At 41.8% G+C, this 72,089-nt stretch overlaps 1 protein-coding gene and 1 long non-coding RNA gene across 6 annotated transcripts; one reads left to right on the forward strand and one right to left on the reverse strand.

The window, feature by feature from the left end:
• Positions 1-8,000: 8,000 nt before the first annotated feature.
• Positions 8,001-47,554, reverse strand: DYRK2 (dual specificity tyrosine phosphorylation regulated kinase 2). Of its 5 annotated transcripts, XM_061416559.1 has the most exons (4): positions 47,469-47,554; positions 35,175-35,250; positions 26,927-27,042; positions 8,001-13,555 (listed from the first exon to the last, which is right to left on the reverse strand). In XM_061416559.1, exon 4 carries the CDS (start codon positions 13,532-13,534, stop codon positions 11,954-11,956), a length of 1,581 nt encoding a protein of 526 aa, XP_061272543.1. In that variant the 5' UTR covers positions 13,535-13,555; positions 26,927-27,042; positions 35,175-35,250; positions 47,469-47,554; the 3' UTR covers positions 8,001-11,953. The 5 variants fall into 5 exon arrangements, with proteins under 5 accessions (XP_061272543.1, XP_061272544.1, XP_061272542.1 ...); XM_061416560.1 differs by lacking the exon at positions 26,927-27,042; XM_061416558.1 differs by lacking the exons at positions 26,927-27,042; positions 35,175-35,250; positions 47,469-47,554 and adding exons at positions 21,549-21,697; positions 22,289-22,737.
• Positions 47,555-47,656: 102 nt separating this feature from the next.
• On the forward strand, positions 47,657-50,881 carry LOC133247578 (uncharacterized). Its single transcript, XR_009736433.1, has 2 exons — positions 47,657-47,962; positions 50,638-50,881. It is a non-coding gene; the product is annotated as an uncharacterized LOC133247578 (long non-coding RNA).
• Positions 50,882-72,089: the final 21,208 nt, after the last annotated feature.

Here is a 72,089-nt window from a genome sequence, read left to right on the forward strand (position 1 = left end):
GAGTGTCTCAATGGAGGGAGCAGGAAGTACAAAGGTCCTGAGGCAGAATGAGGCAGACATCTAGGGCTCACACAGAAGACAAGTATGGATAGAGCATACTGAGCTGGGGAGAATGAAGTCAAATAAGGTTGGAAAGAGATGGGAAACAGATGGTGGAGGGTTTTGAAGGAATGTCAAGGAAATGACCCATTTTATCAGTGTGATGAGAGGGCACTGGAGAATTTAAGTAGAAGACTCAACAGCATGATTTACTTTTACTACTCGGAAAAACATCTTCACTTGACCCACCTTTGCTGGTCATCTTTCTCTGCATCTATCCACTGTTGGGACTGGATTTGCACCCACCATTTCCTCACACAGCCCTCCTCCTTCACCACTTGAGGAAACACTCCATTTCCTTCACTCTCCTGAAACCTTTTGCACGCATCTCTCTTTGACCCTCTCCAAGCACTTTTACTTACTCAAGAGTTTTTACTGAGGCACCATTTTGTCCCAAACTCTATACTAGTCTCTGGGGATTCCATAGTAAGCAGTCCTGGCCCTCATGAAACTTAAAGGCCAACAGTCAAGCCAGTCCTAACAATGAAGCTGAAGGTCTCTGAAGGCAGAGCTTGTGGGTCATTAATGGGAAAGCACAGTGGAGCAGCTCAGACAGCCTGGGGAGGCCTGAGTGGTGTGGGGGACAGGGAGGGCAGAGAAAGCATGGCCACCTGCGGCTTAAGGACAGCAAGCATTAGCCAGGCTGCAGAGAACTGGAGAACCACATCCAGGTGGTGGAAACTGGAGGTGAGAAGAGCACAGCAAGCATTAGGAGCTGAAATGGTCCAGGAATGTGCCCGAGAGCCAGAGGAGACAGGAAATGAACTGTCTACTCATTACTAAAGTGCTCTGCTCACAGGATCTATAGCAATCTACTTCTCTTTTGTCTTCCTTTACAAATACTTTTTTCTTAAAGTATATTAGATTTAAAAAAATATTAAGATGTGAATGCTTGTTGTGAAAATTGATGGAAACTATCTAAAGAAAATTAAAATTAAAATCAAATCCCTGCTAAAACACTGGTCTATTTCTCTTTGTTTTTCCTTTGCCATCTCTCTGCCTCCGCCTCCTTTGGAGGAGAGGGCATTCAGTTTTGAATCTTATTTTTGAAGGGGAAAGTTTTTGGCTTAATATTTTGATGTGAATATTTTCCCCATGAAAATGCATAAATTTCTTATACTTTAAGCAATTCTCTGACAGATACAAGGTTTCTCCTTAGTTTGAAGGCAGGAGGAGAAGGGGACAAGAGGATGAGATGATTGGATAGCACCACTGACTTGATGGACAAGAGTTTGAGCAAGCTCCAGGAGTTGGTGATAGACAGGGAAGCCTGGCATGCTGCAGTCCATGGGGTCACAAAGAGTCTGACACAACTGAGTGACTGAACTGATATATAATTATGATTATGCTTGTACACAAATCTTTGTTTATATCATGGATTATTCTGAGAGATATTTCTGGAAGTAGAATTGCCAGGTAAAAGGATGTGAGATTTTCTGAAGTTGTCATGCAGGTCACCAAGTTACTCTCCAGAAAGGTTCTGCTAATTGTACCCCAGCAGCATCAAATGAATGTTTTGAGCCACCCCACACCCTTACTAGTAGGGAGGATTTTTGTTTTATTAATTGTTGATGTTTTATTTATTATTTATTTTTATTGGTTAAAAAATTTTCATTGTTCTAATTTACATTAATTTGGATCACAATTTTAATTTTTTTTGGTCAATTTATGTTTCTTATATAAAATTTTCAAACATGTCATTTGTCATGTTTGTGGTTTATTAATGTGTTTTTCTTAGTGATTTACAAAGTCCTTAATAGATTAATTAAATTGAATTAGTGCACCTTGAGATTTTATAGGCAAGTAGTCCTCTCTCAGATTTGTTAGATAGAAATGTTTTACTTATCTGTAATTTTTATATAGTCACATTTTATAAAACACACTTTCACCTCAGTCTACACAACTCTAGTTATAACAATAACAACACAAATGGTACCTTTGGCATGGTCTTTTAACCCCCAGCTCACCTCACTTCCTAAAGAGAACCTGTGGTGTGGGGCCTTTATTAATCCTATCAGACTTTGTCCCTAAGTTCTCTCAGGCGGTTAGGGCTCCACTGTCTCACCAAGTCTCACCGTTTCCACTTGGCTCCCTTCCAATGTTTCTCCAGAGGAAATCTGAATGACTGTTTAAAAATCTGCTTTAAATGCTTCAACAGCTTCCTGGGGCATTCAGAACAAATTCCCAACTCCTCAACGTGGTCTAAACAGCCTTTTCTGTGGTCTGGCCTCCCTTTTTCCTCCTCCTCATCTTGTGTCATCTTTCCCTTTGACTCCAGTCAGCATTCTTGCCTGGAAAATTCCATGGACAGAGGAGCCTGGTGGGCTACAGTCCATGGGGATCACAAAGAGTCAGGTATGATTGAACACACACACACACACACACACACACACACACACACAGTTGATTAACAATGTTGTGGTAGTTGGTCACCAAATCCCAAATTCCAGGTTCACAGGCCTTCTGCCATGCCCTGGGATTTCCTTTTTCTCTTTTAACTGATTTTATTTAATTTTTAAATAATTTTTTAACTTTTTTATTTTACATTGGAATATAGGTGATTAGAGCTTCCTGGGGTGGGGCGCAGTGGTAAAGTAGCCACCTGCCAATGCAGGAGATACAAGAAACACAGGTTCGATCCCTGGGTCTGGAAGATCCCCTGGCGAAGGGAATGGCAACCCACTCCAGTCAGTATCTTGCCTGGAAAATTTCATAGACAGAAGAGCCCGGTGGGCTACAGTCCATGGGGGTTAGATAAAGTTAGATATGACTGTACACACACACACACACACACACACACACAGCTGATTAACAATGTTGTGACAGTTTCTGGTGTACAGCAAAGTGATTCAGTTATATAAATTCATGTATCTATTCTTTTTCAAATTCTTTCCCCATTTATGTTGTTACATAATATTAAACAGAGTTCTCTGTGCTACCCAGAAGACCCTTATTGATTACATTGTATTTTACAGCAATGTATACATGTCCTGGGCTTCTGAGCTGCCCTCACCCTTCAGAATACCACACTAACACCGTCATACCAGAGGAGGCTTTGCTGACTGCCCAGTCCACTTTTCTTTCTCACAATATCTAGCTCCTTTTCCCTCATGACACTTCTCATGATTTATACCTGATGTTTTCAGGATTATCTGTTACACATCTGGCCCCCCTCCTCTATTAAAATGGTATCTCCAGACACTTCTCTGCTCCTGCTCTGTTGGCAGTGAATGCCCAGAGCGTAAGATGGAGGGAAGCAGGGCAAAGGATCTCACATCATTTCCACTCACCTTCTACTCAGCAAAATTTCCTCCCAGGTGCTAAGACTGCCAATGTTAGCTTTTGGAAAGGGCCACCTTGCCCAAGCTCAGGTAAAGGAGGGCTTTGAGAGGAAGTGATGATATCTGGCCTGAACTGAGGCCCACCGAGAAACAGTTTGGGAAAGGCATTCTTCACAGAGCATGCATTTGTACAGGAGTTGTGACTTGAGAATGTGCCACATCTGAGGAAACCACAAGACAAAAAGGCTTCACCCTTCAAAACAAAGGAATTATCCTTTGCTTTCTTATTCTGCAAAAAGCAAACAAACAAAAAAAGCTCAGTCTCTGCCTAGCCCTTACATTAGGCCAAGGAAAAAAATCATATACACAAAGTCCTTAATAAATATTGGATGACCAGAAGAATGTATGCTACATGCCAGGCCCAGTTGTAGTACGTCTCTTCTAGAATGCTCTTTTTCTCTCTACCAGTTGGATCACCAAGACCTGGCTGGAGACCCACTCCCTGAAGCTTTCCTTATCTCGCAGGAGCACAAATAACCTTTCCTTGCTCAGAATTTCATCTTTTATTAATATTTTCTATCTAATCTTATCTTCTGAGTTAACATAAAGTTAACTGGAATCTATCTCCTTCACCTTCTCTTTTTTCTTGGGGTGGGGGTGGTCATTTTGTTTTGTTGTATTCAAATGTCTGTACACTAAAAGTATGACTTCTATGGAAAGAAGGAGGGAGGGAGGAAGAGATGATGGAAACCTAAAGAAGAGGATAGCTGTTGGGGGGTGATTTGGCTTAGCCCACCTCCACAAGCCCCCTTTTCCATCTTTTTTCTTTCTTTTTTACAAATTCTTTTAAACATACAATTCCTGAAAAATTTTTTAATTCAATTAATAAATGAGATTTGACTCAAAGTCCTCAAATTTCAGCAAGAGATAAATAGCTTACTAGTACTTTATAATAACTCTGTATCAAAAGGCATTAATCTTCACCCTTTTCTTTTCTCCAGCAAACCAGAAACTGTATCTCCTTTTGATGCAATGTAGCAAATCAGACACTAAAATAGCAACAGCTACTTTTCATGCACAAAGAAACACCACTATTATTTCTACCTTAATAATTCTGCATCTTAAAAAGCCCTCCAATCCATCCTCTTTGAAAATCTCCATTCCTGCCCTAGGCTCTCAACTTACATCTCCTGAGAACACTTTGCATTGGTTTTCTTTCCTCTACTCTGACCCCTCTCAGCACATTCTGCTAAAGACAGCCGGGGACAGTCCATCTGCTCAGGGCATTTTCCTCCTTAAAATCCCATGGTTGCTTGCACATAGGATAAAAACCAAAATCTTTGACAGCACCTACAAGGCTTGGCATGGCCTAGGGCCCAGTTAGCTCCCCAGCTTCATGTCACACCAGGTTCTCTCATTCTTGTGGTTCTTGCAAGTTTCAGCTGCAAGGACCTTCCTTTAATCGCTCACACATGCCTTGCCCTTAGCTCAGTGCTTCTGTTCAGGCCCTCCTTCCTCTGTTCACTAGTGAAGCCATTCTTGATCCATACAACGCAACCTCCCCACTTTATCCTCACTACACAACACCACTGTACTTTTTCTTTACAGCTTTTCTTACACTTACGACTATGTATTTATTCATGTATTTGCTTGTCTAATAGCTTATTTCCCAGTCTAAACACCTGAAGATAGGAACTGTCTGTTTTGTTCACCAACATATATCATTAGTGCCTAATACCTGACATGTAGTAGGCATTCAATAAATATTTGACAGATGAATGCCATCTACAATAGATATTAATAAGATGGATATCTGGGGGTGGTGGTTTTTGTGTTCTTTTTTAAAATGTAAGGCTACTCAAGCCAAAAATTCAAATAAATTGAACTCTAGATAAAAGGTAAATTAGGTTAGGTATCCCTCTTCAGAAAAAAGGATAAAAGTATCAGCCCAAACTTACCCACGCACCTTTTCCTGAAAATCTTTATAAACTGCTTGTACGCTAATCGTATTTCCCCCTAAACAACAGAAAACTATTCAATAAGCTCTTAAATGACGCAAGCCTGTTCATGGGTTTTTGTTTTGTAAATAACACACTTCGTTTCTATAAGGGAAGAAATAGTTTAGATACTTAAAACTCCTCAAACTTAGGAGGGGAAATAATTTGGAGGAAAAAGCAAGGAAAGACACAATATTTCTGTTTGTAAAATTGGTTTATTTACAATTTGGTATTTTTAAATTATATTTGGAATTTTAATTTTTATATATTTCTTTGGCAGGCATTCTGTTTCTTAAATAGGGAGGCAAAGGAGAGGAGGAAACCTGAGTAAGTTTGAATTTTAGAGATTTACCTGCTGCTAGTCAGTCAAATTTAACTTTTAATCCCTGAGATTTAGTGAAGAATCAAAAATATCTTCATACATTCATATGTAAAAGCATATGTTAAGAACAATAAAGAATAAAGCCATTATAATTAATCTCCCCCCATATGGCAATATGAGAAGTCCCTCTTTCTTAAATTAACTAAAGGGTGCGCTGACAGTGCATTTAGCTATTAGATATACCAAGAGACTAAGCTACCCTAGGCCTCAGTTTCATTTTGCTTTTTCTTTGTAGTTTCTCCCCTTTTAAAAAATATTCTTGGAAACTGATACACAATTTATTCAAATAATAGAAATGCCCACTGCTAGCTCAAAATTTCTCCCCTTTCTAAATTTTTGGTTGTGATGTACAATTAGGGATTTTCCTTTATTGTCCAAGAGCAAAGTTCTTTATCTGATTGCAACCTGAGGCCGTTTTTTTGCAGTCACTTTGGAGCAAGTCACTTCTATCAAATTAGGGTAATTACAGTTCAGAGGGATGAACAAGGCTGAAGTGATGTTCATACACCACCATGAGATCTGGGAGGCTTTCTTCATAAAGAGCATACAAGAAGCTCTGGAACACATGGGAGTTGTTATATGTCTTGTTGCTCCCTTCCATAGATGGCTAGTTAATACTCCTAAAATGTCAGCTTTCCTCAGAGGAATGAATATTTAGTTTGCTCATTAAATGTCCTTGAGATGCAAAGGAATGGCAATTATGTTTCTTCTTCCCATATATACGATATGTAGCAGATATTAAGGATGTGACCACAGCAAAACACTAAGTCAAAGACAAACCAAATAAACCAAATCCTTTGCAGTAAGATGCAATTTTCTTACGTATGTGTAATGCGCTGGCAAGTCATTTTTCATTTTGGAAGGTGTTAAGCATCACTCATGACAAGTGTTTATTTGCCTAATTGCCCAAAGGAAATGCAGTGTAATTCAAACTTTTTTAAAACAGCAATGAAACAAAGTCACAAATACCCTTTTTTCAAATCTCTCTCAACAGTTCTTTTTCCAAAACAGAAAATAAACTAATTTCTCTTGCTCTAAAACATCAATACCAATGCCAGCTAGGAACACCCTCCAGTGCTAGTTTGAAGACAACTTTGAGGTTCCAAGAATATTTATGTATTTATTCCAAAAGATTACAGAAATTCAAATAAAAAGTAGCATATATCAATTTAAGAAAGAACTTTGAGAAGATATGATGATAGAGAATGAACAAGAGCTATCATCTGCTCTGTCAAATCTGGACAATATTTTAAACTGTAGCTTTAGCATCAACTTTCATTTTCATACATAATGCACATCTCTTAAAAATTCATATCAAATATACTGGGTTTCTTGGTTGGTTGGTATTTTGTCACTGGGTAAGAACTCTGAGAAACAAGAGAAGCAATTCCGGAAGTCCACGGCCTAGGCTGTGATAAGACCAAGCCTGGGGCTGGGAGCTCCTAGCATGCCCTCGTTTTCGGCGTAGCCCCCTTCTGCTGCAGGAAGCCGCACTAAGTAGTTCCTCTGCTGTTGCTGGCAGGACGGGTGTAAATAAAAATGTGAGGTAGTTCTTTCCACAAGAGGGAAATATTTGTCTACATAATAACCCTGCAATGTCTGACAAATTACCACAGCATCTGCTCACTGTCATCTGTGAGTAAACTCTCCGCTTGGTATTAACTGAACTTGACAAATCACGAGCTAGCTGCAGTTCACAGGCCTTACTTTCTGATCCAGCCATGACTAGAGGAGCCACTAAAAACTCCCAAAAATGTGAACCAAAGAGACCACGAGTACAAGAACTGCAAAAGCATAAGCATTAAAAAAAATATGGAGGAGCTGGTGAGCACATTAAGAATAATTTACCAGGACTTTAAGTACAGGGGAGAATGAAGACCAGTGGGAAATAATTTCGACTCTGCTCCCAAGGCCCTGAAAATTAAAAAGAAATTAAAACACACACACACACAAAAGATCTGAAGTTCTACAAGATACTAAATATAAGATAGAGAATATAGCAGAGGCTCACAAAAATAATATAGGTAAAAGAACAAAATACATTGAGAAAAAGCAAGAGTGATCTAACTAAAACTCCAGCCTTTCTGACTTGGAATCTGTACATTTATATGGAACTAATAAAAAAATAATTGGTGATTGCTGAAAAATATTTGTATTCTAAACTCTCTCCAGGCTACTAGACCAAGACTAACACCAGAAATGGATCAGGAGTAAAATTATAGTTAGAAAAGGGGAGAAAAGTAAGGTAGGACATTAAAATTTTATTCTGAAATTATCTCTGGCCACGACAATAAAATTTAACAAATATTCACTGAACAGTCTTACTCCTGTCATCAGCTGTACAATACATACAGTATCATAGAACTGGCCACTAGGATTAAAATCCACTAGAACATATTTCATGTTAAGTGGCGACAGCAGCATCTCACAGAAATTTTTACATACATATATACACAGTCCACATTCAACCATTTTCACATATTTTCAGTACACACAGTTGCAGCATATTACAGTCACGTGTCTAAGTTGTTGCTCGATAGAAACCCAAGCCACTGCCTAGACATAACTGTAGCAGTTGAGCTGAGTATAATTACAATTAATTTCATCTATGTCCATAGCAGAGATGTACAAGCCCCTAAGAAACAGAGTTCACAAATACTTTTTTTTTTAATGCTACCACAGCATTATGTTGGGCAATATTAAAACCTTTACCAACCAAATCAGTTTGTTTTTAAGTCTTCTGCTTACCAGAATATTCTTGATGAAAAAAATTACAAATATGAATGCTCTCTTGAAAATAATTCACACTTTGAAGATTCCAATATGGCCCAATGCTACTGATGCCTAAAGTGTTTCCTAACATTCTGATGGAGTCCTTCCACATGACTCCAAACCACCTAGTAAGTTTAAAAGTGGCTTAAGTGCCTTGCACCCAAATTGTAAAAATCCCTGGCCATCCTTACTAGAGCCAGGCATATATAAAAGGAATGCACTTTGGTTCATACCAAATGCCCTGGGATTAATCACACTATAAAATTAAATGGTTTGAGGTAAATTTTTACAAATACAGTCGATTTTTGTCTAGTGTTAGCATAACAAAAAAAAAAATATCATTTAAAAAATCAGTCTGATGTTAAGATACAACAAAGACCATCTTTAACCCCTTAAACATAGGAATTCCATGTGTAACTAACCAGTGGTGACCTTTTTTGGTGCTTGACAATGATTTACGCCTTATGGTTTCTATTAAGGCCAGTAAGTATCTGGATGTTTAAGACAGATGTCTCTTTGCAGAGGTGGGTTCCATTCTTACTGCCTAGTATTCAAAGAGTTAAAGAGGCCAAAAAATGCATGCCCTACAACATGGCATTCAGAACAAAAGGCACATTGTTATCACTAAGGGCACAATTGCTCCTCTACTGTTAATCTACACTGTCTTGCATCACTGTTGTAGCAACACACGTAAGTGGTAATGCACGCTCTGGGGGTGCAAGAAACGGAGCCAGATGAGACCACAACCAAAGACCAGACCACACTGTGCTCTTAAATCTGAAAACAGCTCAGACATCCCTAGACAATGGTAACCTGTGAGACCAAGGACTGTTTCCAAGCCAACTCCTACTAGCCTATCAGAGCCCTTCACTGATTTATGTTTTAAAATCACAACGATGCAACATTTGTCTTTTTCTTTGACATTATAATTAAGCTAGACTTAAAAAGCAGCTCTATCACTAAACACTGAACGTGGTGGCTCTTTGTGAATGAGGGGAGTTTCACTGTATTTAGGAAGTGCAGTGGGGGGAGCCCCACAGTGCCGCACATTTTAGTTTGGCTTAAAAGCTTCCGGTTACATTTGTGAATAAACACAGTCACAAATGCACTGTTGGCATGTGAAGAACCAGTTCTGTGTGGTGGGGGAGGAGACAAGCAGTATTAGACTGTTTATAAACTTTAACATGGATAATCATTCTATAGGGAAATTCATATTAATGGCAGGCTCAGGTTCATTTATTTCAGTGAAAATCTTGAGAGTGGATACGGCGGAAGAGGAGCATTGCAAGGGGAAAATAGCCTTTATGTTTCTGTTTGTTTTAATGACCTAAAGACACTAACCATCGTTAAGAGGCTTATGGTTTTCTAAAGCCACCACGAGTCTTACACTTCTTATGCCTTTAAGCCAAAATTTTAATAATACACAATCTTTAAATTCTATAAGCCACTGACTGATCACATGAGCATCATTTAAAATGCAACTAACATTATTGCACTTCCATAGATTACACAGAAATGTGTACAACAGGCTAAAGAATTTGACTAGGGGAAAGAAGCTATAATTTCTAAATACAGAAGTATAAATTAATTTATCAGTGACACCCTTAAATAGTAAAGCAAATATCAACACCACTACTTTATTAATAAGCTAATCTTATTACTGATTTTTTGGCAAATATCTGTAATATTTCCTGAGCATTTTTCTCCACCATCAACTGACAAAGCCTCAAGATAAGTAAAGTGTTTTATTCAAAACTACTCTTTTTCTTTTTTAAAGCAAGAGAAACTGTAGGATTAATATTAAAAGAACTTAACCGGAAACTTTCTTGGCCTCACTGGGGACCATGCTTTAAGTACTTGTAAATCAATTTACAGGCAATCCATACAATAATATCTGTGCATATAAAAGAGTATTTATCCTATTTTATACTACCCAAACCTATTGTCCAAACAGGCAGAAATCTTTCTATATTAAATTGCACATAACTAAATTTTTTTCCACGTGCCTTGAAATTGATATGTATCACTGCTCATACATTAGTGATAAAATACTGAAGTTTTCACTGTGAAAATAATTATTATTCAGAGGAGAAAATATTCTTTTACCTAACTCTCAAGAGTTACTTTTACAGGTAAAGTGTCATTCCCATGAAAACAATCAAGTGCAATCCAAACAAAAGTAAAATAAAACAGGAATGCAATGTCTATGGTTCTTCTAATGATGCACAGAGTAAGTCAAACCATTTAACTTGAGGCTGAAATTTTCCTCCTTAGATTTTGTTAAAATTGGCCTTGCTGGACAAGGACAATTGACGTCTGTTGAAGAAGAGGATTTTCAATCCTCTTTCTTTTTAAAGAGGTGATGCTTTCCCAGGCTAAAAGAACCTTACTGTGGCACCTGAAGTGTGAACTCACTCAAGTCTGCTAAACTGTCTTTGGACTATGGAAATCCCCACTTTAAGTAGCTAGGCTATTCTTTTTTAAATTGGAATATGAAAAAGATGGTCATAATCACAGCTAAAAATGTCTCTTTTCTGTATTAACAGTCTGGGATATGTATTTGACGGAAGGAAAAGAAATTAGATGCAAGCAACAGATGTGTGGTGAAAGAGGAACAGCGGGGAGAAAAGCAAAGAGAAGGGAAGAACAGTTAGTTCATGGAATACATTTCTAACTTTAGGTGCAAAACCAAATTCTGTTAAACGAGACTTCTTTGCAAAATGGCTCACTGATCACATTGGAGAATTTGGAGGGACACACGCGTTTCCATTCATCCACCAGGTTTGCTTGGCTGGCCTTTAGAACGTCAAAATGCTAACTGAGCATTTCAACTGTGGGGATTTTGTCTCTGAGCACTATTTCAGGGGAAAAAACCTCTAAGGTGCAATTTTTCTTACAATATCATTTTCGTCCTGACCATCCTCCTCCCACCATCACTACCACCCAGGTAACTTATGGAAAACAAAGCAGGACATGCTGCACCTGTGCATGACCCTGGAGTGTGGAGAGAGAAGGGCTTGTTGGGGGCGGGGGGGCCTTCAGAGGCAATCACCTTGGGGAGAATACACTATGAACCATGAAGACATAGTGAATGTCTCTGACACCAATCTGTAGATGCGCGGCAGTCATGACGTGATCAATGGCCTGCCACTGATGTTTATTACTCTGCCACACTAATTACAGTAAGGCTCATCGTACTTTTAGAACACAAAAACAGTTTCAGAAAGTATAAAAACTTAAAGCATTGTCCCCATGTATTTTATAAAACAAAACAAACTTTCTTACATTAAAACAAGTGCCGAAAAGATACAAATGAGTCGAGTTATTGAGCAAATAAAAACAGGTCTGAGCTACTCTTTTTCAACCCAATAAGGCTCAGCAATGTCGTATCTTTCAGAATTACCAGCATCGGGGGGCTCAGCTCAGCTAACCAGTTTTGGCAATACTGTCCTCTGCTGAATATTCCCATTGGCATCTGTCATCTGTGCCAGATTAGTCCTCAGTTTGGAAGCTGAGCTGGAAGGTGGAGGTAACTTGGAAATGGATGTGATAGCACCAGTGCTCTCAGTGATCCTCTTCACAGACGTCTTCTCCCCCGTCGGAGGCTTTGGCAGCCGCCTCCTCAGCCAGGGGTGCCGCAAAGCCTGGCCAGGGGTCATGCGAACTGCAGGATCCCATTCTAAACACTGTTTTAAGAAGTCAAGGAAGAGGGGATCGTCACACCCCTTCAGTGCATTCCCCCACTCTCTGCTCTCTGGTGGGCCCCTCAGTTTCCCCCTCCGGGAACGGCCACCATTGAGGACCACAGAGCCGTCTGAGAGAGTCGTGACAGTGCAGTAACGAGGATAACCCTTGGAGCTCACAAAATTTTTGGCTCGTTTGGATGCATCCAGCAGTTTCTGGGAGGGCATGCCCAGCAGTTCAATCATACAGGCCAGCTGGTCCCCTTCATCCTCCCCAGGCAAGAGGGGGTAACCAGTCAGGAGCTCTGCGAGGATGCAGCCCAGGCTCCACATGTCGATGGGCATGCCATACCTGGCGCCAAGGATCACTTCCGGGGCCCGGTAGAAACGGGACTGGATGTATGTGTAGACCCGCTGGTGCTCGTAACAACTGGAGCCAAAATCAATCACTTTAATCCCGCTTCTACCCTGCTGCTTCAATAAAATGTTCTCGGGCTTCAAGTCACAGTGAATTATCCTGTTTTTGTGCAAAGCGTCCAGGCACTGCAGGATGGAGTGGGCGAACTTGCGAACCAGAGGCAGACTAAAGCCCTGGAACTTGTTCTTCTTGATGAGCTCATAGAGGTTCATGCTGAGCAGCTCGAATGTCATGCAGATGTGGTTGCGGAAGGTGAAGTTCTCCAACATGTGGATGACGTTCATGGTGTTGTCCTTGTCCTGCTTGCGCAGATGCTCCAGGATGCGGATCTCCTCGGCCGCCTGCCGGTGGAAGCGCTTCTCGTTCCGCACCATCTTCAGGGCCACGTGCTGGTGGACTTTGTGGTCGTAGGCCTTGACCACCTGCCCAAAGCTCCCCTTCCCAATGACCTTGAGGACCTCGTACCTGTAAGCCACGTGATCGTGGGGCACCTGCACATAGGACCCCTGGTCATCGTCGTAGCCACCGTTGTTGGGCCCGCCTGTCATGCCCTGGCGCTTCTTTGCATTTGGACCTAAGAAGTATATTTCAGGGTAGCTGAAAATCTCATGGTGTTCAAAGCTGGTTAGTTTTTGCATGTATTGCTTCATCGCTTGCTCCGGAGTCATGGGGGTGGCTTTCACCTTCCCCATGCCTTCCAGAGACTTCAGAGAGGTGGAACTCCCCTGCCGTCTGTGGATGCTCTCCAGCTGCCGCTCCGGCACCACTGGCAACCCCGTTTTGCCCACCGTGGTAAGCCCATTTGGTTGTGTCGTGAGCACTGTCCGCTTGTTACTGTTATCCTCAAACAGCTGCTGAACCTGGATCTGTCCGTGGCTGCTGACGTGTAGGTGGTCATTCATTGTGTGCTTACTGCCGCCAATCTGGAATTCAGAGAGGGAACATCAATGGAACAGAAGAGGTTCGTTCAAAAGGGCTATTTTATACGTTGGCTCCCACCCCCACCTTTACGAAATCCAACTTGGTTTGAATGTACAGTCGGTATCAGGTTTCTTCAAAGGAAAGAGCTGTGCACGCAGCAGGGACCTCACCAACATTGCCACAGGGAGAGTGGACGTCGTGATGCAGAGAGCCTCAAAGGCAGAAGAGGCTGAGGGGCTGGGGATGGCTATGAAACTAGGGATCTGGAAAAAAAGAAAGGACCCCAGAACTGCTGCACCTAACAAAGAGTTTGCTGTACATGTTTTCAGGGTCCTTAGAGTAAGTTCTCAGTGGAGGCAGAGATCAGGTTTCTTGGTCATCATTCTCTACCTAACATTTAGCACAGGCACTGTGGTATCATAGACATTCCATTCAACCCATACTTGATATCACGATGAAAGGATACAGAAAGAGCATGAACACATGGGCACTCTACTGGCTCTCCCGCCCCTGGATTACAACATTTTTCACACTTCACTTAGTAGCTTCTTTATTGCCATGAGGGCAGGGACCAGGTCAGTCTTGTTTACTACTCCGTCTCTGGAATTTAGCTCTATTCTGAGAGCACTGCTGTCTTCATTCTTGGTCTTCTCCACTACTCGCAAATCAAACTAATTATACCTAGGAAAGTACTTGATCCAGAAGCAGAGAATTGTACTTTTAGGCTGGAAAAGATTCCCATGTAGATATACACTGTAGTATCTTATAAACCCCAAACCTATTTTTAAGTCTCTGGGCTGTACTGACTGTGATGACCATTTAAGGCCATCCAGCCCAACAATCCAACCGCCTCACTCGGCGGGCCTTCCTTTGGTCAATGGCTTGGCTCTCTCAAAACATGTATTTCTCCCGGCTGCTGGGATACTCAGCTTTCCAACAAGGAGTACAATGTAGCGATTTCTATTTCAGGCACACAAGCCATCCCTGAACATTCCTGTATGAACAAAAGTGAAGGCATAAGCCAGGGGGCCCCAGCCTTCTCACAGAGAATCTACTTGGGATTTCTCTCAAGCATTATTATGGCCAAGAGGTGAGGGGTGGAAGAGAACTAACAGCCAGGATCCCCTCCCAGTTAGGAATTCTTGCCAGCCTCAGACAATAACTCACAAGTCTTAAAAGCATCCCAGCAGGTGATTTTTTTTATATGAAAGCTTAAAGATGAACTTGCTGTTTGCGATCCATCTCATTCATTCAGTGTTCTCTGAGGTCTGGCCACACAGCCCTTCAGGAGTATACAGTCAATTAGCTGAAGTCCTAAACTTTCAGTATTTTCCCCATCATCTCCTAAACCCTATCTCTTGGGCTTTACATATCACTAAATGCATAGAAGTGCTCTATGTAATATTATAATTCAAGAAATGGTTTGGGACTACCTAGATTACAAAATGAAATTCCAAGTCAATCTCACTAGGAGTCCAAGACCTTCAAATTTTCTTTAACTGATGTACTATCTGAGGCATGTGCTTTCTCTCTGCAATCTTCTAAAACAAAGGAGAATACAGTTCAGTACTTGGGCCTGTCTGAAGTAGGATTTCATTGACTGAGGGATTTTACTTCTTAGATTTCTGCAAGACTTCTAGTTGAACCCTTCTACTAAACTCACAGATGGTATTCTATGCTAAATGAACTTATCTTCTGTCAGTGTAGCCAGACAAGTTATTTTATCCTCATTCTTTGCCAAAAGCAAAGCAGTTCATAAAAATGAATTAGGGAAGTCCTGGATGTATATATAAAAGTAGTACAGTCTTGTCCAATGCTTTTTGTCTAAGCCTCACTCTCTGTACCTCTCCTCCTCCCCACTGTGGTCTTTCAAGTACCAGGAATGAAAGGACCTGAAATTAGAAATATATGTCTCCTAGCGAACCGTTCTCTTCAGGGCAGCCTGGAGAGATTTCAGAAGAAAAACCAACATTACCAGTATACACAGTACAAAAGCATGAGGCTTCACTGGGGACAAAATTGACCTTGGAGCCATAGGAAGTTCTAAAAAGAGGGCAAAGTAAAACATTCTAAGCTTCAGAAACCGACTTCAATTTTTATAATAGCAATTTTAATGTTCTGCATAATTTAAAATACCATCACAAAAGCTGAATGACTAGAACTAGAGTTTGCCAATTAATTGGATGACCTTCTGTCTCTCCCAACTATCTAATCTTGGTCTCTTCCACAGCAGCAATCAAGGAGGGTTCCAGGGTTCCCCCAGGGTTCAAGCCTCAAGTTGCTCATGGCTTTTACTCCCAGAACACCTCCAGCTTAGACAAGCCCAATCCATGACTCCTGAACTCAAGACTCGCTGTGTCCAACTACAGATCAGCTGCCTTCCTCATGTATTTCTCCATGAAATACTCAATGCAGGAAACCCAGATTCTAAATAAATCTAAGCTCCACCACTACAAACTATATGACCTTGGGCAATTAATCTCTCTGAACCTCAGGGCCCTTATCGGTATAAAGAGGGTAACAAGGCTGCCTCATTAGGGGCATTAGGAGGGTTAAACAAGGTAACTCAACTCAACTCAAACTCAAACTCAACTCGCACTTTTCCCACTCAAACCACTTCTTCCTCCCATAACCCTGCATTTCTGACCAAGAAAACGCTGTGCTGCTGTGCTCAGTTGTGGCCAACTCTTTGTGACCCCATGGACTGTAGCCCAACAGGCATCAATGTCCACGGGATTTTTCAGGCAAGAATACTGAAGTGGGTGGCCATTCCCTTCTCCAGGGAATCTTCCCCACCCAGGGATCAAATCTGGGTTTCCTGCATCGTAGGCAGATTCTTTACCGTATGAGCCACCCTCCCGAATAGTCACTCAGTCCATCTCCATATCTCCTGTACCTTCCCAAGTCACCATGGAGCCCCACCATCATTTCTAACTGACCCACTCCCCTCCAGCCTCGCTATCCCACCTGGAGTTCTTGTGTCTTTTACTGGGACAACAGAAGCACCCTCTTCACGTGTCCTTTTGCTTCTAAGCCTAGAATTCACCATCTCTTCTCTCCATGATGTTTCTGGAGTTACCACTGAAAATGTCACTCACACTGCCCTTGACTTTGCTTAAGGCTCATGTGGGCACTCCATTTCCACAAAGAACTTAAGAACTTACAGGCAAGAACATGAGGTTCTAAAATGCTGAGCCTAAATGACCTGAGTCTTTCCAGTGTCACCTACCACTGTCACACTCTCTCTGAGAATAATAAGCTGGATTCCCTACAACCCATGGAGACACCACTCTCTTTTACATTCCTCTCTTTTCGGTGAAGTCATGTTTCATAATGGTTAGGTGTTCGGGGATTTTCAATTAGACACATGGGAAATGAATCTAAGCTCCACCACTTCAAACTATATGACCTTGAGTAATTAATCTCTCTGAACCTCAGGGCCCTTATCGGTATAAAGAGGGTAACAAGGCTGCCTCATTAGGGGGGTTAGGAGGGTTAAACAAGGTAAAAGGCATAGTGTGCTTAGTATAGTAGTGAGTAAGCAGAGACATTACTTTGTCAATAAAGGTCCGTCCAGTCAGGCTATGGTTTTTCCAGTGGTCATGTATGGATGTGAGAGTTGGACTATGAAGCAAGCTGAGCACCGAAGAATTGATGCTTTTGAACTGTGGTGTTGGGAGAAGACTCTTGAGAGTCCCTTGCACTGCAAGGAGATCCAACCAGTCCATCCTAAAGAAGATCAGTCCTGAATATTCATTGGAAGGACCAATGTTGAAGCTGGAACTCCAATACTTTGGCCACCTGATGTGAAGAACTGACTCATTTGAAAAGACCCTGATGCTGGTAAAGATTGAGGACAGGAGCAGAAGGGGACAACAGAGGATGAGATGGTTGGATGGCATCACCGACTCAATGGACATGGGTTTGAGTGGACTCCGGGAGTTGGTGATAGACAGGGAGGCCTGGAGTGCTGTGGTTCGTGGGGTTGCAAAGAGTCGGACACGACTGAGCGACTGAACTGAACTGAAAGGAGAGCTAGAACTATCATCCTTTCCAAGTGCTGCTTGAAATCTTGTTAACGTGGGCCATGTGGAAAACTCCTACTCACCCTTCAATGGCCAGTTCAACTCTCACCTCCTCTTTGAAAAGGTCCCCTTCCCTTCCAGGGTGCTTACAGAGCACTGATATATTAAAATACTTATTTCATTTCACACCTGTTTTCAAACCTGATATACCAACCAGGATGTGAGCAGTTCCAGGGTGGGGTCACCTCTTATCTTTTTAAATCCTTATTGACATAAATCCAAGCATACAGTAAGCACTCAGTCAATTTCTGCTGAATGGAAGAACGTATGTCAGTAACTCCTTTTAAACTCTCACCTCTTTAAGTTATTCTTGACAACTACCTTTGTACCTTCATAACAAAACATGAAGTTAACACCCAGGGAATCAAGACTTGTCCCTGGTGACTCAAGTCAAAAATGTTAGGATTGCAATACATAAGCAGAGACATGGAGGCAAGGACAGCCCGTTAAAAGAATAATAGCATCAACTAAATACCTAAAAGTGACATGTGGAATCTTAAAAACTTTCCAGATGTTAAGGAAATTCATTTGAGGGGCTCCAGTAAAGGAGGCAGAGAAGGCAATGGCAACCTACTCCAGTACGCTTGCCTGGAAAATCCCATGGATGGAGGAGCCTGGTAGGCTGCAGTACACGGGGTCACGAAGAGTCAGACACGACTGAGCGACTTCACTTTCACTTTTCACTTTCATTCACTGGAGAAGAAAATGACAACCCACTCCAGTGCTCTTGCCTGGAGAATCCCAGGAACGGGGGAGCCTGGTGGGCTGCTGTCTATGGGGTCACACAGAGTCGGACATGACTGAAGCGACTTAGCAGCAGCAGTAAAGGAGGATATTGTCTTACACACCATAGGAATCTACAATCACAACCTGGGTCAGAAGCTCAATTAACTGTTCTATAAAAGGCGGGGGAGTGGGGGAGAAACCCTAGAAATGCCAAAACATTTCCAGAATACATAGGCCAGAACTACACCATAAACTTAAGGATGTTTAAAACCTCTTACTTGCTTTTTCCTTTTTGGCCAATGCCTATCTAGCACAGTGCCTGTTGAATTTAAAAATAACACAGTGAGTGGATGTAATTGTTAGATACCTAAAATGTATGGATTAAAGCAGAGATACCTAAAAAAGCCCTCGTTGACCATGAAACATTTTTGCACTAAAAATTATATAAGAACAATAGTCTAGCCAATTTGGTAGTTTTAATCTCTTCCAAAAATAAAAGGGAAAATTGCACATACTTCCCTGTGTTAACATTTCTGGGAGTTTTCAAATTTCACTGGAGTCATCTTAGAAATGCTATATGGTGTTATGGGAATAGAACTGAGTCCAAAATGATCGGAATTTTAGCTCCTCCTCAAACACTGATGGTCTGTGTGGCCCTGAGTCAAATGTCTACTTTTCTTCTACCAAACTCTACTATTTTTTAAAATGGAATATTCATTCTTCAACTCCAATTATTTTACAACAGTAAAACTGGTAACTGGAGAGTGCTTTAAACATTAAGCAGTTATAAAAGTGATACAATACTAATATTTCAGAATTTTAAAAATAAGCAAATTAATATCCCCCATAAAACATTAAAAAGAAAAAACTATTAAGAATCAGAATAGTTACTAGGTATGTATGCTTTTAGGACCAAAAGAGATACACAAAATGACTAATGTACAAGATATCCATGGAGACAAGGAACAAGAGGGCAATGCACTAGATAAATTCCAAAGTTTATAATTCTCAGTCATATATTTATCTACCTACTACATCACTCACAAGGGAAAACATAGGCAAACACTAGTTTCTTCTGCATAATGCTTCCCCTACTCAATCATTAATAGCTATTCCTAGTTGTAACTCCTGTGAAATTAAAAACTAAAAACTTTTAAAAATCTCAAAGACATATAGAAACATGGATCTTTAAGGTTTGTGCCTTTATAAAGAAACCAGTTCAATTTCCTAAAATTAGCAGTCAAGCAGTATGTAAAGCTGAACTCAGGAGGGCCTGGGCTTTAGCTCCAGCTTTCACAGAAACTAGCTCAGGCATCTCGACCAAACCAGTTAACTTGTCTGCTCTCCTCATCCAAAAAATGAAGGAGCAGAACCAAATAAAACCCTGTGGTCCTTTTACTCACCCATTTGAGGAAGTCTGCGATATTCTGTAAATATTTAAAACCAAAACTAAACAACAACCAGAACCAAAATTCATACTTTCAAAACCAAGCTTCTAATCAATGGCACACTGAAGTTTTAGGTGAATCAAATAGACACCACAGTAAAATACAAGCACTATCATTAGGAGAGCTGAGAAGCACCCACATATCTTTTCATTTCTGGTCTCCCACAGACTACTCCTCTAGTAGTCACCTTTCATTTTCCATCATCTTATACACATTTCATTTGCAAAGAGGTTCTGATCAAGCAAAGCCCACTCTTAGAAAACCAGAATCCAGATGCAAACCCAGTAGTATTTCATTTCCAGGTCACACCAAGTCATGTGATCACATTCAGACATGGAAAAAAACTGGATGTTATACTTTCCAAGTTGTCAGATGATTCCAAACCAAACAAACAAACTGAAACACCTAAAACCCAATGGCAATTTCTCAACTAAAACATCACCGTGACAAGAACACGCAGAATCAGCAGTCTACTGATTCGCTTCCATCAACCACAGCCCCAACAGATTGGTTAACTTCTGTGCAGTGAATTCTTAGCCCCTGGGTCTAGATGTGTCATGAGAGACAGAAAGAGGAGGAGAGAGAGAAAGAAGATTTAACAAGAAAACATTTTCCTGTGGAACTGTACACAGATGTTCAGGTCTAACAGAAAACATTCCACTTTGGCCATTCCCTCACAAATTCTCCCCTGATAAACAAGTTTCCGCATAGCACATGACCTTCAGAGCTACCCCTCTGTAGGCTAGAAATGGCCTATTCTACAAGAACTTAACTTTCACTTGACAAACAAAGCCATATCCCTAGCAAGCGCCCCTCATTTAGAACCATCTTAGGCGTTTCCTCTGAAAGATCCAGAGGAATATGTAAACAAGTCCCTGGAAACCATCACCTCCTCCGGTGCACAGCTCTGCTAGGCTGTCAGCCACCATCCAAGGGCTCTCTCTGGGACTGAGAAAAGAGGTACACGCTGAAGTCAAGTCCAGCTTGCTGATCTCTGCAGCCACCGGTCTGGTGCTGGGCTCTCACCTCCCTCTTGGCCCTGTCAAGTGCCCTGCCCTTCCCACCTCCCTGGGAAGCAAAGCTGGCCCTTTCCTTCTGAATAATACCCAACTGCAGAAACCTACAGGGGTGGCTTGTTTTGACTGCTGCTGCGGCTCTTATTTTTGTTAATGTTAATTACAATTTCTGCTATGTTCAAACCTGTAGCACTCATAAAACATGCTTCCACACGCGGGGGACAATTGGCGGTGCTCCCTGCTGGCTGAGGCCAGGCCTGCGAGGCTCTTTGGGGGATCTATTTTCCGGGCAGGACAGCCGGGCTGACCCTAACACAGATCTATTTCTATAAATATCTACTACCCAACGTGGTGGCGGAGGGGGAGGGATGTTTATCCGGTCGGGGAAAGGAGCTCGAGGAAGCAAAGACGGGGGAAAAAAAAAGAGGGGAAAAGAGCCGGAGGAAGTTCGAAGGAAGGGGAGCGCAGGGGTGGGCGGGCTCCAGAAGGGAAGTGAGGGGCCCGTGCCACGAATCCTCCTTTGTGGCTGCAGCTTTGGGCTCGCCCAAGTTCCAGAGGGCGGCGTCCCGGAGAGGCCACTGGCCAGGGGCGTGGAGACACTCGCACTTCGACCTCTCTCCCCTCTCCCGGCTGCAGACGCCCCCAAGTACGGGTGCTGGTGCCCCGGGCCCCTCTCCCGCCCCTCGTCCCCCTCCCAGCCGCCCACGGGCTGGGTCTCACCGTGTGGGCTGCGGTGGCAGCGTTGCTGGCTCGGAGAGGCGGCAGGGCGATGGGGGAGGGCGGGCCGGTCCCCACTCCGCTCCGGGGAGCCCCCGCACCAAGCCCCGGGGAAGCCTGAAGCTGGCGAACGGCGCTGTCCCCTCCTCGGCCTGGCAGCCACGCGCGGGAGGAGACAAAAGAGGGTCAAGGGGGAGAAAGTCACTGGGACCCCGTGGCCCCGCCCCACCCCACCCCTCCAGGCTGCGGAGCCCGCTCTGCCCCGGGCCGAGCCAGGGACCTTGAGTGCGAGCGCCGGGGGAGCGGCGGGAGGCCTGGGACGCAGAAACCCGGCGCGCCCGCGGGCGGGGCTTCGGCGGCTGCAAAGTTAGGTAGGGTTCCCCCGCTCGAGCGAGTTCGCGACCCCGCCAGGGAGCCGGGCTGGGCCGGGCCGGCGGTCCACTCTGCGGGCGTCCGTAGGCCCGGAGCGGAACTGGACTGCCGACCCGGGCGCCGCCGCATCACCGAGCCCCAGACTGGGAGGTCAGGAACGGGTCCTGTCCGGCCGGAGGGCTCCGCTCCGAGGAGCCTCGGGGCCCGCGTGTTAACAATGAGCCGAGGCGAGGGCGCGCCGTCCACCCGGGGAATCCCGCGCCGCCCAGCCGCGGCGCAGACTTTGTTCGAGGTCCTGCTGGCAGCGGGCGCCGGCGCCACGAGGGCTGGCCCGGTGGCCGGCGCGGGCAGCGGGGCCCCGGCCTCCTTACCGGTCGGGTAGGCGGCGGGAGCGGCGGCCGAAGGTTTCCTGGTTAACATGGCCGCTGGAGAAGAAAATGCATCTCAAGGCTGCCGTCTCCGCCGCCGCCGCCGCCCGTCCTGCTGCTACTTCTCGCGGCCGCCACCGCGGCCGGCCCCTGGTTGCCCCTTTGGCGGATCTCCGGCGCCTCCTCGCCGCCTCGCGTCAGCTACAGCCAGACACACACAGTCCGCTGCATCCCCTCGGCCCGGGCCCGCCGCCGCGAGCCCCCCGCTCTCCTCGCCGCCGCCGCCGTCCTCCTCTTCCTCGGGCGGCCTCAGCTCCCTCCGGCCCGTGCACATGCCTCGCCCTCCCCGGTGCGCCGCGGGCCTCCCCGATTCCCTCACATAGGGCGCGGGGGAGCGGCGGGCTGCGCCGCCTGGGCCGACTCGCTTGGGAGCCTCCTCCCGGGCCCGCGCAGGCGCGCCCCCGCGCACACTCGCCGGGAGCCCGCGCGCCGCTCGGCCCAGGAGGGCAGCCCCGCCCCCGCTCCCTCCGCCGCCGGGCAGGCCCCGCCCCCGGGCTCCCCCACCGCCGCCGCGCCACTCACTCCCGCGCCCACCCCTCCCCCACCTAGCCGCCCACCGAAGTCCCTCCCTGCTCGCCCCCGCCTCCAGTCGTCGGCGTAGACACCCCTCCACTCCCCGGAAAACTCTGCAACCTCCTCTCGCCCTACGCCTCCCCCTCCGGCCATCTGCACTGCTCCCCTCGGCGCCTCAGCTAACGACCTTCTGCCCTCCCGGGCCTCGTCCTCTCCCCGCCCAGCGCAACCCACCACCGCTTCCCTCCCACCGAAATCGCTGCAGAAAACCCCCCTCCTCTTCCGAGCGCTTTCCCCAAACACGTATGCATTTTCAGCTTTCCGAACCTAATGGCTGCTCACAGACAATACTGCCCGCCCCCCTCCCCGCCTTCCGGGTCCCAGTGGCTTAACCACCCCATCGCCCCATCTGATCATGGAAATAACTTAGTTGTGCAAGGGTCACCTGGCTAAGGTAAGTCTAGCCCCGTTGGAGGACCGAGCCTTAGCCTGGTGACCCAGAACGTGGGCCAAGGAGGGGGCTCCCCTCCCGCTTCCACTTCCACCTCCACCACACATACTCCCTCCCCGGTTTACTGACACCAAATGACCGCTCTCCAGTCGCTAGGACGAGGGGAGGCAGCGAGGCGCGTGTGGACGGCTGCCGGGGAAGCAGCTGGCTGTGGGTTGCTAGGCAAAAATAAACATCAAAGACACCTCCCATTTCCTTAACAACTCCGAGCCTTTCCCTGCGCGGCCACTGGGAGAGACACACCTTCCTAAGCGATACCTTCAATTCCTCTCCTCCAGAGACACAAAGTCTCTTTCCCTTTCCCATCCAAGACACGTGGAGAATTTCCCTTTTTATTTTGCTATATACAGCCTCTCTTTCCCTTGCAGACGGAAAAACTGCTTGCCCTTCTCACACCCGCCTCGTGTCGTCTGTGGCACAGGCCTTTGTGCAAAGGTCACAGGTTTTGTTTCTTCAGCGGGAGGGGAGATGGGAAGCGGGAAGCTTGCCTTGCGCTTTCTTCCTAAGATTTGCCTGGTTTCTGAACTTCTCCTGGCGGCCTGGGTCCGTTAAGTCTGTCCTGGGACTCTGCGGCCGCTGGCCAGATCAAGTGTGCAGGCCTGAGCTAGTGCAGACTCAAATCAGAATGGGGACCCATCCCCTCTACTGTTTGCAAATTGTCATAGCAACCTGCCAGCAACATCACTCTCAGCTTTGTACAAATGCCCCCAAATGGGTGTTTCAGAGTTACAGTGTGACCCTCTCAGAGTCTCCAGGGATCCCATACGGGGCAGCAAGGATTGAGGGCACTGGCAGAGAGAACAGGTGGCAAAGCATAAAATTGTGACTGGTAACATGTACCTCAAGCGGGTCCTGTCTGTGCCTTCTCTTAATAAAGTAGAACCACAGTGAAACAGTCAATCCAGTAATAAGCCTTTACAAAAGAATCTGGTCCTGATCTGGTCCCAGAAGAGGATAGTCCCCTTTGCTTGTCATCACAGGCTATCACATTCAGATTCACCTGGGGAAACATATTCAGCATTCTCAATGAAAAGAGATTCTTTAGTAGCAGAGTTGAAGCTAGAACTCATTTTCTGAGTCCCTCTAATCTAACTCTGCTCTCTGTTACACTACCTTGGCTTTTTAACAAACCTCACACCTCTTTTCCTTCCTTCCCTTTCAAAACAATTGTTTTCATACTGTTTTCCTTTTCTTAATGAGCCTTCCATACAACTGATGTTCAAATGAAAAATGTGAAGCCAAAAATTCAATTTTGATATAATGTGACAGTTATTTTACTCAAATAATTATTATATTACTTCAACAGAAGCTAAATATTCTCCTGCTTTTTCATGAATGAGAAAAACAATAACTGCTAGATGTCATAGTTTGTGAAATCCATATTAATAATATTAATTTCCACATTAAACATGAGGAAAAGGAACACTGACTTTTTTTTCCAGGGAAGGGACACAATGAATCATTAACTTTGATCAAAGAAAAACTGTATGTTTAGAGAACTTTTCCTAGTATATTGCTTTATGACACGACAAGTGCAATTTCCATTTTTTAATTTTTTGCTTTCTTAAGGAAAATTTGCAATTAGTCTAATATCTTTCACTATTTTAATTATAAATGCTATACCTTTCAAATCAAAGACCTAAAAATCTTATTCTTACTGACCTCTGAATTAGTATTTACAATTGCTTGGACTTCTCTCATTCTATTTTTTATTGATGGCTCCAACCTGTGTTAATGGCAAATATAGAAAGATGAACAAAAGCACTACCCGAGCTTTCAAGGAGAATGAACTAGGTGAATTCTAGGAGTTACCCTCAAACCTTATTATTCTAATGCATCATTACAAAATCACATTGCAAAATTACACTGCATTAATCTCTGTATAGAACCCTTTCACAAATACTATCGTATTTAATCGTCACAACTCATAGCCAGACCAGAGCTGTATTGATGTTAATAGTAACCACATCAGGGGCTCCACTCAGTAAGACTCTGCTCTTTGGTTCTTGCCCATTGTAAAAATGTCTACTGCTCTGAATGTTTACAAAATCCAGATTGAAATAACAGGTAGGCAGGGTGAGCGAGAAAGAAACTTTGGGGAATTCAGCCTGGTGTCTTGTAGAAGGGAGTTGATTCTTCACTAGGAAAAGTGCTGATCATAGAGAAAATTGGAAATGTACAAGAACATCGCTGGTTTCAAAACTTATTCACTCACTTAATATCTTTATCCCAGAAACATTTACAAAGAATTTAGTATGTGCTGGGCCTAGAGGACAGGATGAATCATCAGATGCAGTGGGAAAGGCTTCAGTCAGGCAGTCTGTTAGGACCTCATTCTTTTATTCAATGAAGCAATAAGCAGTAAGCACCTAACATATTTTTGACACTATTGATACTGGAGCTGTACATTTAAATAAAGAATCTTTGGCTCTGGCCATGGATATTAATAATCACAATCCAGTAGGGGAGATGAGATACTTAATGATGTGATGGGACAGAAATCAAGGCAGGCAGGAGGCACAGTGGTGGTCCATGGGAAGGAATCATGACTTCAGCTTAAGTGGTGACTGGCCTCAAAAGTGCTGTGATGTTAAAGATATGTGGGAGGTTGGCACTCAGACAAGCCAGGCTAGGACATTCTAGGCAGAAGAATAGGATGTGCAGTGGCACCAAATAGAAGAAAACATAGTGTCCTTTGGGAGAAGCATAAGCAATTCAGAACAGAGGAAGCTGGAAGTGGCAGGGAGAGAGAGTACTGCTATGTTCATAACGTTAGGGATACTGATGATACATTTGGGGTAAGAATGATCTGAAACTTTACTAGCTATGGAAATGTGAAAACAAAGTACAGTCTTTTAAAGCAACTAAGGTAATTCCTAAGAAAATGACTCATTTTGGATAATCTAGACCTGTCAGTTAGGCCTAACGCCCCTTAGAAGGGTAGCATTTACTGACGGTATCATCCCTGTGTCCATCACCAAGGTCCAGAACCATCTAAAGAAGAATATGAAGACCACATGGCCTGAAGTTCAGGTGTAGGGGGCATGGATGTCATAACCAAATGGCCACTGGTGTTTGCATTTGCCTCTGTGGCCACTGCTGGTATGGAAATCTGGAGGAAATGTCTGTACCACTAGAGAGCTGGTGATCTGAAGTGTCTAAGCAGGTTGGTGGTGTTCTGGTCATGGTACTTACAGAGCCAGTTTCCTTAGTCCTGGGAAAGGAGGATGCATTTGTCCCCTAGGTGAACTAGGTGTCTGGAAAGGCTAGGCATATTATCCAGCATTTCTTAGGGCTGGTTCATCTGCTTTTTTTCCAACTGCATCCTAAGGCCAGAGTTAATGTTAAAAAGAAGTAAGAAGAGAAAAGAGAAAGCTATATCCTGGATGTGGAGAGTGCTGTGCGGGGCCTCTACCTTTGATGCCACCAGGACAAGTGCCAGCAGAGTGGTGCCCAGTGTGTCCAGGAGCTTCAGAGGGATAGGAGGGCCATCACTAGGTAGGGCCCCCAGCAGCAGGCCCCTAGGCCAGGCATCCCCTGCCACTGGCTCAACTTACAGAGCACTCGCTAGTAGAGTCAGTCACCAGAAGACAGGATCACCAGGCCACACTGGGAGCTACCAGCCAGAAACAAGCTGATTCCAGGACGTCAGCAACCATGCAGGTCCTTGTACCTGGTAAGGAATGAGTAAATAAGAATAGTACAGCAACTCCAAGAGTGACTCTATCCTGGGAAGTCTGCTGTAAAAGAAACAGTGGTACAATTCTGCAAGCCAGAGAAGAGTAGGGGACAGGACCTGTAGTTCCAGCTCTTGGGATCTTTGGTGACACTCTAACCAAAAGTAATGCTATCTAGAAGCTGCTGCTGCTGCTGTCACTTCAGTCGTGTCCAACTCTGTGCGACCCCATAGACGGTAGTCCACCAGGCTCCTCTGTCCCTGGGATTCTCCAGGCAAGAATACTGGAGTGGGTTGCCATTTCCTTCTCCAGGAATCTGAAGCTAGGAAGGGGCTAGTGGGAAGGAGCGGGTGCCCAGGGCTGCAATGGGCACTGCTCCTGGCTTACCTTAGCACAGACTCAATAAAAACATTTAAATGGTGCACAGTTTAGCTTAGCCTAGGATGGGCTAAGGGTGAGCATCCACATTCAAACTTATAAACAATGAAAAGGGATTCCACTCCACTTTACTTCTACAAAAGACCTATAAGAGTACCTGCTTTCCCTAACAGAAAGAAATCCAAACAGGATTTTCATTTTTACAACAACAAAAAGAAAGCAAAAACAACACCCTTCAACATTTGTTTTGCAATGAGTTTTTAAAGGCATCACACAGCTCAAGGAACCAGAGTGATGCCACAAAATTCCTTCCCCTGAAACTGCATCTCAGCCCAAAGCTACCATTGCTTTGAACCTGTCTGCTTTATCTGGACTTATTCTGCTCCTTTGTTAGCAGGGTATGTCCTAAGGTCACTATTTCTCCACTTGATGCCATTTTGGCTTATGAAAGGTTTCAAAAGAATGCTGTACTTTGAATAGTGGGGGGGTGGGGAACTATATATGTATGTATATAATCAATTATCAGCTCCTACTACATGACAGGCATTGATCTTGGTATTTGGAACAAAGCAAAATAAGATCCTTGCTCCATAGGTCTTGTCTTCTGTTGCAAGGAGGATAACAAGTAATGGACAATACATATATCACATGTCAGAGAGTGGTAAATACTGTACAGAACATGATGTGAGGTAAGAGGGGACAGAGAAATGGGAGATGGTACTGTTTTACTGAGGATCATCAGTGAAGGCCTCTCTGATAAGACAACATTATAGCAGACTTGAAAGAAGTACAAAGCATGTGGAAATCTGCAGGCAAAGGGCCCAGCAGATGCACAGGCCCTGAAGTGGAAATATACTTGGGGCATAGCTAGAGGGCATATGGCTAGAGTAGTGGCAGGGGCAAGAGCTAGGAAGTCACAGGGTTGAGGTCAGAGGGACAGCTAAAGCCACATTAAGGAAACTGGATTTTACTTTGAGTTGGGAAAGTAAGGCTTAGATGCTTCAAAAGATAGCAAACCAAAAGTGGGAAATAGGGAGGAGGAGGTTCAAGAGAGAAGGGAGATTGCATATATATGTACGCATGTGTGCTAAGTCACTTAAGTTATGTCCGACTCATTGCAACTCTATGGACTGTAACCCACAAAGCTCCTATATCCATGGGATTCTCCAGGCAAGAACACTGGAGTGGGTTGCCATGCCCTCCTCTAAGGGACTTTCCCAACCCAGAGATCAAACCTGAACTTCTTACGTCTCCTGCACCGGAAGGTGGCTTCTTTACTACTAGCACCACCTATAATTATGTTATGTTGTTGTGTGGCAGATACCAACACAATATTGCAAAGCAATTATCCTCCAATTAAAAAAAAAAAAAAGGTGTGGGAGGTTAGAACCAGCCCTCTCCCCCTTTATTTTTCATACAATCTCAATGTATATGCATTTTGACACTTTTCCTATTTCACACTGAGCTAAGCACTGTGGAAGACAAAGACCAATCACAAGTCATGGTCTCTACCCTTTAAGTCTAGTTTGGGAGAAAACTTACACTCCAGGAAACTTTTCAACCCCACATAAAGACCACATGTTGCGTGTTTTACTTTTGCCCCTCAGATCCACTCTTTGCACCCTACTCTGTGCCACGGGGGGCTTTACAGACAGCATCAATGGGCTCTCATATCCACTGGCTTCCAGCTGGATTTAGCTGATGGAAAGTTCTGGCAAGAGACCCAAGGCTCAGGACAATGAGGTCAAGCTCTTGATCTTCCTGTCTTCCTGCCATGACAGCTTGTCACAGACAGGCCAGGTTCCTTGGCCTCAGCTCTTGTCCGATAGCCCTTTCCTACAGCTACAGCTTGGAATTCTCTAAACCATTCAGTTCCCTTGCCCTTTCAAGCCTACAGATGGTTAAGAGTTTCCTGAAGTTGCTAGCTCCATGCTGCTTCATTTTCCTTTGCTTATTTCTCTTTACCCAACCCATACTTTTGCACATAGTCTTTTAGCTAAACTCTGTGTCATGTTTTTTTCCACTGGGTCCTAAGTGATAATCGAGCTTCCCCAGCAAGCAAAGAAGGTAAGCAACAGGCTCAGCAGGTAAAGAATCTGCCAACAAATCAAGAGACACAGGAGACGCGGATTTGATCCCTGGGTCAGAAGATCCCCTGGAGGAGGAAATGGCAAACCACTCCAGTATTCTGGAGAATTCCATGGACAGAAGAGCCTGCAGACTACCAGTCTAAAGGATCACAAAGAGTCAGACATGATGAAGCAACTAAGCACACTTAAGTGATACAGAGGATAACATATATATAAGTCCTATATAGTATAGGTTATGGGATCTAGATATCATAGAACCTGCAAGGGCCAGAAGGATCTGGGTTTGTTGGAAAAGTCAATATAGGAATCTTGGAAAAGATAGAATTTGATCTTCGTATTCTAAATGGGCCTCATAAAATGGGCTGCTGCTGCTGCTGCTGCTGGTGCTAAGTCACTTCAGTTGTGTCCGACTCTGTGCGACCCCATAGACGGCAGCCCACCAGGGTCCTCCGTCCCTGGGATTCTCCAGGCAAGAACACTGGAGTGGGTTGCCATTTCCTTCTCCAATGCAGGAAAGTGAAAAATGAAAGTGAAGTCGCTTAGTCGTGTCCGACTCTCAGCGACCCCACGGACTGCAGCCCACCAGGCTCCTCCATCCATGGGATTTTCCAGGCAAGAGTACTGGAGTGGGGTGCCATAATGGGCAGGCTTCTCTTAAACAGAAGAAAAAGCACTCTGGGTCAGGGGAACAATGTTGGGGTAGGCAGAGAAGTGGGAATCAGCACTGGAGAAGCAAGAGCCCCTAGAGTAGAGAAGAGGACAGAAAATAAGATGGCGGACGGGAGAGTACGTGTGCCCAGGTCCCAGACTACAGTGGAAGCTGGACGGGAGAGTTTCTACTCGGTGTAGATGGAAACACGGGGCCACTGGAGATTTCCATGTTAAGCAAGAAATGGAGATCAATTTGGCTGGAGGGGGCTTCCCTGGTGGCTCATAGGGTAAAGAATCTGCCTGCAATGCAGGAAACCCAGGTTTGATCCCTGGGTGGGGAAGATTCCCTGGAGAAGAGAATGGCAACCCACTCCAGTATTCTTGCCTGATGAATTTGATGGACAAGAGGAGTCTGGTGGGTTATGGGATGGCAAAGAGTCAGACACACCTGAGTGACTAATTCTTTTCACTTTCACTAGAGCTCAAGAGAGAGGTCTTTGAAATGGGGAGAGGCCAGAAGTAATGGAGGGGGCAGATGGTTTCCTTGCTACATCTGGGTTTCAGAAGCAGACACAATTCTTAAAACTACTTATCTAGGAATTTTACAATAAAGCTCATTGAATGATCTGCTAAAAGTGAGACATAACTTAAAAAATGTTTGAACCCAAAAAGATTCTCCCATCATGCCGTTTCTCAGTTGTCTATAGAGAAGATTTACCAATCACTCAAGGAGAAAATAAGGTATTATAAATAAGAATAAATGGTGCTATCACTTCATGGCAAATAGATGGAGGAAAAGTGGAAACAGTGATAGATTTTATTTTGGGTGGGCTCCAAAATCACTGAGGATGGTGACTGCACTCATGAAATTAAAAGAAGCTTGCTCTTTGGAAGAAAAGCTATGACAAACCTAGAAAACGTATTAAAAAGCAGAGACGTCACTTTACCAGAAAAGATCTGTATAGTCGAAGCTATGGTCTTTCCAGTAGTCATATATGGATGTGGGAGTCAGACCATAAAAAAGGCTGAGCACCGAAGAATTGATGCTTTCGAACTTTGGTGCTAGGGAAGACTCTTGAGAGTCCCTTGGACTGTCAGGAGATCAAACCAGTCCATCCTAAAGTAAATCAACCATGAATACTCATTAGAAGGACTGATGCTAAAGCTGAAGCTCCAACACTTTGGCCACCTGATTGCGAATAGCCAACTCACTGGAAAAGACCCTAATGCTGTGAAAGATTGAAGACAGAAGGAGAAGAGGGTGACAGAGGATGAGATCGTTGGATGGAATCATGAATCCAATGGACATGAACTTGGACAAACTCCTGGAGATGGTGAGGGACAGGGTGGCGTGGCATGCTGCAGTCCATGGAATTGCAAAGAGTTGGACACAACTTGACTGAACAACAACAACAAGAGATTTGACAAGATCACCACCATGATGACCTCAACCTCATTATTACCAACAATAGCATTTTAAGCACACAATGAACTTTTAGGAGAACCCTCTCATGTTTATACGGTCATTCAGATCTCTGGTTATACTTGGTAACCAATAGCTCAAGGCAAGCATATGTAATAGGTGAGTAGAGTGAGAATTCCTTGGACAGAGGATTCTGGCGGGCTGTGGACCATGGGGTTGCAAAGAACTGGACGTGACGGAGTGACTAACACTTTCACACTTTCACTTTCAGAGTGAGATGAAAACAGCAAAGTGACACACCATGCCCAGAACCACCAGTAGGAGTAGAGGAGTAGAGGAGGTCAGAATTCAGTTTGGCTGATTATAATACAGTTTTTTTCTCCCACACCAACTTATTATAAAATTTCCTCCATTTCAGAGATGAAGGGATATATACTCCTTAAAGGGATGTATGCATGCCACATAAAGGACAAGTCTTAAAACATTGGGACTCTGGGGACAAATTTTTTATTGTGGCTTCCCCCAAGAATGATTTCAGTCTGGCCTTAATTAAAAACCAAAATTAAAGACTTAACTTCACCAGAGTCACAAAGTGTCCAAAGACAAGTAACTCATTTCTTCTTTATCTTATTTATAGCAAACCAGCCCTTTGCCTCAGGCAAATGGAAAAGAGGAGTCTATATTAGTTGAAGTCGGTCCTCTCAACCAACATGGCCTTCCCATGGTGGAATCTAGACCATGTAAAGTTCTTGGGGAATTTGCTCTTCATTTAATCATACATTTACATACATCTACACTTTTATTCAGGTTAAAGTCTGACTTAACAGTGCTCATGCTCATTAAGGTAGTATAAACAATCAGTGAATCAGCTAAGCCAGACCCACTTTCGTCTTCAATTACCTTGGCAAAAGCAAGACAAGTCATTTTTGGTGAGTAATTTGGGTAGTTGTTGTTAAATAGTCCTGGACAATTTTTTAACACTTTTATATTCCAAAATATCTTTGTTTGAAGAAAAGCCACTCTAAATATCACTATGGACAATTACACTGTGCTTGCTAGTTATCTCTAAGAACATGATAATGGACAAGGCCCTTTGTTCACATAGCGATGTTCTCTAACAAAGGTTTTGAAATACAGAAAATCTGAAGGCCAGTAAGCAAACACCTGCATTTAGCACATGTGCAGGTGAATGGGCCTTGATCATCTCCAGGTGGCATAAATAACAAAAATTAGCCAAGAGAAGATGAGCGACCAGTGGGCAGATAATAATGGATAAGAAGGAGAGAGGAGTTTGTGAAGTAAAAAGAGGATTGCTTTTGGAGAAAGAAAAAATAGTTTTCTCATGATCTGGAAGGAAGAAAAAAGAAGGTAGCGGGTAGGGTAGAGGGAGTAATGCTTTACAAGAACAGCAAAAGAGAACTAAATCATAATGAAAGTACCAGTAAGAATTAAGAGGGAAAAAAAAATGGGTGTGGGAAGAGAGCAAGAATGAGAGAGGAGAAGGGGGAGGAAACTTACAGAAAACTTTGTAAGGAAGAAGAGGGGCATGGTGAAACGTGTGAGGTGAGGCTGAACACAAGATAAAAGTGAGAAAACAAAACACAGGACTGCAGGAGAGCCAGAATGCTCAAATTGAATGATTTTCTAAAAATACGCACGGTTGTGCCTGTGGCTTACTTTACCTAAGGGTTCTTTCTGTTGCTTTGTCTGTCCCTTTCCATGTAGAGTTATCCGTGGTCCCCTCTCGCTGGAGTTTTTCCATTCCAGTGCTCTGATTTCCCTTCTTTCTCCTCTCCCACCAATGCTTTATCATCTTTCCTCTTTGCCTAATCCACAGCAAGTGAGGAACCTGCCAAATGTTTCATGTAATACATACACACTTATAGCAAAAAAAAAAAGTTCTCGATGGCTTTCTCCTGCAGCTTTGTGTCAAGTTCTGTGCGTGTGCAGTGTTTTGTCTGAACCATCTCCTTCAATTATCCTACAATTCAATGGAGGAGGTCTAGTATTATCCTGATTTTAGAGATGAGACTCGGGTCTCAGTGAGTTGTTAGTAATGGGCAGTGAACAGATTAGGATTCAGGGAAATCCAGAGCTCACTCTTCTCCATCCAGAACCGATTAAGAGGGAGATGGCATATAGTTCTCAGACTGCATACTGCTTGGGGCACGAAGGATGCCCACGGAGCTCCATCTGACCTAACAGTGTCACCTTCACTTCCCCGCTGGTATTTCTGTACTTCCCCTCAATAGCCGAGTAGTGGAAAAACAGAGAATTCCCCTCCATAGACGTCCCGCCATTAGTGTGCTCAACCTAAGCAGAAGCCAGGGCCGCTTCCTCTTTTGCTGTAGGTCCGTTTCCATGGTGCTGTTTCCCAGCTTGGCCTGGATTTTGTCTTCCCTTCCCTCAGCTGAACAGAACTGCTTCCTCTAACTACTGAGCTCTTAAGGCAGCACGTGGGAAATGATGAAGCAAGACCGAGGGGATTTAGGCAAAGAAATGAAGTATCAACTATAGGAACTAGTAGACAATTACCCATTTCTGATGTGATTCAGTCAAGTATCATGCTATTTGTAAATGAAAATGTTAAATAATAATCTCACTTAGTAGAGAAAGATTATCTAACACTAAGAACCTACTATCTTCTATTTCAGATCTTTGAAACAAGTGTTTACTAACATGGTATTTGGTGAGTTTTTCTTCATTGAGAAATAAAAAGTCAACATAATCTTTTACTGTAAGCATCCCTTTATCTAAAACTGTTGTGGACTGAGAACACAGATCTCATGAGATGACTAACATCCATAACCCAAGTATTTAATCAGAATAAAATAATATGCTGACCCTCTAAAAAGAAATAATATGCTCTAACCTGATAAGGCAAGGGAAAAGAGAAAAGACACCTCCCTTTCTTCCCTTTTTCGATAAAAGGAGTTTCGCATGAAGCTAACTGGTAGTAAAGGGTATCTAAAAGGTCCGTTTATGAAGAGTAAGTCAGGAGGAAGCACTAATATCCTGAAACCCTACAGGGTTTTACAAAGTGCCAAAGAAATCACTGAACAAACACATGGCTAGCAGGCATTTGCCCCAGAGTCTACAGCAGAGAACTTCCTTATTTGTGAGCAGGGTCTCATTTTCAACAGCAGCTTCTGACCTCAGGCTTACCCCTCCTTAGCCCTATGTCAGCAAATCTCTCCAAAGTTTGCCTAGGAAGACCTGCTCCATTTACAGGTAACTGACCAAGATAGATTTGTCAACTCGGAGCCAAGCTCTTCCACTTTGCTTTTTTTCTCCACAGTTTTCCATACATCTTTTCCATAGTCAGGAAAGTTTTCTTGAAGGCATCAGAGATTATACACAAAATTGGGGTTGGGTGAAATAAACTAAAATGGTCCTTCCTCTCTCTAAATTCTAAGCTCTTTTCTATTTTCATCTGGAGCAACAGATACGTAAAAAAAAAAAATCCCCCTAAAAACCCCAAAGCATTTTGATTTGTCACTGCATGGAGATTTGAAGTCTCTATCTGCACCCTCGCTCTCCTGGGAATTAGAGTTAGTGCTAGGCAGAATTAAGTGACACCTCACACCTCCAGTTCATATCCTTTCCAGACTTCTGGAGCCTCTGTCGTTTCTTCTTGCTCTTGCTGTCTCAGCTGCCTGCCCCTGTTGAGAACAGAAAAGAATTAAGTCATTCTCTCACATAACGTGTTAGCTAATAACTGTTTTAAGACATCACCCTGCTCTGGGGTATCTGCTTTCTCAATTATTTTAGTAAAAAGAATGAAGACTCCTGCCTGCCACCCCATCTATCTATATGAGTAGAAATGAAGCCACCATAGGGCAAGCGTCCCTAAAGAAAGTTTCCTGGAAGACAGAACTGTGCCCAGATCTTTTTCAAAGCACAGGGCCAGAATCCTGGTCTAGCTGTCTGCTTGGGTTAACCCAGCTTAGAGGACATCTGGATCCAAACCAAAGGAATTCAAGCATTCCTCTAAAGCTATTCACTCATCCAGTATGCTTGCTTTTTAATGGAAATTTCTATATTGAATGATGGAGAAAATGAGTTATAGGAAAGATTATGTAGACTGATCTTAATCATAATGAAAACTGCTCCCTCCATTTGTTCGTTCCAGTTAGAACCAGTCCTTTCCCACCAGCTATATAATTTCTGAAGCTGAGCATCCTCAAAAAATTATTTCACGAGAAGTTTGCAAAATGTCAACCTATTTTGGAAGCAGCAGGGCATGGCTGCCTCATTCTGCATTATACTTAATTTAATGTAGACTTTAATTTGAGGAGATTTATGCAAGAATAGTAACAAAAGTCAGTAACTTTTATTTTTAAAAACCCCCAAAAGGAATTATTTTTATTATATGATTACCTTATATGTATTCTTTATATTAGGATTTCATAGTGAAACAGAAACTCCAGGTCCTACACAAAAAAGAATGGGTTCTCCTGTGCAGGAGAAATGATTGTCATAACTATGTTGGAATTTAATGACTCAATTTAGTCAATAGTTAAAACTATTTGTATGTAAATAGCAGTGTTAGAAGTTGTGAAGTGGGGTCTAAAGACTGAAAGCAGCTTGCAGATACTGTTTTGTTTGGTTTGCATAGTGCCCTTTGGAAATGTGAACTAAAAGACAATATTTACAAATCAGGAGATTTCACATAAATATCTAGATGTCTGGCTTTTCTTAAAATCAGGTAAGATCTGACCGCTCTGTGCCCCCAGTCTTATATGACAACAAAGAGCCTTCCCCCCAACCCCCGCACCCCGGCAAGCTCCCTTTCGGAGGAAACCTGTGCCCAGCTGATGGATCACCTCAGTCCCCACCACTTCCTGTTATTGTGTATGTGTGCGCATGAGCGCAGGAGGCTGGCTTTACCCATTGACACTACCTGCCTTTCTCCAGAAGGCATTTGGTTTTCTAACCTCTACTTTAAGTTTTGTATTTCTTGAAATTTCCTCACTGCCGTTCCCTGTTGCTCCGAATTTCTCTCTTCTATTTCCATTTCTCACGCTCCATGTCTTGGTGCCATTGCCACCCCTGACAGAGGTCAGTCGCAATTGGAGTGTTCATGCTGAGAGCTTTCGAACTATTTTGTGCAAAAATACATATCTGGCACAGGAAACATTGTTTGCCCGTGTGCTTGAAAATCAAACCAATCTATACTTAGTACCAAAGAGCGTGGAAACACTTAAAACCACGGCCTATTTGAGATTGAACTGCAGTTAAACCTGCTCTCTTTTACCCTTTGGTGCCTGTTGCAGCTGCTGTTGGCAGAATTAGCTCTGTCTGGGAGTCTTTCTCGGAGAAGGCAATGGCACCCCACTCCAGTACTCTTGCCTGAAGAATCCCATGGACAGAGGAGCCTGGAAGGCTGCAGTCCATGGGGTTACTGAGGGTCAGACACGAGTGAATGACTTCACTTTCACTTTTCACTTCCATGCATTGGAGAAGGAAATGGCAACCCACTCCACTGTTCTCACCTGGAGAATCCCAGGGACGGGGGAGCCTGGTGGGCTGCCGTCTATGGGGTCGCACAGAGTCGTACACGACTGAAGTGACTTAGCAGCAGGAACTCTTTCTACTCATAAACATACAAATTATATTCTTCCTGTTAGTATTTTGCTTTCTCTGAAAGCAGTGTTGAGGTTCCAAATTTCTTCTAGAAGTTCACAAACATGTTTTATATCAAGTGGCAATTCATGTATGTCTCAGTAGTATAGAAACACGTAGCTGGAAGGACTATATTCAGGACACAGAAAAACCAGAAAGGCAACTGCATATTCCACACTGCTGCTTAGATAGCTAATAAATAGACATTTCAAACTTATTGTGTCTAATAGCATATGTCTAATTTCATCTCTCCAAACCTGTTTATCCCAGTGGGATTCCTATTCAGCAAATGGCAACTCCAGCCTTTCAGTTGTTCAGGCTAAAAGCCTTGGAGTCATTCTTGATTTCTCTCTTGTTCTTATATATACCTCACATTTCATCCATTTGCAAATCCTGTTGGTTGCACATCCAAAAATGTCCAGAATCCATCCATTCCTCACTGCTGCCATTAATATCAGCATAACCAAAGGCACTATCTCTCACTTGCTTTACAGAAGCAGGCTGTAACCTGGTCTCTCTTGTCCCCTTTAGTTCATTCTCTAAACAATAGCCATACCGTTCTTCTTAAACGTAAGATCGTGACACTCCTCATAACTCCCCAAATTTCCCATTTTCCAGACGAAAAGCCAAAATCCTTAGTGTAGTCCAGGTTACTATATGATTTACGTGCTGTCCCCTCATCCTTATGTCTCTAAACTTAGATCCTGTTCTTATACCCGGCCTTGCTTAGTTTGCTCCAGTCAGACTGATCCTGTTCCCATTCCTCAAATACACATGCCCCACCTCAGAGCTTTAGCGTCTCTGGGTCCTTTGCCTAGAATGTTCTTCCCTTAGGAAAACTCAACTCCTTGAGCTCAGTCATGTCTGACTCTCTGCGACCCCATGGACTGTAGCCCACAAGGCATCTCTGTCCATGGGATTCTCCAGGCAAAATACTGGAGTGGGTTGCCATTTCCTTCTCCAGGGGATCTTCCTGAACCACAGATTGAATTGTCTCCAACATTGCAGGGGAGATTCTTTACCATCTAAGCCACTAGGGAAGCCTCATCTCCTTGAGGTCTTTGCTAAACTTCCTCATGGTGAGGTCTTCCCTGACCAGTCTATTTAATGAATTTTCTGTCACATAGCACATTGCCCTCACTTGTTTTTTCTTTGTCTGCCTCTGCAACATATACACTCCATTATGTGTACACTGTGCAGTGTATACACTCCACAATGAGTGCTTTATGAGGGCAAGGACTTTTCCATTGCTCTTTTCAGTATCCAGGACAGTGCCTGAGACATAATAGTTCTCAATAAATATTTGATGAATGGATTAGGTAGGAATGCCATCCACTTTGTAATTATTCTATTTTCATCACTGAAGTATACAAAGAGGAATGCATGCTTCCGATCATGAGCATATTTCTGTGATCTTTAAATGAATGGAAACCAAAATAAAAAAGTTTATTTCTTATATGTTCTAGATATGAGCAGCAATTCTTGATTTATCAAAGTTAATCCCTCCTGCTGAATTCTAAACATGTGGAAACTTAAATATCTGATGAAAGGAAAATTTGCCATTTCAAGTGAAGTCAAGCTAAGGGGTTAAGGATTCCGGTTTTGATATTATTTTGACTCTTGTCAACTGCACTGAGGATCCCAGTGCTTTTTAAGTAAGGCCCTTTGGGGAGACATGCTTAGGCTATTATGTGGGGCATGGTTCTGGGTCTAAGGTCCACTCTGTTAATTCAGTGGCATCATTGATTGCTGTATTTGTTTTGCTCAATTAATTAAACAAGGAGACCATTATACCGAGTTTGTTCTAATGCCTCAGTAGCCCACATGCATAAAGAAACCAAAACCTTAGCCTGTCTATCCCTCAAGGTGAAGGTCTTGAAACCTGAGGACAACTCACACAAACAGGAAACTAGGCTTTCCCAAATAATGCAAATAGGTAAGCTACTGCCAATCAAATAAAGTACTTGCATACTTCCGCCTCAAAAAGCCTGTCCCCCCGCTCCTGTGGGCAGAGGGCTCCTAACAATTTTCAGTTGGGTACTGCTTGATTCAAATTGATTTTCACTCACATCAACTCTTAAAATTTTTCATAGGCTTCCATTTATCTTTTAACAGTTGTAACACCTTAATGTGTGTTAAGACCTTACAGCCATTGACAGTGAAAGTCGCTCAGTCGTGTCTGACTCTTTGCGATCCATGGACTATACAGTCCATGGAATTCTCCAGGCCAGAATACTGGAGTGGGTAGCCTTTCCCTTCTCCAGGGGATCGTCCCACCCCAGGATTGAAACCAGGTCTCCCGCACTGCAGGTGGATTCTTTACCAGCTGAGCCACAGTTCAGTTCAGTTCAGTTCAGTCGCTCAGTCGTGTCTGACTCTTTGCAACCCCATGAATCGCAGCACACCAGGCCTCCCTGTCCATCACCAACTCCCAGAGTTCACTCAAACTCACATCCATTGAGTTGGTGATGCCATCCAGCCATCTCATCCTCTGTCATCCCCTTTTCCTCCTGCCCCCAATCCCTCCCAGCATCAGAGTCTTTTCCAATGAGTCAACTCTTTGCATGAGCTGAGCCACAAGGGAAGCCCAAATACTGGAGTGGGTAGCTTATCCCTTCTCCAATGGATCTTCCCGACCCAGGAATTGAACCAGGGTCTCCTGCATTGCAGGCAGATTCTTTATCAACTGAGCTATCAGGGAAGCCTGTTAGGCTATATTATTTAAATGCATCATGCTTCCTCTGAACTTGAAAAAAATATAACTGCAGGAGAAAGACAAAAACAAAACACAACAGAGAAGCAGGAACAATTACAAAACAAAACAAAACAGACACAGATTGACCGTCTTAAAGTTTCTGACTTTTGTTTGTCAGGGTTAATTTTCCATGGCTGTGATCCTTGTTCATTGCATATGCCACTAAATAAGTTAAAACATGATGTGACCAACTATCCAATGCACCTATTAATTCTGGAATTGCCGTTCACCTATTTCAGGGGATTCTTTAATGCTGATTTTTATTCAAAGCACTGTGGGACAACCTAAGACTTGACAGATAATCATAGCTAATATTTACAAAACTCTCACCTTGTACGGGCACTGTTCCCTGGGCTTAAGCATATTCATTAATCGCAATGCTGTGAAGTAGAGACTGTCATACAAGAGGAAAAGGTTGTTCCCGACCTTCTTCTGGGTCAGAAAATTTAACTGACAAAGATTAATAGGTGAAAAGCATATTAAGTGTGACTGTATTTTTACATTATACATGGAAACTTTCATAAGATGTGAGGAAGTAATCAGAGCAGGAAGCTTTTATACATTTTAGACAAAGAAACAATAAATTTGTGAAGAACTAATAAGATAAAAGGCTTGGACTAGGGATAATAAGCAATGAAGAAGTAACTAGGAAGAATGAGTCTAGTTTAACAAAGTTTGCTTGTACCTGTTTCTTAGCCCCCTATTCCCTATCTCTGGTAATAAGAATGTCTTCCTTCCTCTTGGTACATGGAGGACATCTCTCATGTTGGAGTTTTACAATCAGTTTCAGGGAAGAAGGGCAAGAGTGAGGAGGTCAGAGTGACCTTCCTGCTTCTGCTGTGTTTTAAATTCCTTCAGTGTAAGAAATTTAACATGTCAAGGTGGCATATTTTGTGTAGTGTCTCTTAAAACCCCACTGTTATTATCGCCATTTTACAGATGAGGAGACTGAGTCAAAAAGAGGTTAAGTAATTTGACCTAAGGTCACAAATCTAGTTAGTTGCAACACTTGGTTTGGACCCACGTAGTCTGGTTCTAGAGCTCATTCTCTTACCCATGGCTATAAAAAAGGGAAATAATACTGTAATATAATAAAAGGCTTCCCAGGTGGCACAGTGGTAAAAAATCCACCTGCCAATGCAGAAGACACAAGAGACGTGGGTTCAATCCCTGGGTCAGGAAGATCCCCTGGAGTGGGAAATGGCAACCTGCTCCAATGTTCTTGCCTGGAGAATCCCATGGACAGAGCGGCCTGGCAGGCTACAGTCCATAGCGTCACAGAGTCAGACACGACTGAGTACATACACATAATAAAAAATATATCTGGTCTTTGTCCCCAGTTTCTGGCAGATCTCCTAAAATCTTTGAAATTTCCTGAGAGATAGGAGTGTCTTTTACTATTCACGAGGAACCCCTTTGGAGCACATCTGAGTACATATTAGTGAAGCGGCTTAAACTTCGTCTTCTAGATAGTCTCAGAAAAGGGCTGTCACCGGAAAGAACAAATGATCAGAGGGTTGGAACTTTCAGAACCACCCACCGACGTCTGAGAATTAGGAGAGAGGGGGCTGAAGATTAAACTCTTAATCTGTGGGATTTGAGTTAAATTGGTAGGACACCCAGAATCTGCTGAGAATTGGAGAACTAACTTGGTGGTATTGGAAAACATGCCAGAAATACGAAACCAGAACTCAAATATTGACAATGAGATAAGAATCCTCACTGAGAGTTATTCAAAGTCTTATTCATAAGTTCTGATGGAGGTACCTGATAAAATCTCTTTCTTGCAGAATCACTAGCACTGTTTTGAGTTTGACAAAATTTGAACACATATATTTAATCAAGGATGTAAAACTCTAACCTCAATCAATATAACCTCTTCTGGAAATGCTTTTTACCTCCCCACAATCCTCAACTCTCTGATATGAAATCATGAAAGTGATTAGAGATCATTTAACATCAGAAAGGTGGAATAAGTTTACAGAAGGATATTCTGCCCCAGAGATTCTTTTTATTGAGGCCCCTACCAGGAGTCTCAGGACACCATTGGCTATTTGGAGAGTGTAGCAGGGAAGGGTAACTCTTGACACTTCAGCTATACTCATGGTAGGGTGTAACACCAATGACAGGATGGTTAGCCTTCCCAGTCAGATAAGGCCAGGAGCTTATAGAGAATGTAACTTTGCCTCTTTGTAAATTCTAGTCACGTGTATCAAACATACTTTCAGAACACATGTCAGCTTGCTTCTGTTGCACATTTCTGAAGCAACAACAAAGTTTTCTGACGTTGAAAGTTGTAAATGTATTCCTTCTCAGTCAGCTTTTTGAACATTTAGTTTTTAATTTTAGGACATAAAGAAAACTGAATTTAACTTATTTAATAATAGTAAAATTAATTAAAAGGAAAATAATTCATTTAAACTAAAATTTTTTTATATCTTTTCCATATTGTAATTAACTTTGGAAAAACAAAGTTTTTTCAATACCTCTTATTCTTATGCTTAAGACATGGTTTACCAATACAGTTTAAAATTTCTTTCCTTAGGCATACCTTTTAATTTCCCCCCAAGCACAAAGAAAAAGCATTTCGATTATTGTAAGCGTTTGATAAAATGCTTGTTTAACACACTTTGAGAATCAGAAGACAGTGTGCTCTTTCTAAGAGGTAAATCTGGTCATGTTACACTCTGTTTCAATGTTTCCATGACTCCCTACCACTCTATCATTCCGGACCTTTGAACATCCTGCCTCCTTCATCTAGAATGCCTTCTGCACACTATGCCCTTCATCCAGCCTCCTCCTGCCTCAGCTCTCAGTCTGATGATCTGTCTTCCTGAACGCCCCCCACCCCCGGTTGGACCGGGTTGGGTGCCCCTGCCATGTGCGGCTAGTCTACACATTCACTGATGATAGAGATTATATTTTCTCTTCCTTGTATTGCTGGGACCTAGGACAGTGCCAATACATAGTCTGACAGATGACTATTTGTAGAATCAACAAGTCAACAACATTAATCTATATCATCAAAAAGTTGATATGAGACTAAGGTAGATCATGGATACCCAGACAAATGCTGTCCACAGCATACTCTCTGTACTTTCCTTTAAAAATGTTTTTAATTCATTCCACAAATAATATTTGAATGCCAATTTCCAGGTACTACTCTAGGTCCTTGGGATATACGTTGGTGAACAAAACAAGGATCTCTACCCAGCTGGAACTTAATATTCTAACAAGGAGAGTGACACCAGACATAACAAATAAGTTAGGTGATAATTTTTATGAGGAGAAAATGTAGAGCAGGGCAAGGGGGTTCAGATATGTGAGGACAGGGTACAGCTTGTAACTTTAAATAAGGGAGTTAGATAGGCCTCGTCAAGAGGCAGTCATCTGAGCAAGTATTAGAGTAAGCAAGTATTTGCACATGGATGTTGAGGGGAATGGAGTCGCAAAGAGTCGGAAACGACTGAGCGACTTCACTTTCACGTTTCACTTTCATGCATTGGAGAAGGAAATGGCAACCCACTCCAGTGTTCTTGCCTGGAGAATCCCAGGGACGGCGGAGCCTGGTGGGCTGCCGTCTATGGGGTTGCACAGAGTCGGACATGACTGTATCGACTTAGCAGCAGCAGTTGAGGGGAAGAAAATTTAGACACAGAACAGCTAATGCAAAGGCCAGATCTGGAGTAGGAGTTTGCTCAGCTTATTCCAGGAACAGCCCGGAGGCCAGAAGGGTTGGAGCAGAGTGAATGAAAGGGATGAAGGGGAAGGGTGAGGCAGAGAGGAGGGATCAGAGGTAGGCACTAGGTGTATAGGACCTGAGATCTGTTCTGAATCAAACGGAGGGCCTGGAGGAGTGGCACGCTTTGCCTTACATTTTGAGTCCATAAGCCCTATGTGGGAAATTAGCTCTATTTTTATAAATAAGAAAATTATCTTTCTTAATTGATAGTTTCCGCTTTCATTTTCTTGTGCAGCCAATTCTGTACCAAAGAAAAGCTTCCTCCTGTATGTCTGAGTCTTATCCAGTATTTCCTAGCCAAGTGATCTTGGTGCACAGGAATGTTATGACCTGTGGCTAGAGTTTTTTCAGAATTCACAGCCAAGTTGATTTTTAGGATGTTTTAAGATGGAATATAAAAAATGTGATTTTAATTCTGATTTTTAAATATTATTTCAAAATAAGGAGTGGTCAGTCAGTTAGTTCAGTCGCTCAGTCGTGTCTGACTCTTTGTGACCCCATAAATTGCAGCACACCAGGCCTCCCTGTCCATCACCAACTCCCAGAGTTCACTCAAACTCATGTCCATCGAGTTGGTGATGCCATCCAGCCATCTCATCCTCTGTCATTCCCTTCTCCTCCTGCCCCCAATCCCTCCCAGCATCAGGGTCTTTTCCAATGAGTCAACTCTTCCCATGAGGTGGCCAAAGTACTGGAATTTCAGCTTTAGCATCATTCTTTCCAATGAATACCCAGGACTGCTCTCCTTTAGAACGGACTGGTTGGATCTCCTCGCAGTCCAAGGGACTCTCTTATATGAAGGAGCAGATTAATGATGTGGTATGAGAATTGATCATTATAGCTACACAATTGTCCTGCAGAATGTTATAGTATCATTGAATCAAATGCTCTGTGTGAACCTTAGGAACAAAGCCAACATTAGAGAAACCTCACTTCCAGATTCTAGTGTTTTTACCACATCAAAAGAAAATGTATTTTCTAGGAACTGGTCCTAGACATGTTTTGTTACCAGTCCAAAGGAAAAGCCACATAAAGAGTATTTCCAAAATGCACTAGAGAAGGTATTTTATAGAAGATAAGTAGATAATAAATCTGACAAAAACTGTTTAGCTACAAAAAAAATGCAAAATCTTTAGCTGCAAAAAAAAAAAAAAAGGGGCAAAAAATGAGGTACTTAAATGACTTTTGAGGGGAAAAAAGGAGAATATTAGAATATTCAGATGAGAATATAGAAAGTTAGTGAAACACATTCTCAGACTATTTGGGAGTGAGAACATCTCTGTTCTCATTGCTGGTGAACAGAAAGCAATGTGATACTGTGGATTATAAATCTGAAAAGGTATCATATTTTTTGGCCTTGTACTCCTGGGAAAGTTTGTTTAGGAAATAATGCAACAAAAAAGTCAAATTGCAGTTTTAGAGAGAAATTATATATATATATATATATATGAAGTGAAGTGAAGTCGCTCAGTCGTGTCTGACTCTTTGCAACCCTGTGGACTGTAGCCCACCAGGCTCCTCCATCCATGGGATTCTCCAGGCAAGAATACTGGAGTGGGTTGCCATTTCCTTCTCTAGGGGATCTTCCTGACCAGGGATTGAACCCAGGTCTCCCACATTGCAGACAGATGCTTTAACCTCTGAGCCACCAGGGAAGCCCTATATATATATATATATATTCCAAAGAAAAGAGTTAAATAACACTTTATCCATATTAAGAAGTGTTATACAACTTTAAATATTTTATGAAAAATTAATGATATTTATAATGATAAGTTTGCAGCATGAAATAAAGTTCAGACACATGGCCTGAGCATATAATAAAGTATGATAGCAATAAAACCTTAGTGGAAATACATTAAACTATTAATAGTCATTATTTTTAAATGGTGATGTCATGGAGGGGTATTTTTTCTTATATTTCTGTTCACAGCATTGATAATAAATATTTATGTGTAATATTTCTAACACTTTTCTACACTTATCTGTTTTACTATAAATTATATATTTTAATGTACAAATCTGTTTAATTTTTTGCACATAAACCTTTAAGAGTATTTTAGAATAAGATAAAACTATTTTCAAAGTGTGCTTGCTCAGTCGCTTCAGCCATGTCTGACTCTTTGTGACACTATGGACTGTAGAGCCCACCAGGCTCCTCTGTCCATGGGGATTCTCCAGGCAAGAATACTGGAGGGGGTTGCCATGCCCTCTTCCAGGAAAACTTTTCAACCTGGGGATTGAACACATGTCTCCTGTAATGCAGGTGTTTTCTTTACCACTGAGCCACTTTTTTTAATTAAAAAAAAATTAAAATCTTTTGATCTAGTCAGTGGTATAATATGAATACAAGCATATAGGATATATCAGAAGATCTTCATTGAAGACTCTTATAAATTTTCTAGTGTCAAACCATTAACTTGCTATCAATCTGAGTAAAATGAATTAATGACAGTCTATTTGATGCTAACTAGGATATGTTGGGCTTCCCTGGTGACACAGACAGTAGGGTATGTTAACATTTACCAAATTATTAATGAAACTGGCTTTATGGAGATTTTGATAGGTCAAACCTTAAAGTACTACCATAGATGCACAGGGTAAATATTTCATATAAATGTATGTAAATATTTCATGTAAAAATCAACAAGACAAGGAATGTTTGTGTAAGAATGTAAACTCTATATACCTACAGTGTCCTTGTAGGAAGTGTGGAAGAAAAGCTGATGCAAATTTGCAACTCTTGATGAATGCGTTAAAACCTCTATACAGACATTACAGACAGAAGAGCATCATTGTTTGCTAGTTTGATATTTCACTCTGCTAGTTCTGTTCAGTGACAGCTCACATTAATGTCAGGCTTGATAAAGAAATCATTGCCTTTCTTTTTGGCGAACAAGGCTTGTTAGTTTTTCAAAGGCAAGCCATTTAACTTTCTTACTAGTAAGAATGGGTATCAATTATTTTAAAAACATAGTTTTTTTTTTTTTTTTAATGAAGTCTTTGCTCTTGAAATGCTGGGAAAATCAGCATTTTTAGAGTGACGTTCCATTGTAAGGCAGTTGGGCTTAATGAATTCAAATTTTGAGATGTTTTCTTTCTTCTGAAAGTCCTCATGGCATAGTTGGCTCACTTTTCTACACCTTTGTGGTCTCAATTTTCCCAAACCTCCCTCCAAAACAAGTTAAGCATGTGGGCATTCAAACTAGTTTTCCAACAAAGTGTATTTTCCCTCCAGATTCAAGGCCTGGTGATTACAATGGTGGGAATTCTGAATATTGTCCTGACACAAAGCCACCCTAACACTTCTGGGACTTAACTCTTAGTTCCCCAGAAAGGCAGGTTCCTAGAAGAGCTCACCGAGTTCATCCAGGTGAGCCGCTCTTTCCTCCAAAGCTTGCTTCTCACTGTGCTTCACCCTTTTGGTGCTTTTAAATATTTTGTTGGAAATCCTTCTCCCAAGAGTTGGAACCCTTGATACAAACTTGTTATGGTAGTCCCCAGTTTTCAGTTTAGTGGGAGTGCACATTAGGTTTTTTACCGATGGTCACATAGATATTTCTGCTCCTTCATTTGAGCAATGAAAGCCATGGTATGAACCTGACACCAGCTCTAGCAAAACACTGCATTTTATGACCCCTCAGTCATAAAAAGACACAGTACCATCACAATTTAATACCCAAAATTAGGGGGAGGATGGGAGGTCTTCATCCTCCCATGCTGACTTAAATTCCTTACTTAGCTTGGCAATCACTTACTTTCCTAGATTTCTTTCGAGTCAGTCCATAACAGACTTAGTAGAACATGAGCCAGCTGCCCTGTGGGTGAGTTTGGAAGCTGATCCTTTAGCCCCGGTTAAGCCTCAGATCTGCAGCCCCCGCTGACAGGGGGATTGCTTAGTGACATGCTAACATTCTAAACTGCCTTTTAGAATTGCCAGGTCTGCATTCAAGGGGGCAACTTGGTGTCACCGTGGCCACCTTGATCTCCCATAGAGAACAGCTCGTCATGAGAAACCATTATGGAAATATTCCAGAAAAGCTTACTTCTCCATTTACCCACAGGGAAGAGTGGGAAGAAGATCTGAGCTTTAACCTTGAACATTTAGGATGGGAGGAGCTAGTCTCAATATTACTTCTAAATTTCCTCAAACAGTGGGTGTTCTATGCCAGGAAAGTGTCTGCCATTCACTGAATCATCATCTTGGAACACCTCTCTTTTTCAAACTCTATTTTAGTCCATTTTTTATTTGGTAAGGAATCAAGATACTCGGTGGAATCGTTACTCAGTCTCCTGAAATGTATGGTTTTGATTCCTAGGTGTTCTGCTTGTGTTTACCTGATGTTACCCTCCAGCTAATCCAGAGATACAGTCATTTTTATATTATTTATACATGTGACACACGTACTTTAGAGATTTTCATACTGAGCATATAAACCTTTTAAATTTTTAAATCTTGTAATTTATGGCAGTTTTATAGAAATCTGACAGTTAAAGCTGGATAAAGAACCACAATGGTGTGGGTGAGTAAAGAAGTTATTTAGGGGGAAGAGATGACCTTGAGGAATATTGTGAGATACACCCAGGGTTCCTTCTGAGGACTGACAATTTACCATCCGTCCCCCAATTCTTGCCTCTTCCTCTGTGTATCTGTGATGAATCATTACCCAAATAAACCGGACTAGCTACTTCATCGCAAAGCTCTGGGTGTTCGGTTATTAATAAACTCCTTTATGCAGTAGATAAGAACTGAGGCTTAAAATAAGATGCCTAGCTTAAAGTTATACAACTCATAATGGCAAACACAGAGCTTAAAAACAGGTTTTCTGGTTTAAGATTCCATACTCTTCTATATGCCAGTGATGCCTAAACTAACATTGGTTTTTATCTTTGTAAAATGATCTGTAATTAAGGAATAATTTGCTTTGTATCTTTTTAAAATTGAGAATGTTTCTAGCTATTATTAGCAACATCTGCATAGAGGGTCTGCTAACCTCTCTTCGAGAGTCACTGTGAAGGTAGAATGTGATGAGGTCTCTAAGTCCCCAGCATGGTATCTGGGCAGTACGAGCTCCTTGCCCATGCAGTTCTTACCCTTCTGAGCTTACCTGCCTGAGTAGGCACCCGATGACCACCCCTGGGATCTCAGGACAAAATTTCATTACACTGTTATTTCAATGTAAAGCTAAGCAAAACTAAGTTTTTCCCCCCTAAAACCTTTCCCATTGAATGTAGAATTTCTGTTTTAATATCAGAACTAGTTTTATTAACCTCTTCTCAGTTACTATTTTCCTAGTTGCCTTACAATCCCAGTTATGAACCCACAGAGCATGTCTTTCCTTTTGTAGTAATCTGGAATCCTCTGGTTCAAAGGGTATGTAAATTAACTGACTGTTAAGACTTTGGTCTTAATCATTAATATGCCATCCTTTCCTTGGGTATATTTTCCTTTCAAAAAGAAGAACCAAGAGAAAGAAATATTTAACACAAAGGACTCCCTTGTGGCTCAGCTGCTAAAGAACCCACCTGCCAATGCAGGAGATGCAAGAGTCTGGGGTTCAATCCCTGGACCAAGAAGATTCCCTGGAGAAGGAAAGCCACCCACTCCAGTGTTCTTGTCTGGAAAATTCCATGGATAGAGGAGCCTGGAGGACTACAGTCCACAGGGTCGCAGAGAGTTAAACACAACTGAGCACGCATGCAATTGGATAAGTACTGGTGGGATTTCCAATAATGTATGAAATAGCAGTTGTAGAGATTGGAGGAAAGGAAAATGTTTTAAGCCCTCAAAAGATCCTAAGACAAGTCAACTTTCTTCTTTTTTATATATAGATGATCTTTTTAATAATAATTGGAACAGGTTCACAGAATGAGATAAAATGTTACCTTTTCTCCTCAGCTTGAAATGTTGCCCCAGAGTCAACAATATAAAAGCATCATGATGGGAAGCCAAGGCTGTGGGCTCAGACAAATCTAGATTCAAATTCTTAGCCACATACAAGCCATGTGTCCTTTGACACGTTGCAAATCGATCCTCAATTTCTCCCTCTGAAAATACAGGTAGCTCTTTGGCAGAGTGATTGCAGGATTTAATGAACCAATACAGGTAATACATAAGCCCTACCTAGCACTTTGCCTTCTGTATATCATTTCTACTCCATCCCTGTAGTATTAAAGTGTCCTTACAAATCCCTTTCTTTCTCCTCTCCAGATAAATGCTGTGGTTTCTTGGATTTATTTCTTAAAACCAGAGAAATTTCTAGGAATTGGCAGCAGTTAGGAACATGGGGAATGATTTAGAAGCTCCCCTAAGAAGTCAGAGAAAGCAATTCCACGGTAGAGATATTCTTCTGCATCCACAAAAGTTTATTTACTATTCAAAAGACTACACGGGTTAAAAAAAAAAGAAGATTCATTAGATCCGAATCTCTGCTCTCTTTTCCAGGATCTAAATTAGATGTCCTCACAGTTACCTGCGTGCTGCCCAAGCTGCCAAAACTTGAAATTTACAACCCCCTTGACTTTGTGTTTCAGGAAATTTGATTTTGCGATTTAATTTTAGAATAACAAATAGTCCTCCACAGAGAGTCTCAAATATTCCTGTTTCTCAAGGAATTACAATTTCTGAGTTTCTCTATGAAAATCTAAATATATAATCTTCTATTTCTGTTTTTTTTTTTTTTTTTGCAGGAAAGGGGATAAATCACTCAATATATAAATTCTATGAGAATCAACACTACAATCTTGTGCAGAATCATCATTTATTGAATAATTCTCCAATAAGGCAAAATATACTAAAGTACTCTGTAAAGTCTCGGTGATATTTATAAAGGCCAAAATAAATCTGTAAAACATATGTACATAGACATATTTTTATTTTTAACTGGTCTAAAATAAAACTGTCTTCCTTATCTGAACTTTTCACAGAAGCCATACTGATCGTCTGAGGCTAACAACCACCTGAATGATTATTTCATCAACAACTCAGTGCTTGGCCCTGCCCTCTGCTCAGAAAACAGCATCAAGCTCAGCTTTGGACACGGTTAAGCCTGTATACGTGCTTTTGTATAGTTTCATCTTTTCCTTGCTCTCAATTCAAGAGTGAGATCTTATTCCCTGGTTTCAACATCATCTGTCCTTTATTTTGGAATTAAAAAAAAATACAAGTTAAGCAATATGTGATTTCCTATGCCACAAAGTCAAAGACCCACATATTTTTCCTGGTAGAACTCCTGACATTCAAGATGTTTAGAAACCTTTAGATTTACTGATAAATTTTTTTAATTGGAGGATAGTTGCTTCACATTGTGGTGGTGGTCTCTGCCATATATCAGCATGTATCAGTCATAATTATATATATCTATATCTCCTGCATCTTGTGCTTTCTTTCCCACACCCTCGATTGTCACACAGGCCAGGCTGGGTACTGATAGAATTTAAATTCCGTTTTCTCCAGGTTTCTCCTGGAACTTACATTCTGTGCTGGGGATTTAAGCTCTCTACTGTGTTGTTTTTCTGGTGTGACTCATTCATTTCACAAGTAACCCTCTTGTCTCTGCAACAACCTTCAACTTCCCAACTGAGGAATCTACGATGTTTTAAAGGGTTCTTAAACCTCCCACTATGTCTACCACTGAGTTTGATGATTAAAATACCATCAGTAAAGTTTAGATGGGTTAAAGTGAATACCTGATAGTTGAAGATGTTGGTTGAAAGACTCAATTTGAACAAATACATTGTTTAAAACTTTATTTTAATGGAAAATTTGGAGAGAAGATATATAATGAACCTCATGCTCCCATCACCAGCTTCAATAATTCTCAACTCATGAACTAATCTGCTTCATATGTGTAGTTTTTTTATACTAATAGACTACATTTCAAGCAGTTTCAGGTTTATAGACAAATTAAGTGAAACAGAATTCTCATATATTCCTTTCTCTCTTTTCCCAGTTTCCCCTATTATTAACATCTTGAGTCAGTGTGGTACATTTGTTACAATTGATGAGACAATACTGAGACATTATTATGAACTAAAATCCACAGTTCACTTTAGGGTTCACTCTTTGTACTGTACATTCTATGGTTTTAACAAATATATAATGACATGTACCTACCACTACTGTATCATACAGACTGTGCATGCATGCATGCTCAGTCTCGTCTGACTCTTTGGACCTCATGGACTGTAGCCTGCCAGGCTCCTCTGTCCATAGGATTTTCCAGGCAAGAATTGGAGTGGGTTGCTATTTACTTCTCCAGAGGATCTTCCCGATCCAGGGGTCAAATCCACATCTGCACTGGCAGACAGATTCTTTACCACAGAGCCGCCTGGGAAGCCCCATCATACAGAATAGTTTTACCAAATAGTTTTTAATATTGAGAAAATAATAACTAACTCTTAATTATCACAGGGATAATTATGTTCACGCTATTGAAGATATTTCTATCCAGATTCAATTCACATTTTATGCTTATTATGATTTCTATTGTATATTTCAATTCATAGCAGTTTCCTTTGGTAGGCATTTTTATCCCCATTTCCTAGATAAAGATATTGGAGATCTGGAAGATTAAATAACTTTCCAAAGGTCAAACAGCTAGTAAGGAGCAGAGCAAGAATTCCAACCTAAATTAAGTGGGATTAATTCATGCTGCAAAATTTATGACTTGGTAAATGATGGAAATGCTAAAATTAGTCCTTTCTACCATTTGCAGAGCAATTAAGCATGTAGTTGAAAGCAGATCCAGATGGCAGAAGGCTTCCCAGGAGCAAGGTTTCCTCTGTTACGGCAGAGGAGTAACAATCTGGAAGTGATGCTGGGGGAGTGCTTGGTGGCCCAACTCACCTCCCCTGAGCTTGTGCATCACGTATAAGAATGAACAATTGTAAGAGATGTGTTGGGTCCAGGGAGATGGCCAGGCTTCAATCAGGCGATGGAGCTGGTGGTAGAAAATGTTATTTGCCATGGCATAGAGCTTCCATATGGTACACGGGACAACTGATGAGGGAAAAGGGAGCTGTGGGAGGATGTGCAGAGGAACAGAAGCCCTCAGCACAGTGGGAATGAGCACAGAAGCCAAAAAGTCTTCCATCTCAGTTAGTAATTGAGGGAAGAAGAATGCTAGGCATGATGAGTTTAACTGACCACAAGGTTTTCAAAAGGCCGCTTTGAAGCCTGGGTAGGATTTGGCAATCCCCACTCTGAGTCCAGAACATCTGCAGTCAAAAATCTGCTTTCCAGTTGCTCAGAACCACGCTATTTGAGAGGGAGTCTCTCACTCAGCAGCCTGGTCACTGCACCACAGGATGGTCCCACCAGGTCCTAGGAGGTAGTGGTCTAATGTTCAGGTTGATGCACAGGTAGCATATCCCCTAGGATTAAGCTGTGAGCTTGGTTTTGATGGAGAGATCTCTGGAGATGCTAAGGCACATGAGCAGGGCTGTGACAGTGAAAATGGCTCTTGAGAAGTATTCTGCCCTTTCCAATCATAGTGTAGGACCAGTTCTCTGAAAACCTGTGTCACAGGGGAAATATACTCTTGAGTTTGAAAGCACCATTTTTCTTCCATTCTGGTGCCTTCCTCTCTACTCTTTCCCATGACTCATCATCTCCGCTGCCGTAGCCCACCACTAGATAGAGTTTCTCCCCTGGGCATGTTTTCATGCAAACTTTTTGTCTCTCTGGATTCCATTAAGAATGTAACTTTTATATCTGGTCCTATATTAATTGGCTCCACCATTCTGATAATCATGCAATATGCATGTTATAAATCTATTCGAACTACTTATCCTATGAATAAATGCCTCAATAACACCTGAACTGAGGAATAGTGATAACTAGGAATTCAGCAGGAAATAAAAGAGATAGTCTTTCTGTTTCAAAGAACTTGTACTGTGATAAGCTATGAAAGAAAAGTACAAGTCACCCTGGGGAGATTTTTAAATGTAGTCCTAACTTACTGTAGGTGGTCAGAGAAAGCTTCTTAGAGAATGAGACATTTGGGAAGAAATAAGAGTGAGCTACTGGTCTCCACCGAAGGGTCTTATCATCTTGAATGCATGTAGGGACAGAAAACTCACTACCTTACAAAGCAGCCTAGCTTTAGGTAGGCCTGAGTGATAGGAAATTCTTGTTGAGTTAAAATCCTTTTAGCCTCCCCGAGTGTAATTCTTCTTCAGGCCATCCATTCAAATATCTGCCCAGGTTTATTTTACTATGACAGCTGCTGAATCCTATGTCCCTCAGACATTGAATGCCAATGTTGAGGGGTGAGAGCACAGTTTCCAGTTAAGAAACCTGCCTCTTACCTTTTTTAAAAAGCCACATTATACCTTTACTCCATGCCAGACTTTGTGCTAATCGTGAAGATTAATTTAATTTGATTAATCCTTCCAATAATCCCAGAAGGGAAGTATTGTTTTCTTTCAGCAGATGAATAAACAATGGCTTAGAGAAAGATGTGATTTACCTAAAGGCAAGCTGTTCTTCAGGGGCTGAGCCGGCATTGAAGCTTAGGTCCTCCAAAGCTCTTTCTCCTGCCACTGCATGACCAAGAGTGACCCTCTTCAGACAATGACCAGTCCAGTGTTGGGAAGTCCACGCAAAATTACAGGTCTGAAGGCTGAGGGACAATTTGAAGCTTTAAAAAAAAATTTCCAAAAAGTATAATATATAGGTAGTGTGTGTGTGTATCAGTTGCTCAGTCATGCCCAGCTCTCTGCAACTCCATAGACTGTAGCCCACCAGGCTGCTCTGTCCATGGAATTCTCCAGGCAAGAAAACTGGTGTGGGTTGCCATTTCCTTCTCCAGGGGATCTCTCCGACCCAGGAATCTAACCCAAGTTTCCTGCATTGCAGGCAGATTCTTTACCAACTGAGATACCAAGGAAGTCCTAGTATATAGACAATAGGTACTTTTCTTTGTTACTCTCGAGGCCAAGATTAGTGTGATGGGATGGTGTCATAGTTATGGAAGGAGGCAGTAGTTACTATGACAGCAACACAAAAGTGTCTCACACTGTATCTAATGAAGATAGCCCTCTGGCAGATGACCTTCCATGTGGCCAGCTATGGGCTGAAAAAAACTGATCATGTTGAAGTCCTAAGCACCAGTACCTCAGAACATGATCTCATTTGAAAATGGAACTGCTGTTGCAAATGTGATTAGTAGATGAGTGGGGTGGGCCTCTAATCCAATAGATCTGGTGTCTTCATAAAATTAGACACAGGTGCCCATACATGAGGATGAACCGGCCTCTATGAGCTGAGAGAGTCAGAGGACTGAGTCTTTCTTGCAGTCCTCAGAAGGTATCCACTCTTCCAGAATTTTGAACAGAAGCCTCTAGCCTCTTAAACTGGGAGACAAGTTTCTGTCGTGTAAGTCACCCAGTTTTGTGGTACTTTGTGATGGCAGCTCTAGCGAATTAACACAAGATCCTCTAGAGCCAGCTAGACATCTTGTGGCTCTGCCATCCTCTAGAGCCTCACATTCTTTACTGGAGCCTCTGTGTTTGGCCAGTGGAAGGAGAAGAGCATGTGGAGGATCACACAGGAATTTATAGGGCAGTTATGAAAGGAACATAGATGTCTTCTGCCCATGTTTCATTGGTAAAAAACCAGCCACGTGGCCAAACCTAACTGCAAAAGAGGCTCAAAAAATGTAGGTTGGCTGTTTACAGCCTCTATGAGCTGGAGGAAATAGATACCAATAAATAAATAGCAGTCCTGGCCACAGATAATTTTGAGTAGGGAGACACTGGAAGAAAGAGGCCACTTCTAGGAGGCTGAACAGGAGTCATCTATCACCCACTGAGTCCTTCATCCATTCACCAAGTATTTTTTTGTTGCCTGGTATTTGCCAGCATTGAACTTGATAACTAGGGATTCAGAAGGAAGCAAAAGAGATAGTCTTTCTGCTTCAAAGAACTTGTGCTGTGATAATCTATGAAAGAAAAGTACAAGTTACCCTGGGGAGATTTTTAAATGTAGTCCTAACCTACTATAGGTGGTCAGAGAAAGCTTCTTAGAGAAAGAGACTTTTGCGAAAAAATGAGTGAGCTGCTGGTCTGCAGCTCACTCAGGTACTTTGAAGCTCCTCTTGATGCCACATAATTTAAACCAGAGATCAAGGCCAGGTCAGGGGTTCCCAGGTGTTGTTAGTGGTAAAGAACTTGCCTGCCAATGCCTGAGACTTAAGAAAAGTAGGTTCGATTCCTGGGTTGGGAAGATCCCCTGGAGGAGGGCATGGCAACCCACCCCAGTATTCTTGCCTGGAAAATTCCAGGGAGAGAGGAGCCTGGTGGGCTACAGTCCATAGGGTTGCAAAGAGTCAGACATGACTGAAACACCTTAGCACACAGCACACACAAGGCCAAGTTTATGGAGATATAGCCTAATTTTTATACTGAATGGAGTAAAGTGAAGCTTATAAATAGAGATGTAATGTGGTTTCTCCACAGCTGTGAGAGGGTGATATGAGATATCCCACTTTATAGATATTTACGGACAGTGTCAATGACAATCTCTCTCAAGTATTTTACACTTGAACTTGGAAAGAAGGGAGAGGCAAAGAAGTCAGTCTTTTCCAGCCCCAAGTTCTTAGGAGTGAAAGTTGAATAAATTTAGCCTTATAAATCCCCTAAAAAATGTCCCTATCAAAAGGAAAGACCAAATTCTGAAGACTTTCTCAAAGTTCAGTAATTAGAATTCCGTGGATTTTTTTTTGTGTATGTGTGTGTGAATTATTGCACTGAAAACCTATAGTATTTTTTAAAGGAAAACTGAAATGCTTATCCCTGGAATAAATACCTAAATCAAAAACAGTCCTATAACTATGAATTTGTTTTTGTTCTTTGGTTACTAAGTTGTGTCCGACTCTCTGTGACCCATGGACTGTAGCCCACCAGGCTCCTCTCTCCATGGGATTTCCCAGGCAAGAATACTGGAGTGTGTTGCCATTTCCTTTTCCAGGAGATCGTCCCAACCCAGGGATCAAACCTGCATCTCCTGCAATGGCAGGTGGATTCTTTACTGCTGAGCCAGCAGAGAGGCTCGTAACTATAAATAGCCTACAAAGATGTTCACGCCAAACAGTAGATATAATAGTAATGGCAGAAAAACAGAATTATGATTTCATCTTCTTTATTATGTGAATGTCACATGTGGTAGATTTCTTTTTCCTCTGTTGGCATAGATTTAATGGTAATCCTTCACTGAGATGTCTTTAGAAGTACTATTGTGATGCTTCTGCTAATATCCTCTGGATTACCCCTGTAGACCACATGGACTTATTCAACTGGGGACAAAAATGTGTAGCTGTATTTATCCCCTGTTATTCTCTACTATCAAATTTGTGTATTCAGAAAGGAGGGGGAAACCAGGGGAGGCTGCCATCACCCTGGAAAATCTGTTATACAGTAGTTGAATTAGCTTGGCTTGTTGTAGTCATTTAATAGGACATTAGGACCTTGTAACTTTTTATGTAGGCCCTTTTGCAAGTCTGATCTCCTCTGCTCACACTTGCTGGTTACATGCTTACCTATCTCTCTATACATGGACCAGATCTTTACATAGACTATGCAAAGAAAGTATCAGCAAGCGATAAATAGCATCATTTAATAGATAATTTTTGGAATAATTAATTATTATTAGTCAAAAGTAGTCACACGTGATGCAGATAACACTAAGATTTATGAGCTTATAAGGTAGAGGGAGAAAGGAACATTTTGTGAAATATCCTAAACTACTTTGGCCATTCACAATCGATAATGGTTGATAGCCTCATTCAGAAGAGCGTGGGGAAGCAATCCATGTGCCAATCAACAGATGGCTGGCTTAAGAAGACATGGTTTATATAAACAATGGAATATTACTCAGCTATAAAAAGAATGAAATGTTACCTTCTGCAGTGACATATATGGAAAAAAGTAAAAAGGAAAGTGAAAGTCACTCAGTCCTGTCCAACTCTTTGCAACCCCATGGACTTATACAGTCCATGGAATTCTCCAGGTCAGAATAATGGGGTGGGTAGCCTTTCCCTTCTCCAGGGCATCTTCCTAACCCAGGGATCGAACCCAGGTCTCCCACATTTCAGGCGGATTCTTTACCAGCTAACCCATCAGCAAAGCCCAAGATGAAACTTGAGAATATTATGCTTAGTGGAATAAGTCAGAAAGAGAAAGCAAATACTGTATGATATCACTTTTATGTGAAATCTAAAAAATAATATGAGTGTATATGCAAAATAGAACCAGACTCACAGATATAGAAAACAAACTTATGGTTACCAAAGGGCATAGTGGGGGTTGGAAAGAGATAAATTAGGAGTTTGGGATTCACATATATATACTACTATATATAAAATAGGAAAATAAATAAATAAATAAAATAGGTAAACAACAATGACCTACTGTATAGCACAGGGAACTATACTCAGTATCTTGTAATAACCTACAAAGGAAAAGAATCTGAATATATATATATATATGAATCATTTTGCTGTACACTTGAAACTGGCACAATTTTGTAAATCAACCATACTTTAAAAAAAGAATTTTCTCTTAAAAAAAAGATCCTTCCAGTTTTAACTAACCACACTTGGATTATGGATTTCTGAATGGCACACTTTGGTTCTTATTTAACTGCCTCTGGAAAGTATAACTGTGTCCATAAAATGGATACAGAACTATTTCTAGGAAATTAAAGGCAATATAAGAGAGTAGTTGAGGGAATGAAGACTTGAGCTGCACAATTAAAGACTTTCAAAGCTCTGGCCTACAGATTTGGAAAATGATATTCTATTATCCACCTGACTGCATCTTTTTAGGGCCAGGTTCACCACTCTTCTTTCTCATCTGCCTTCCCCCTAGATCATTTCTATAAAGCAATATTGGTGAGAATAAGAGTAGAGCCTCTGAGTCCAGGCTCCCTGGTTTGAAGCCTGGTTCTGCCATGACTCGGTCATGGTCTATCTTCTCCATAACTCCATTTCCTTATCCAGAAAATGAGGATGGTGATACACTTATGCCTTTAGGTTAGTCTGTAGATGTAAAGTGAGTGACTAAACTAAAAGCCTTGGCACCGTGCCTTAGACTTAGCAAGTATACAATGAATAATTAAAGAAAAGCAAATGTGTGCCTACAATAATGGAATTGTCTTAGGCAGCAGTATATGGGATAAAAACCTCAGTTCCCGGTCTCAAGGAGCTCATGACCCAGTGGAACAGACAGACAAGTAAATGGTAATAATGTGGTTAATCAGTGATCAGGACTGTGAAAAGTGTATGTAAGCCATAGTACCTGGAGTAAACTGCCAGCCTAATTATTAAACATATGTATTGATATACCAAAGTCCACCAGAAATTTCCAGTATCTAAGAGGAGGATTAAGATAACTTATCATTCATGGTGCTATACTGGGTACATTTCAGCAAAGAAAATATTTTAAAACAACTGATGTATTGGAAAACAGTGTTTCATTTGAAATGTTCCACATTAAAATTTGTCTCTGTTGGACGCTGAAAACGTTTTCCAGGGCCCATTTCCAGTTAGAAATGAGACTAATGTAAACAGTCCAACAATTAACTACATGCAGTTGGCCTTTCTGAACTAAAACACAGTTATTGAGCCCAAATCTATAACTACAAAACGCTCTGCCAGCCACATAAACAAGGCTAGGATCAGGAGAAGGCAATGGCACCCCACTCCAGTACTCTTGCCTGGAAAATCCCATGGGCGGAGGAGCCTGGTGGGCTGAGGTCCATGGGGTCGCCAAGAGTCGGACATGACTGGGCGACTTCCCTTTCACTTTCATGCATTGTGAAAGTGAACCCACTCCACTGTTCTTGCCTGGAGAATCCCAGGGACGGGGGAGCCTGGTGGGCTGCACACAGAGTTGGACACGACTGAAGCGACTTAGCAGCAGCAGCAGCAGGATCATATCGGAAAACATATGGATTTCAGAAAGGGCAGAAAGTTTCATCTTTTTTTGGATTCCTTTGCTTACTCGTTATTTTAATAGGTCATCTACCTCTTCACAGCTGAGCTCGATGTTGCCATTTTCTTTGCCAACCACAGATACAAACTGAGATTTCAATGTGTGGGTATGAACCATCTCACAAGAAAAGACAAAATGGCCAATTTAATAAATCCTCAACAAAAGCTAGAGTTTGTTTTTGAATAGGAATGGCAGATTGAGAACGATTAACCTGCTGATCTACAGATGCTAAAAGTGTCTGTGACTAGTCAAGCCCACGATAGTTTTGACACAATTTTTCTATTTTTATCATGATAAAGCAAATTCTACATATCCTTCACATTTCTGGAGCAAGGTGGATAGCACCAAATATTCAGGGTACAAGTATAAGAAGATTTTTCTTACACATATTTCTTTTATTTCTTTTTTAAGTTAGCTGAAAGTCAGGATGCTTCCCAGGTGGCTCAGTGGTAAAGAATCCGCCTGCAGTGTGCCAGATGTGGGTTTGATCCCTGGGTCTGGAAGATCCCCTGGAAAAGGAAATGGCAACCCACTCCAGTATTCTTGCCTGGGAAATCCCATGGACAGAAGCTACACGTCCATCAGTTCCCCAAAAGTCAGACATAACTCAGCAACTGAACAGCGAGGGCAGCAGCAACAGAAAGTCAACCAAGAACTCACCATTTGTTTTCCTAAATATTAATTAGGGTTCATTTTGTTTTATATAATACATGGATAGGCTTAAAACTTAGAAAAATAAGATTAATTTTGAAGGTGTAAGAAATGTGTATTTTTGGTCTTACAAGAGTCTTCATAATGTAATAATTCAAATCTATATACTCTTCTTGAATAAAAGCATTATTAGAATGCTAATGAGCTCAATTTTAAAAAATTTTTTATAAATGATTGGGAGTGGAGCTGGGATTTATATGTGAAATGAAGGAAAGTGAAGAGATGCCAAGATAAAAAGCTTAATGGAAATTATGATTAAAACCCAATCTCCTTTCATTGGAAAGTGTTGTAGAATCTGAAAGTATTACTGTGTTCATGAAGGTGAGAAAAAAGTTAGCTCTAGTTCAACTCATTTAATACCAGAAAACATAATTGATTTTCATTTTTTAAAACTTAATTAGGTAGTTAATATGGTCCACTGATATCCAGATTTTATACCTGCCTGTGCACCAGAGCTTCAACCCAACTTGATTTGCTCTCATCAGCGATTTCGTTTTCATAGAGATTCACAAATGGAGAATAAAATTATAACTTTATTCTTTTGCAATGTTAGATCTTACACATTTCTCCCATTTATTTTACCTGGGAAAGTAGTTTGAGAGAGGAATTAAGAGAACATTGCCAAAAAGATCAAATATAGAAATGAGTTTGTAATTTTCAGTCTCATTTAGTTTTATATTCAACAGCATGTTAACAATTTGGGAAGGAAATTCTTCTTCAGTTCCTTTGAAAAGTAACACACAAACTACAATTCTTTTCTGAATCACCAACCATTTGGCCTCAAGTCTTCCCAAGAACACCTCCTTTCAAGTAATATGCACCCACTACTTGAGGCATGCCTGGTTGTCAATCAAACTTGTCCACTGCAAGTATGCACACATTTATTTTATGTTCTAAATTAAAGTTTTAAATAAGCCTGAGCTTATTTTGCCATGCCAGATAAGCAAGAAGTTTTGTCTCTTCCTCTTGAGGCTATGTCTTTCCTTTCAACATCTAAGAACCTCAAGGGCATATACAGTCTAATAGAGGGATTCCAATACTGCAACTCCAATACTTTGGCCACCTGATGTGAAGAACTGACTCATTAGAAAAGACCTTGATGCTGAGAAAAATTTAAGGCAGGAGAAGGGGATGTCAGAGGATGAGATGGTTGGATGGTATCACCAACTCAATGGACATGGAGTTGAGCAAGCTCCAGGAGTTGGTGATGGACAGGGAAACCTGGCGTGCTGCAGTCCATGGGGTTGCAAAGAGCCGGACACGACTGAGCAACTGAACTGAACTGAGAGGGATTCCATCTGATTTCCATATCCAAGCTCAGCCATTTACTGTCATAATTTTCACCAAAACAGAGTGTAACTAAAGTAAAATTCCATAAAATCTAAATGCCAAGGAGGAATATTCCTGGCCCACATCCCTGTGAGTGGATGAGAGTGAAGAGTCATACCTTGGAGGAAGAGTCATACCTGATTCTACCATGTTGTATCTTTGAATGAGGCTAAGTTCCTTCCTCAGGCCAAGCTTAGGCAAGGAGTCTCTTCACTTGAATTCCAGGTTCACAGTTTAATTTTAAACTATCCTCTAAGACACCTGCTGCCCTATGTCACAAGAGGCCCAATAACTCACCATTTGAGGACCCCCAATCAGCATCCCTTTATTTTTGCAGGGATTTGAATGTCAAGAGTGAACCTGGGAAGCTTCTCATCTACAGACCTTCATCCACAATGTGCTGTGCTTAGTCGCTCAGTCATGTCCAACTCTTTGCGACTCCTTGGACTGTAGTCTGCCAGTCTCCTCTATCCATGGAGATTCTCCAGGCAAGAATACTGGAGTGGGTTGCCATACCCTCCTCCAGGGGATCTTCTCAATCCAGGGATTGATCCCAGGTCTCCCACATCGCAGGCAGGTTCTCTACTGTCTGAGCCACCAGGGAAGCATCCATAATAGGCTATTTTAAAAGACTGTTTAAAATTTTTACCTTATTACAGGCTTTTTTACTTGTAAACATTACATAGGTTTTCAACATTTCATTATTTTGCTCCATTGGATTCCATTTATTGCCTTGTAGGTCCCAGGCACTCCTAGCAGTAAAGGTCTTCTTGCCTTTACCCGACATTGGGCCTTGACTGCTCCCAGAGGGTCTAGATGCTCTACCCTCTTTCTGGGGATGAAACTACATTGTTGCTGATATTGACTTACTTTTTCAAGGGTGATCCAGGAGCAAACAAGCAAGCAAACAAAAACAACCAGCAAACAAAAATTACAAGCACAAGTTAAATTTTCAGAGGAAACATTTTACCCACTACATTAAGGTAAAATGATATATGATCATTCCTTCCTGGCAATAGTGTATAAGTCTGTCTTCACTGTGCTAGATGTATTAATCTGCCCACGCTGCAAAATACCATAGACTGGGTGGCTTAAATGACAGAATTTTATTTTCTCATAGTCTGGAGCCTGGAAGTCCAACATCAAGATGCCAGCATGGCTTGGATTCTGGTGAGAACTCTCTTCCCAGCTTATAGATGGCCACCTTCTGCTGTGTCCTCAGGTGGCAAAGAGGTATAAAGCTCTCTGGTGTCTCTTCTTGCAGGGGCACTAATCCCATCAACCAGTCTGCATCCTTCTGGCCTCATCTAACTCTAGTTACCTCCCAAAGGACCCATCTTCAAATATCATCACATGGAGAGTTAGAGCTTCAGCATAAGATTTTGGGAATGAACTAAACATCCAGTCTTTAACAGTAGATAAGCCTTATTGTCATTTTCTTTCTTGGCTAACATTTAGAAAATGTTCCTTGTTTAAGATTTATCTTATTCCTGTGATGTATCATTTCAACCATGGTGAAACTGATCAAAAACAAAGGTTTTATATGAGATCATTAATATTTTGAAAACTTAAATAGAAAGGAATGCACATTTTTATGCAAATCAACTCAATCTCAGCTTTCATTTTTCCAATTTATTGCTTGCTGTCATACATGATTTTTAGAGAAAGAAAGCATATCCCAACATGGAAAAAGGTAAAAATACACATACATATTATCTGAATGTGGTTAGATATAGAATATACAGAAAAATATTTTAAAATTCTGAAATTTTCAACCATTTCTCTAACCAAATACATCTGAACATTTTTATCTAAGAATTCTGAGGTTTCTTTCATCATGAATAAAGGCACCTACAGCTTCACTTACATATATTTTTATTTTACACACTTCATCAGGGACAGCAACATGACCCATTCTAGTACAAAAAATTGACAGCTCATTACAACATAAAATATTAACATTAAACTAACATTGATATTAAATCACTACTATACAAAGGCTGATAGAAGAGAACTAGAAGCAGTATAATTCAACTTTTATCTTATCTGTATTTGTGCAATTTCCAAACAACTGAAATAATAATAATAATATTAATAGTATAACTTTATGCAATGAGACTTTTAGATAATTTAGAAGAAACTTACTTCCCTAGGCCCCCTTTCTAAAAACATATACAGCCATCAGAATTCATTCTTAAGTATACATTGGAAAGAAAAATTAGCTTGATATCAAGTGTAAAATATCTCAGTAACTTTAGAATCCAGAAACAAAGTTTGAAACAAGAAGACTGTGTTTATTTTTTGAGGTAAGTACCCTTCTAGGAGCTTTCATAAGCCATTATACTATTTAGTCTTATAGCCTCTCTGTAAGTGACAAAATGTCTCAATTGTGCCATTAAAATGGGTATGACCCAGTGTGAAAGGCCAGGAGATCTGAACTGCCAATGTATGTCATGTACCCCTCAGAGTGCCCAGGTGTGCCACTATTTTATATTAAGGGAAGAAAAGATCCATGAAATTTTTTCTAAGGTGGGCTGGAGATAGTTTTCTATACAGGAGCATTTCATTGGCTTCAAATGAGTTTAAGGCACCATTTATAATACAAATATTATGGCTTAATTCTAGTGTAGGAGAGGTGGTGCTGAGCAGTGGGAGGACTTAAGTGGGAGACTTTAAATCCCTGGGAACTTTCTTATGTTCCATGTTCTGTATGCTTTGTCAGAGACAGCAAGGCAGAAGGAGCTGAGGAGACTGTGTTTCTACCTCCAGGCTTGGGGGAAGAGGGACACCTAGGGTAGCTCATGGGGCGGCAGTTAACTGCAAGAGAGAAAGGAGAGAAGGACTGACACAGAATGATTGCCTGCTGCACACCAGGTTCTATACTGGGCACTCTGTGTACATTATCCCATGTAGAGAGTACAACAAATCTATGAGGGATTAGTCTCATCACAGGTGGAAAAAATCAAGACTTGATACTCAAGTTCATATACTCATCACAGTTGGGGTTTGAACTTGAATCTGATTGTGAAGCCCACATTCTTTTTTCTCTACCATATGTACAAACATACCATACCATTTCTACTACATCTCAGAGTCCTTTCTTTTGCTAGCATAAAGCAATTAAATTTACATTGCAGGCTGTGCTTATAGCATTCTTACATATCCATCAGGTTCTCCTGCTTTAAAAGACAGTGTATCAATCTGAATTTAAACTTGAAACCCGAAGCCATTTTCATAAATTATACGCTGCTTGAAGTTTTGAAAATGTCTCTAGCAACTGGCTAGAGAAACCATAGATTCATGATGCCTGCCCCCTGGATATTTATACTTTTGTGACTGTCATTGAAAATTATATAAGGATTGATAAGTTGGAGTTTGGTTGTACCTTCTCTAGTTCAAAGGGTTTCCCTCCTACCTGATGTCAAGTTTTATATATCATGACCACAAATGAGACATTGTCTCTGGTCTTAGAGTCAAATTTCAAAGGTAACCTTAACATATTGCTATATTTTATGGGAAAAGATAAATGCTGAGTCATGTTTCTTATCTTGGAACCTCAGGAGCTTCATACTTCTAAGCCCTGGGGCTGTTCACTACTGGTTGCTTGCTTAAGGTGCATGGCTTGGTCAGACTCCTTCTGAGATTCTCCATTTAGCATTCTATGCTAGCCTGGCCCTGCCTTCAGCTCTTCCTTCCACCAGGAAACCATCACAAGTTATTTGAATTATCTCCCTCTCTCTTTTTTTTTATCTTTTATTTTTTTAATTTTTTTAAATTTTATTTAACTTTACAATATTGTATTGGTTTTGCCATATATCAAAATGAATCTGCCACAGGTATACATGTGTCCCCCATCCTGAACCCTCCTCCCTCCTCCCTCCCCATACCATCCCTCTGGATCGTCCCAGTGCACCAGCCCCAAGCATCCAGTATCGTGCATCGAACCTGGACTCTGGCGACAGCCTTTTTCTTGCCTTTGAATGGAAGTCATAGCTCTCGTCTGTGCTACCTGTTGGGGAGAAAATGGTCATGAATTCTTACTTAATTCTTCTTCACTGCAAGATTGTCACTCTACAACAAAGCATCATGGCAAAAAAGCTAAGTAACTCGAGAAAAAGTCATTCCCTTTTGCCTATGACTAGAGAGGCAACATGGTACCACGGACAGAACACTGGTTGTCCGTCATAGCTCACTGTACTCCGCAGGGAGGTGGAGGCCACACCTGAGGTTTTGTTATCAGCCAGCTGTGTTTCACTGGGCAAGTCACTGAATCCTGGTGGCCCAAATTTTTAGACATGAAACAATAATAATACCTTCTCTGCCTTCCTTAATTTGTTATAAGATTAAAATTAGATGGCATATGAAAATGCTCTGTAAAATACAAAGCACTTAAGAAAACTCCAAGCTCCGGTGATGTTACTGATTCCAACCTTCAATGGCCTTTATTGTCTCTCTTACTCATTTAGTACCTCATGAGATACTGATATAATTAGGATGAGCAACTCATTCCAATTTGCCAGGAACTGTCTTGATTTTCACAATCACAATGCAGAAAGCCCTGCTTTCTGGAGACCCTGCAATCCCCAGCAAATCAGAGTTTTTTGTTGCCCTAGCAATAATGAAGTTACTTGATAATAAGGATGCTGGCTGGTGCTAACATCTTCTTCCACCATCCTCTCCATGGGAAAGACACCAACAAGTTGTTCCCATATGTCTGGCCTGTAAGCAAAGAGGTTTTCAGAGAAAGGGGTAAACTGGGTGGTCATTGATGAGAAGGGGATAGAAAAATCATTATAACTGATACTTAGTAATATAATAATAAAAAATCTGAAATTAATCAAGATAATATCCTTAAAATCAGACCTGACTCACTTTTCTGTGCCCATTGGCAGATCCCAGTGTTCTATTTTGGTTGCAAGAGTGGGAATCTCTGAGCCCAGAACCTACTCCCAGGCAGCTCTGCTCTCCCCACTTCCTCCTATCCCTTCCCACGCACATCCAGGGAGCTGTCTGGTGTTTCATGCACTTTCACAATCATGGGAAATTATTCATCCTGTTGAGATGTTGTAGGATGGTCATTTTTTAAAAAACCACGCCAATAAAGCAATTATCTCAACTTGAACTTTAAGTTCCCAGCCAGCCTTGAGCTGTTCAACTCAGCTCAATTCTTTTTTTCTTTTTAATGAATTTTTTTTGAAGTATTGTTGCTTTACAGTGCTGTGTTAGCTTCTCTGTACAGCAAAATAAATCAGCTATTCCTATACATACAATCCCGCTATTTTTGGATTTCCTTCCCATTTAGGTCACCACAGACCACCAAGTAGACTTCCCTGTGTGGTACAATAGGTTTTCATTACTTATCTATATTATCCATAGTATCAACAGTGTGTGTATGTCAATCCCAATCCCCCAATTCATCTCACCTCATCCCTTTTCAACTCCTCAGTTCTGTCCTCTACACCCCCATCCTCCTCAGGAGCATGGAAAGAGGTTGGCATGGCCAGAATCCTGCTGCGGTGACCTGCAGGGGTGTACATACTGCCTGATGAAAAGCCTGTTGTTTTCTTTTGGCTCTGGAGGTCCCAGGCTGTGGGCATCTCTGTAGCACAATCATGGACCAATGCAAAAGGACAGATCCAGCCCTATTGCTCTGGCTCTAGCATATTGGCTTATGGACAGAGAAGACATAAAATGATACCAACATGGTAGCAGTAGGATAAATACTTCTCTTTGAATTTCATAGAAGAAATAAAACTTTGGGTGATCAGAGGAGACTTCAGTGGTTCCAAAGCGGTCAGGAAAACAAACCAAGAACTGGCCAAACGAGCTGGATTGCTTTCCTGTGAATCATCAGAGTAACCTCAGGCCTCAGATGGGCTGGCACCCATGAGCCCAGGTCCATCTCACCTGTGGGAAACAGGCCTTGAAAAGGAAGAGTTGCCATATCTCCACTTGCCAACTTCTTGGTCTTCCCAGGGCTGGGCATAAGAATCACAGGACCTGTCTTTATATTTTGTAAAGTTTTTATCCCTCTATGCTTTTAATGACATCTTTCAGAGTTTATTTTTTGAAATGCTGATAATCTGAATAATGAAATGGGTTTTAGAACTTGAGGGAGTTGGAAAGGGGAATAGGAACTAAACTGGATATTTTTAATGATTCCCAGCTCTTTCACTGGGAAGGGATCAGTGATGTGCTGAAAAATGTCTAACAGGCATTCTGAAGAGAAAAAAATTTAAATCTGATTTGTAGTGCTTGCTAGTTTCCATAGTATAAATACTCCCAACATGACCAATTTTGCTGGATCCAACATACCACTGGAAGGACTCTGTTTTCCTTTGCCAAGGTCTGTCTTACCTGATGCGGGTCCTGAAGATATATTTATTCAGAATTAAACTTTATCCAAGTGATTGAAGTAAAAATATTCTATCATGTTCCTTAACTTTCTTTATTTTCCTTTAGAAACTTGGCATCTTGTTCATATTCTCAATACCCTACCATGCTCATTTTTTTTTGTCAATTCTCTATGTCTGTTTCTCCATTGCTGCCCTGTAAGTAAATTCTTCAGTACAATTTTTCTAGATTCCATATATATGTGTTAGAATATGATATTTATCTTTCCCTTTCTGACTTACTTCACTCTGTATAATAGGTTCTAGGTTCATCCACCTCATTAGAACTGACTCAAAGGTGTTTCTTTTTATGGCTGAGTAATATTCCATTGTGTATATGTGCCGCAACTTCTTTATCCATTCATCTGTTGATGGACATCCAGGTTGTTTCCATGTTCTACCTGTTGTAAATAGTGCTGCTATGACCAATGGGATACATGTGTCTCTTTCAATTTTGATTTCCTCAGGGTATATGCCTAAGAGTGGGATTGCTGGGTTATACAGTCATTTTATTCCTAGTTTTTAAAGGAATCTCCATACCATCTTCCATAGTAGCTATATCAATTTACATTCCCACCAACAGTGCAAGACCGTTTCCTTTTCTCCATACCCTCTCCAGCATTTATTGTTTGTAGACTTTTTGATGATGACCATTCTGATTGGTGTGAAGTGATATCTCATTGTAGTTTTGATTTGCATTCTTCTAATAACGAGTGATGTTGAGCATCTTTTCATGTGTTTGTTAGCCATCTGTATATCTTCTTTGGAGAAATGTCTGTTTAGGTCTTTTCCCCACTCTTTGATTGGGGTTTTTGTTTTTTTGGCATTGAGTTGAATGAGCCACTTGTATATTTTGGAAATTAATCTTTTGTCAGTTATTTCATTTGCTACTACTTTCTCCCATTCTGAGAGTTGTCTTTCACCTTGCTTAGTGTTTCCTTTGCTGTGCAAAAGCTTTTAAGTTTAATCAGTTCCCACTTGTTTACTTTTGTTTTTATTTCCATTACTCTAGAAGGTATGCTCATTTTTTATTTGAAGTCTGTCTTTTCTTCCTATCTAGCTCTTATTCCCTTTCTCTGTGCTGAGAACTAATTTGTAGCCAGATTTTTTTCCTTATTTTTATGTTTTATCTCTGCTTTTTTTTTTTTTTAATTGGAGAGAGTGTGTGTGTGTATGCCCAGTTGGGTCTGACTCTTTGAGACCCCATGGACTGTAGCCTGCCAGGCTCCTCTGATTATCTAAAAATCTTCATGTCATCCAGCAATTCCCTTCTCCCATCAATACTTAGAACCTCAATTGGCTTTTAGAATAAAGTTCAGATTCCAGAAGTCTTTGGGATACAGCTTTGACTTCAGCCTCTAACATTAGCTTAAGGTCCTTCCAGGGCCCCCTCAAGAAACTTGCACTCTGACAGCTCCAAAATCCTTGCAGCAACTTGAATACACTTAGCTGGTTCATGTCTCCAAGCCTTCCCACCTGTGGCTTCCTCTGAGAATTCCTCCTCCCTAATCCCTTCATTTTAAGTTTACTCTGGATGTCAAGGTGGCTCAGGGATTACCAGGTGACTCAGTGGTGAAGAATTTGCCTGTCAGTGCAGGAGATACAGGAGATGTGGGTTAGATCCCTGGGTCGGGAAGATCTCCTGGAGGAAATGACAACCCACTCCAGTATTCTTGCCTGGGAAATCCCGTGGACAGAGGAACCTGGTGGGCTACAGTCCATAGGGTTGCAAAGAGACTCAACTGAGCATGCACACACAGGCATCTAATCTCTGTAGATGCAGCATCCTTTGCTAACCTGTATCTCAGCAGTGATAGTAATTACTGACACTGAGCTCTCTTCCTCCATTTGGGCTATAACCCATTTGGCACAGGGACCACTGCCTTTCTTTGATATTTCCAGCATCTAATAAAGTGTCTGGTTCTATACTGCTGCTGCTGCTAAGTCACTTCAGTCGTGTCTGACTCTGTGCGACCCCATAGACGGCAGCCCACCAGGGTCCCCAGCCCTGGGATTCTCCATGCAAGAACACTGGAGTGGGTTGCCATTTCCTTCTCTAATGCATGAAAGTGAAAAGAGAAAATGAAGTCGGTCAGTGGTGTCGGACCCTCAGCAACCCCATAGACTGCAGCCTATCAGGCTCCTCTGTCCATGGGATTTTCCAGGCAGAAGTACTGGAGTGGGGTGCCATTGCCTTCTCTGGTTCTATACTAGATAGTTCTTGTTGTCAATAGTCAATAAGTGCTTGTTGAATAGGTGCATACATTAATGAATGATAATTGAGGTAATCATTTTTGATCCCTATTTTATTCTATTTGTGGGAGGAGGTAAACTTCACAACCTTCTATTCCACCATCTTGATTCCTCCCCCCTATTTTGATTCTAAAGTGTCAAAATCCCTTAAACATTCATTGAAAACAATGTCTACCAGTACATCTGCAAAGGAGATTGTTTCAGTAAAATATGATACAGCATTGAATTAAAATATCAGAGTTCCCAAAAATCCAGATGCAAGAAAAAAATGTAAACAGCATTACCTATGTTATGTAAATAAATAAAAGAGCAGACACACAGAAATAAGGTAGTTTCTGGAATCACATGTAAATAGATTTTTACTTTCTGTTTTGTACTTTTCTGTTTGACCTGTTTCACCATGAACTTTTATCATTTTTATATGAGAAAACATTTATATGAGAAAAATGTTAACAGGAATTATATGATGATAGAATACTAAGCCATTCTTTTCCTTCTTTATACTTGTATGTAATTAGCAAACGCAAGTGTTATTTTTTTAACTGAAACTAAAGACAGCAATGTTTCCCACACAGGCGGATTTTTCAGTGTTGCCTATGAACTCACCTCCAGGAAGTGGGTTATCTAATTTATAGCTTCTGTGAAACCTGTTTTCTGGCAATGGTTGCCAGGGCACACCTCCTTCTCTCTTGTTCTCCATCACTCTCACTCCGAAGGCCTAAGGGCAGGAAAGATACTGACAGGGAAGCAAGCAGTAGCATTAGCATCGTTTTGTGTGTGCTGGATAAAAAGGAGCTCTCAACGTGTTCCCCTGAGCACTGCGCATGCTTCTGATTCTGCCAGCATCCTTCACGGAGGAATGTCTCCTATTAAGCCTCTGGGAAAAGTCTCAGAGCACAACCAACGAAAAATAACCACTCCTTCTTGCTTTGGTGCCAGCCTGCACAACAAAGAGTTCCTTTAACTACCTTAGAAGGAATATACTCCTCTCCACACCTATCACATTTTATTCTCTTAACATAATGCCACAAACTGAAAAAGGAAACTGGTTGTGAAATAATACAGAAAGTTATTTTTAATTAGAAGAGTCCATTTATCAACACTAAAAATAAAAAAGGAGATTTAAACAATAAGGAGCAGCAGAGAGATTCTGAAAAAGAAATGCCTACCAAAGGCAGGTGCCAAATAGCATCCCATGTTGCCAACATAGACCCTGAGACATCAGATTAATCCATGAGGGTTGAGAGCTTACTGACCGCAAGTTTCCATTTTTCTCAGACAGAGCCCCGATGTCATTGAGAACCACTGTGGAGAATCTGGAGTCAGGAACCACAGGAGATGTGTAAAAACTAGGAGATAGAATAGTTTCCCACCCTGGGGCTGAGACCTGGGATGGGAGTGATACATCACTGAATCCCTCTTCCCAAGCCATATCGGCAACTCCTACAAGGCTGGAGATGGGGGTTGGCGGGAGTTGTGTGGGATGTGTGGAGAAAGAGAGAAGAAAGCATAAACCCAAAAGGATTCTGAGCCGTTCTAACCCTGGAGGTGGGGTGTGGCTTCAGAGCTACAATATATCTTTAGAACTTTCTGGGACTTTATGTTCTGAAGACAGGTATCACTGAGGAAAGCTTTGAGCCAATGAGGATTTGAGGATCTTCAGGATCCAAACTCTCTCTCTTTCCAATTTGGACTTGT

The sequence above is a fragment of the Bos javanicus genome, chromosome 5 (assembly GCF_032452875.1).
Source record: "Bos javanicus breed banteng chromosome 5, ARS-OSU_banteng_1.0, whole genome shotgun sequence".
In the NCBI taxonomy this organism is placed as follows: domain Eukaryota; kingdom Metazoa; phylum Chordata; class Mammalia; order Artiodactyla; family Bovidae; genus Bos; species Bos javanicus.

Excerpts from the sequence above, each read along its gene's own strand:
- DYRK2 (XM_061416558.1), bottom strand. The coding sequence starts at position 22,337 with ATGTTAACCAGGAAACCTTCGGCCGCCGCTCCCGCCGCCTACCCGACC. Across the intron at positions 21,698-22,288 it reads TCCCGCCGCCTACCCGACCG|GCCGAGGAGGGGACAGCGCC; the intron begins GTAAGGAGGCCG and ends CGTGGCTGCCAG. Across the intron at positions 13,556-21,548 it reads CTGCCACCGCAGCCCACACG|ATTGGCGGCAGTAAGCACAC; the intron begins GTGAGACCCAGC and ends TCTGAATTCCAG.